The 71,852-nt window shown below is 40.6% G+C and overlaps 4 protein-coding genes across 5 annotated transcripts in view; 1 reads left to right on the forward strand and 3 right to left on the reverse strand.

Moving 5' to 3' along the window:
• Window positions 1-2,092: 2,092 nt before the first annotated feature.
• CUZD1 (CUB and zona pellucida-like domains 1) lies at window positions 2,093-38,952 on the reverse strand. Its single transcript, XM_011986397.1, has 11 exons — window positions 38,804-38,952; window positions 27,075-27,221; window positions 16,122-16,585; window positions 11,215-11,365; window positions 9,056-9,270; window positions 7,350-7,500; window positions 6,778-6,995; window positions 6,122-6,294; window positions 4,653-5,044; window positions 3,613-3,881; window positions 2,093-2,394 (listed from the first exon to the last, which is right to left on the reverse strand). Exons 3-11 carry the CDS (start codon window positions 16,201-16,203, stop codon window positions 2,222-2,224), a joined length of 1,824 nt encoding a protein of 607 aa, XP_011841787.1. The 5' UTR covers window positions 16,204-16,585; window positions 27,075-27,221; window positions 38,804-38,952; the 3' UTR covers window positions 2,093-2,221.
• On the reverse strand, window positions 19,452-38,962 carry FAM24B (family with sequence similarity 24, member B). Of its 2 annotated transcripts, none has more exons than XM_011986396.1 (4): window positions 38,804-38,962; window positions 27,075-27,221; window positions 20,787-20,883; window positions 19,452-19,801 (listed from the first exon to the last, which is right to left on the reverse strand). In XM_011986396.1, the coding sequence occupies exons 2-4, from the start codon at window positions 27,082-27,084 to the stop codon at window positions 19,609-19,611; spliced, it is 300 nt and encodes a 99-aa protein (XP_011841786.1). In that variant the 5' UTR covers window positions 27,085-27,221; window positions 38,804-38,962; the 3' UTR covers window positions 19,452-19,608. The 2 variants fall into 2 exon arrangements, with proteins under 2 accessions (XP_011841786.1, XP_011841785.1); XM_011986395.1 differs by having other exon boundaries at window positions 20,787-20,913.
• A 12,702-nt stretch (window positions 38,963-51,664) lies between these two features.
• On the forward strand, window positions 51,665-53,971 carry FAM24A (family with sequence similarity 24, member A). The gene is made up of 3 exons (XM_011986398.1): window positions 51,665-51,687; window positions 52,501-52,627; window positions 53,622-53,971. The coding sequence occupies exons 2-3, from the start codon at window positions 52,512-52,514 to the stop codon at window positions 53,812-53,814; spliced, it is 309 nt and encodes a 102-aa protein (XP_011841788.1). The 5' UTR covers window positions 51,665-51,687; window positions 52,501-52,511; the 3' UTR covers window positions 53,815-53,971.
• Window positions 53,972-69,537: 15,566 nt separating this feature from the next.
• LOC105544122 (chromosome unknown open reading frame, human C10orf88) overlaps window positions 69,538-71,852 on the reverse strand; it is a 20,226-nt gene continuing 17,911 nt past the window's right edge. Inside the window, exon 6 of the mRNA XM_011986400.1 lies at window positions 69,538-71,300. Within this exon, the coding sequence (XP_011841790.1) occupies window positions 71,066-71,300 (235 nt within the window). The 3' untranslated portion in view covers window positions 69,538-71,065. The remainder of the gene's footprint in view (window positions 71,301-71,852) is intronic.

Here is a 71,852-nt window from a genome sequence, read left to right on the forward strand (position 1 = left end):
GGCTGAGCACCATGCCTCAGTGGGGCGTCTCGGAAGGACAGAGCGGCCCCAGGACACCCTGGGGGAGTGGCTGGGCCCCCGCTGCTACAGCTGCTTCTTTGTGCACCAACTCCCCTGCCTGCTTCTGCTTCCCTTCTGGGACACAGGCGCTGATCCCGAGCACACCCCTAAGGAAGTCTCCTGTATACCAGCCTCTGTGTCAGAGTCTGTTTCCCCGGAACCCAACCTATACCAGGTGTGGCCCAGGCATATTAGAAGCAGATTCTGGAACAGGATTTTGGAGCTGGCAGTAAGAACTTCTCGCTGGTGGTAAGTGGAACATGAATGGCTCCTAACTGCAAACACATTCTCTTTTTTAATCCTCACCACAGGTGAGGATTAAAAGGTGACCTAGCTCATGTAACCCACCAGGTAAGTGGGAAGAACTAGAACCCAGGCCACCCACCCCAGACCTAGGAACATTTATCACTTCACTTCTCTGGAGTCCTTTCTAAAGAAAGAAAACTTAAATAGTAGCACACATATTGATAATGCATATGCACTGATATTGGAGATATACCTCAATAGCTCCACTACAAATGATCTTATGATTCTTGGTAATATGATTTTACACCATCTAGTGAGTCGCAATATTTGATCATTTTCTCAGCATTACACTTTTGTGCGCGCTATGCATCTGAATCCCTACCATGTTGGCCAGCAGAGAATGTCCAGTCATTTCCTGATAGAGAGATGACTGAAGGGCTGTGACCAGACCAGACTGTTTTACAAGCATTTAACCTGATTTGCCCATTCTAATTAAATGTTTAGGGGTTTTCACGTTAGGTTAAAAAATAACTTTGCAGTCATTCAACTTAGGCTACCCGGATGAACATAAAAAAGAGTCACTGTGTGGCTGCCTGAGATATTAATATTTAGGAGATTGACATGGAGATATTGAAAAGAAAATGGGGAAGATCTGTTGTGATTTGGAGCTAGAAAATCAATCAGTGTCCCAAAGGCATGTTCTGTGAGGGCAAAGATTCTGTCACATCCACCATGTATTCTCTTCAGCAACCTGTAGATGCAATGCATGTTTAGAAGGAAGGAGAATGCCTTTGGGCATTTGGGAATGTGGTTACCTGTTTGGATGCATATTAGAACCTGAAACTATGTGTGTTGTTAGATGATGAGAGAGAGTTGTGTTGATCATCTAGGGTGATTAGATTCTATGTTTTCATGTGTAAAATCAGTGCACACTGGGGTCTTTAATTGTATTTGTTCAGCCACAGTAAATGGGAAAGTGTAAACCCAAACTGGCTACTAGTTGAGGACAATGAACCTTTGGCTTTGGCGCTTGATGATGAAGGGGAAGAAAAATGTTTTCATCTCATTAACCCAGAAACGGTATGAAGTTTCTCATTTTATGCTCACATTTGTCTATCCAGAGCCCTTTCCTGAAATGCTTACAGTGAGAAATGGTGAGGCTCTGCGTGAAAGCAGGAAGGCATGTGGATCAAGGAGACTGCGGTTCTCCTCACGCTTTAGTTTCAGAAATCGTAACTTTTGATGTTTCAAAGAGTAGCATATTTGCATCTAAAAATAAATACATCTATCTTTGAAGGCTACTTTTCTTAAGTAAAAATAAGCCTTTTCACCTAATATTTGGTTAAAATGCTTTGTATTGATAAAAGGAGGTGTTAATTCGTGTAAATTTTTTTTTTTTTTTTTTTTTTTTTGAGACAGAGTTTCGCTCTTGTTGCCCAGGCTAGAGTGCAATGGTGTGATCTTGGCTCACTGCAACCTCCGCCTCCCAGGTTCAAGTGACTCTCCTGCCTCAGCCTTCCGAGTGGCTGGGATGACAGGCATGTGCCACTGCACCCAGGGCTAATTTTTGTATTTTTAGTAGAGACGGGGTTTCACCATGTTCATCAGGCTGGTCTCGAACTCCGGACCTCAGGTGATCCACCCACCTTGGCCTCCCAAAGTGCTGAGATTATAGGCGTGAGCCACATGCCCAGCCTCATGTAATATTTTTGTATCTTTAGTTCCTAAAATGAGAGCCAACTGGCGTGGTATTTATTTCCATCATCCTGTAATGAAACACGCTGACACAGTGACATGTAGGCCTGTGTGTCACTTTCAGGCCCTTCCTAATTTATTCATAATATATGTAGCCACGAGGTAGCATTTTCTTTGGCATCCTGGAGGAACGTGTCTCACTTAGGGTTGGACCTGTTGGTTAATAGTTCTGCAGCTTCTGGTATTTGTAGTATGCCCGTTGATTTACAAAATGCCTCACTGTGATTGTGGCTACAATCACTACATTCAGAACTAGAACCATGAATGAAAACAGATGCAGACTGTTGAAAGGCTGGTTTGGAGTTTCTTCCGCATGTGTTTCATGCTGAAATCCTAAAATGGGAAACAAGATGAAAATCACTTTTTAAGAAGTGTTAACATTATAAAATGTTGGTAGCTTTTATAATACCTGTACATATCCTATGACTCATATATGAGTTAATGTATAACACACAATGCCAACACAATATAGAGGAACCATTATCAAATATTTAAATTCATTTATATTTATATTTAATTTTAAACTCGTTTCAAACAGTTGACTTAGTTTGGTTTCTTGATATCACGTGAAAAATGTGTAAAACTCAAGCATAACAGTCTAATGGAAATGCAGCTTCACTTACTAATGGTCACTGTTGCTCACTGTTGCCAAAATACATTTTGTCAACAGAAAAAAAAAATTTGTTTGTTCCCTTGAAATAGGAAAAAGATACTTTTCTCATATTGATGGTATTTCCATAATGACTTCCATTTATAAATTTTCAACTAATTTCAGAACAGTGTCTATAGATACACTATGTAAGCCACTTAGTGAATGAGTTTATAAAATTACTGAATTTAACTTCTGTTTGTTTTTCTGTTTTTGCCATAGAAATATTTTGTTACAAATACTTCTTTATCGTGCTAATAATAATGAATAAATATAGAGATCATAAGGTCCTTTAATGCCATTTTCAACTGAAATAACTTCTTACCGTTTTTCTTTCATTAAGGCTTATCTTAAGCCATTTAATTATGAACCTTCCTTGAGTATTTACCATCATTCCTTTCATGTATCTGGGCAGATCTCAGGTTTCAAGCCTTTCAAAAGAAGCAGGGCTGGCCTATGTTAATATAATAGATTCTTTGTTTTTTAAAAAAAAAAAATAACTTTTTTTCAAATAGGCTATTATGTGGAATGCTGGTTCATTTTATTTTACCCATTTAGGGGTTAAAATACATTGCTTTCAATTCAATTATCTGCTATGGCATCTATAATAAGGAGTCAGGAAACTAAAGGGAACTTGTTTTTAGAGATGAGGACATTATACTTAAACTCAAAATCCAAATGAACGGCAAACTATCAGTGTATCATATGCTTACACTGTACATAGTATGCATATTATCAACTGATGGAAATAAATACTAATCCTGTATACTTAAAATTCAGCTTATTTGTTAAAGCTCCTATTATAAATCTCTAAACTGTACATGCTTAAGAGTTACTGGATTTAAGCAGCATTTTATGAGCCATGATGTGCTTTTTGATCATGAAATAGCTTTTTGTCTTACCTGAATTACCACTTGCACTTCGATCCCTTTTCAGACGAATGGGTCCTATGATGGAATCTGTTTTCCATTTATATGAAGAAATGTCTCGTTTGCTTCTGGAGACACAACCTTGACTGCAGCGAGACTGGTGGTCACTGCTATCACATATCAAAACTTTACATTGCAGATACACGGAGCTCAAACTTCTCAAGAATTTAAAAGCATTAAACTGGAATCTCCCATAGTGTCCAAATAAGGGATACACCTTACAAGTCTCATCTCGACTACATCTGGAACAGAATTTATGAACATGTTTAGAAGATACAGACAAATTCAGTCTTTTCCATTCCAAAAATTTTCTCTGAATTAAGCTGTGAATCCAAAAATCTCTCGTGAAAGACGGTGTCTCTAGTTTACACTACAGTGTGTTAAGACTATAGATCTGATTCCTGGGTAAGATAGCAAGGTTCTTTCTAGCTCTAAAATTCCTGGTCCATATAACTTAATCAGAAAACCAATACTTATGTATTGGAAGTCAGACTTCTTTCCTTACATCTTTATCATTAATGTATCAGTACAAATGACATAGTTAAAATCCAACAAATTGTAAGGAAAAAAGGAAATTGTTCCTTTCAAATAAGAACTTTCTACATTTTTTCTTAAGGATGCTACATGTGTTTTACTGATGGCGTTGTATTTTAAAGATAATACACATGAAATAATCTTCTAGGTTTTGCTTCACAAAAACCAAAATGTGCAAAACACAAAAACAAAAATAGAGCTTTTATAACAAAAATAAATTTGTTTCTACCAGCAAATATTTTGTAAATACACTTAAAATTCTAGAGGATATAAGCTGTATCTGCATAAATGTTTAAATTTAAATTATTCATAATCAGTACATAGTAATTGTATTTTATAAAATGATTAGAATAAATTTAATGAAATTTCATGTAGTACTAGGAAAAATGTATATATATACAACACAAAAAATTACTTTATTGAAATTATTATTCCACAGGAAGAAATACCATACATACATCAGTTACATTAATACATACCCACTCTTGATTAGGTCATAGGTTGGAGACGCAAGGTCAGAGGTGGGAGAGGCTCTACAGGTATCCAGAAACACCACCAAATTTGGATCTGAGGTGTGCACACTAACTTGAACAAAAAGAGTTTGGTTCAAATCCACGTAATATGGTGACTCGAGTATAGTCTTTTCAAATGAATCGGATTCAAAAAGAGCCATGCTTGTGTTATATTTGCCCAGTGCATTTTGATTTTGTATTACATCATCTTCTGTTATGTATATCAACCCCAGTGTAGAATTATGTTCCATTTCACACTTCACAATAATCTGGAGTTGTTTCTGACGGGTGATCACTTCAGAAGGTGAGGATGCAGAAAAGGTGATTATATTGGTGTAAGTAATTGACTGATCTTCTACCTGCAGAACAAGATAGAATTCAATTTTTATATTTTAAATCCAGTAATATTTTAGAGCATAGATGTGGATAACATTTGCAGGTACAGATATAATTTTCTTAAATCATGAGGTAACAGCTTTCATGTCAGAATACTATAAACCTTAAATGTATTTCATTGAAGAAATATTCTAGGAAAGAAAGAAAGAATGAGATGAGAAATACAGCTTGTATTACAGAGACCTGAAGATAGAATCAGACAGAATTTTTTTCAGTTACAGTAAAATCCATTTTGAATGCAAATTTCCAGTCTTGAGAAGACATTAAACCTTACTATATATTGCTTTCCTTAAGGAGCTTTAAGTTAGTGTGGCTAACGGGGCAGTTTCCAAAATATATGTAGACCAAGGGTCTGCAAGAGGAAGGCCCTTAGCTGCCTTCCCTGGGGGTTCACAGTGTAATAAAGCCTATGTGTTCATTTTTAGCAATATACGATGATTTACTTCTGTCTTTATCAATTCCTCTGGATTAGCCACCATTCTTTTCAATTAGGTTATTATTTAATGTCTGAGGGAAAAGTTTATGGTATGTATCCTAAAGAGACCAAAGGTTGAAAATGTTTGAAATCTTGAATGGGACTTCTAGAAAAATGTAGAACAAATCACAAACTTCCAGTAATATCCTTCAGGTTTCATTTTTTTTTAACATTTTATTTTCTGTCTTTAAAAGGAAAAGAAGAAGATCCTAAAAATTCAGCTATATCTTCACTAAATACAAGGTGTAAACATTTTGTGCATAAGTGTTACTGGTAGGTTATTAAGCCAACTGCATAAAGATGTTCAAACTCTCTTTAGTGAGTTTTCAGAGTTCTTTACCTTCTGTGAAAGATAACCCCACTTGTCCTGAAAATGAATCCAGCAATTTAGCAGCTATGTATGAATGGGTATGTGCACTAATACGTCTTCACATGCTTCTCATGTGGTTAAGCCACTAAAATTTGGGGGCTGTTTGTTACAGCAGCTAGCAAGCATTACCCTGACTGCATTGCTCAACATGCACTCAGCATTTGACAAAATCCAGCTATCAGTATTTCACTTTACCTTTCTGATTGTACCACATCCATTAAGAGGGATAGAAAATTCCACAACATTTGATAATTTTGGTCTGCAAGTTGGGTCTTTTAGTTGTAAGGTATTCCCATTAGAGTTAAAAGCCTCTAGGTAAGATTTGCTTATAATAACTCTCATCCTGTCAGAAGAGCAAGTTAAAGATGCTGTCAGGGGGAAAAAAAAAAAAAAAAGAATGGTCATGTTTATGCCAGCTAGGAATGTTGGATCTTGAAGAGCTATGTGTACAAGTAAATATATAAGAAGTCAAAAACATTTTGCCCTAAATAGTAACCATAACTTTGAGATAGCCAAGCAGTTGATTCACCTTTTACTGTGTTCATTGTGACCTTGTTTAGAGCTAGAATCTGCAAACCTGATGTTTTTAATTGTGTCTTTGCAGAAAGAATTAAGAGAAACAGTCCATATTATCTGCATAAATTTTTTTCAGGTTAATAAAATCATTAATTTCCTCTTGCATTAAGCAATGCACAGAAATGATTGTCAAGCTTAAGATTATGAATATGTTCCCAAGTATATATGACATGCTTGCAAATAGGAATAGCCACAGGTAGGCTAACAATTAACAGTTTCTATGTATGCAATCTTCAGAGAGCTCAAAATAGCTAAGAACATAAAACATGACTTACTAGTGTTGATGTTTTCTGCATAAATTGAGGTGTAGGAAGCAGAAAAGCCCCGGTAAGAATTGGCATAATCTGTAGACAACACGACAGTCAGAGAGTTTGATGACGATTCGAAGGTGGGAGTCACATGGCCACAGACTTGCCCAATCAGGCCAGAGTTGGTGGAGGGGCCATCATAGATGGCAAGAAAGTCAAATTTGCACTGTTTGTCTATTTCTAGGCTAGAGAATGAGGGCCTCTGGTGAAAAAGAGTTTCAAACCAATTCAATTCTATTTTCCAACATCCCAACAATCCTACTCTTAAGTGATTATGGATTTTTTTTTCCTTCAATGGTATCTCAGGTTTACGAGGACAAACCTGGGGTTTTGATAGTCCCTGACAAGGACCTCAGAATCTTCAGAAAAATAGTCATCTTAGTTCAATGGAATAGCATCACTGTTTTCCCTTCTTCATCAGTTCTTTGAAAAGTGCCCATATATGGGAATTACATATGATAATTTCTCTTCCCCCAATCCCCCAGTTGCCAGGTGGGTTTACTACATTTGTTCCAACAGAATTGGGCAGCAGTACTTACAAAATCTCTTTGAAGTTTAGTTTTATCTTGTAACCTTTCTCCACTTGTATGTGCCATACACAATACGCCAGCTCAGGATGCGGATTTGGGTAATTGGGGCTGGTGAAGGATCCTTCCAAGGTATCCAGGTGACCGCCACAGTTTAGAATAGCTGAAATGGATGTGAAGGTGGTCAAGAATGAACATCAAAAGTGACTGCTTTTAATTTCTGTGTCGTGCATCGAGCTTAACACGTCTCTCCTGAGTATGATTCCATCTCCGTCTTTCCCATGGGTCACATATTGAGGTTTTCATATCAAAATAGTGACTGCTTTTAATTTCTGTGTCGTGTATCGAGCTTAACACGTCTCTCCTGAGTATGATTCCATCTCCGTCTTTCCCATGGGTCACATATTGAGGTTTTCATCCTTTTTTATCATTGAAATTTCTGCCCACTGGTGCAGGGCAGAGAGGAAATCTTTATACTATTGCCAAATGAATCATATTAAAGTTGTGCTGTAAGATGTGCTGCATCTGGAGAGACTCCCATTACCTGAACTGCACCATAGAAAATAAAGTCACACGCTCCCTTGAAGGCTCTTCCTCACTCTCACCAGCTCAGCTTTCTAGTCTCATCAGCCTCTGTTCTATCCTCCCTTTCTTCCCATGACTCCTTGGCTGTCAGCTCCAGTAGAGGTGAGTGCTCTTCCCTGACTCCCCCCTCCACCTACCTCACCATGCTATTGTTCAAAGCTCAGCTCAGAAACAGCCTTCATGAAGCAGCCCTTGGTCTCTCCTTTCCCCAGTAAGTACATAAGGAAGCAGCTGGACAGATGAAATGGGGAGAAACAATGCAGAGAGCTCTTTTTGGAGATGAAAATGGTTTAGATTGGCTGAAGCATAGGGTGCATGCCAGGCAGCAGCTAGAGGCAAGGCTTGAAAAGGTGGCCTGGGTCCAGCTTGGGAAAACCTTGACTGCTGCACTCTGGAGATTGGATGGTACCAAGAAGTCAGTGGTTTCAGGAGGCGAGTGACATGGTCAGCTCTGGGCCTTGGAACGAAATCCACAGTGGAGCCCTCCTCATGAACCCACTTGCAGATGTTCTTGGCATTCTGCTTTGGATCACAGTGGAATGTAGGTGCCGTGAATGCAGAGCCCTGTAAATGTAGCCTCCAACCACCTGACGGTCTTAAATTTCAGTGGTGAGACCAGAGATTTCCAGCATGCACTCTCCAATCTTCATTGTCAGAATCATCCGAGGGACTTGTTAAACACAAAGGTTCAATAACCCCAACCAAGATCTAAGGAATCAGAGCATAGGGAGGTGCGGTCCCTGAAGAAGCATTGCAGAAGATACTAGGGTTACTATTAAACAGGCTGAATGTGGAGTCTCTGCTTTGGGGCTCTAACACAGTACCCCTCAACATGTAGCCATCTGATCAGCCCTTTGTCTCTGCCTCATCTGGGAACTGGTTAGAAAGGCAAGATCATGTGCTCCACCCAGAACCAATGAATCACAATATCTGTGATGGGGCTGGGATCTACGATTTCACAAGCTCTCCAAATGATTCTTATGCACAGATGAGTTAGAGAACTACTGCTCTCTCAAATAGAAAAGACTCTGAGAGAATATACTCAGACTGAAGATTATAAGAACCCAGACAGGAGAGTGTGTAACCTGTGCTTGCAGGAGATGTGAGTGAAGGTTGTGTAAATGATGACTTACAGGTGTTAGGAGAGAAGAAGTAGTAGAAGACAAAGACAGTTCGTTGAATTCTTGCCGAGTCAGTAACTATTTGAAACGTCAATGTACTGGCTGATGATTCAAATACAGGAACATAGTCGTTTTTACTGCAGACTTGCCCTAGCAGAGGCCCATTGCTGGAGGTTCCGTCAAAGACTTTAATGTTTTCACTTTCACAGCTTCCATCTGGATCAAGCCTGTGGACAAAACACAACTGTGGCTGGAGAAGTGTCACAAGCAAAGGGGGTTTGCAGAGCAGAGTCAATTGCTCACCTAGGCATGTAAATTTACAAAGTGGTGGCACATCTGTTTTCATTTAAACGTCTCCAAGACCAATCACCAACCCCACCATCCTCAACATCAAATCACAAACTGTCAATTTTAATGGGCGCAGGGAGGTAAACTGCTTTGCCTATGTCTCATATCAAGTAAATGATGAGGATGGGCCTGGAATCAGAATTCCTTTCCTTCTACCTATTTCTATCTCTCCTATTCCCCATGTCCATGTAACTCTTTGATGAACCTTCTTGTTTAGAATTGTTTCCCATTGACGCTTGATATCCAAGGCTATTGAAAGGTGAAGCAACTCTTCTTCCACAGCCACCTTTCCCAAACCTTAGCACCTCCCTAGTTGCTCCTTCCTTCCCTTATATCACCACCACTTCCTCATTCTGAAGGACAGTCCCATGCCCTGCATTGGACAGGACAGCCCAGGGTTTTAGTTTGCTGCCCATTCTGACAGGGTCTCCCCAAATATCCTCAGAGGACATATGTCCAAACTTACAGGAAGTAATACAACGGTAGAGAAATCTGGGTTCTCTTTCCACTTTAGTCACTTACCTGCTGTATAAAATTAAATCAGTGATTTAACCTTTCCTGGCTTCAGTTTTCTCATCTGTAAAATGGGGATATCACAGCCTACTTCTCATTATTGTGTGAGGTTTATAATATTCTGAATATGAAGCACCTGCCACAGGCCTGGCACACAGGTGTGCAATAGATGTTAAATGTTAATTTCTCGCCTCCCTTGCTCTACCCACACTTTCTCTTCCCCTCTCTCCTTACACAGCAAGAATAGCATATATGTTTCTCAGCAACCATTCCAGTAAATTTGAGGACTCTTTTGCTTTTTGAAGGATAAGTCAAATTCCAGCTTCAGTGGTACAGGGCTACTATGGTTCTCAAAAGTGTGGTACTTGGACCTGCAGCATCAACATCACCTGGGCATTTGTCAGCTATGCAGATTCTCAGGTCCCACACACTCCAGCTGAATAAGATAATAGAGACTCCAGCTATGGGGCCCAGCAGTTGTGTTTTAACAAGTCTTCCACATGCTTCTGATGTATGATCAAGTATAAGAACCACTGGGACAGGCATAAGAGTGGGGGCTCTGGAGCCGGGCTGCTTGGATTCAGTTTCTATCCCATTTTTATTATTTTTTAGTCTTGGACCTGGTAAGTGACTTCTCTGGGTTTTCTCATCTATGGAATGGGGATTAGACTGCATCTGGCCAGAGGGTTATTGAGAGGATTAACTAGAGACAGATCTCAGGAAACACTGAGTGTCTCTGCAGGGCAGAGTCATGTTCTTAGCTTGGCCTCACACTGGGGTCACCTGGGCACTTATAAAAAGCACTTATAAATGTATACTTATTTCAAAATAAAAACTATAAAATAAAAAAATTGATGCCTGGAGTCTACCCCCAGAGATTATAATCTAATTATGTAGTGTACAGCCTGGGAGTCCGGGTGTGTGAAAGCTCCCCCACATATTCAAATGCATAGCAAAATTTGGAACCAAAGTTTAGTGTTTTAAGGCCAAGAAACTGGAACTAGACCAGCTAGGTTCTAACCGTGGTCATGCTATTCACTATTTGTGTGACCTCAGACAAGTTCTCAACCTTGCTGTGTCCGTAGTACTATTATAGTGCTGACCTTGAAGGACCTCTGTGAGCCAGTGCCAGGCACAGCCATTATCAGTGACTACCAGCCATCATCCCCATCACCATCATCATCATGATGGTTGTCAGTGTCACTACCAGCTCTAGCAGCAGCTGAATTCTTTCTACAGAGAGACCCCTACCCAACCCAATGTGGTCAGAGTTTGATATCCCTTATTAGGAAACTAAAGCTTCTACTTACTGGATATAGGAAAAGATAATTCTGATGCTTTTGTTTTCTGGTCTTTCTATTGTCCAGGTGCAGTTCTCACTGGGATTGAGTTGCAGGATCATGGCTTTGTGGGTCTCTGCCATATTGGCACCCCCTAGAGTGACACTGCAGCTTGAATTGCCTGTTAGAGACCACAGATGGCACTGAGGAAAGTCAACAACAGACCCTTTCCCCTCTCTGAGAGATTAGGAATCTACCTCTCACATGTAATATACATAGAAGCAGACAGCTAATTGTGGATGGCACTTAGCTTACTCCAAAGTAAGTCAAAAGCAGTTGATTTCTCCGTCTTGAACCGTTTGAGGAGAAGTATTTGTAACTTCTCTACATATAGTCCATAAAAGAGACTATATTAGGACCTGAAGAAGGATGGTTTGTATTTTTAATAGGTTTCCATATGAACATGTGTCTTTATTTCTCTAGCATAAATACCTAGGAGTGATATCACTGGGTCATATGTTAAGTGTATATTTAACTTCATAAGAAACTGCCAAACCATTTGCCAGAGTGGCTGTTCTATTTCATAATCCAACCAACGATGTATGAGAGTTCCAGTTGCACCACATGCTAATCAACACACACTACTGTCAGGTTTTTGTATGGCTTTGTTTAGCCATTCTAACAGATATGTAGCAGCATCCCATCGTGGTTTTTTAACTTGCATTTCCCTAACGGCTAATGACATTGAACATCATTTCATGTTCTTATTTTCCTTCTATATATCCTTTTTAGTGAGTATCTCTAAGTCTTCTGCCCTTTTTCTAACTTAGCTTTTTGTTTTTATTATTGGGTTTTGAGTTTTTTATATATGCTGAATACAAGTCCTTTGTTGCATCTGCAATTTGAAAATATTTTCTCCCAATCTGTATCTTGTCTTTTCATCCTCTTAACAGTGTCTTTCCCAAAATAAAAGTTTTAAATTTTTTATAAAGTCCAATTTAGTAATAGTTTCTTTTATGGGTTGTGCTTTTGGTGTTTTGTCTAAGAACTCTTTGCTTAACCCCAGGTTACAAAGATTTCTCCTGTTTTCTTTTTAAAAATAATATAGTTTTACATTTTACATTTAGAACTATGATCCATTTTAAGCTAATTTATGGATAAGAAATGAGGCTTAGGTTGAGTTTATTTTTTGCATATGGGTGTCCAATTGTACCAAGACCATTTGACGAAAAGGCTCTCCTTTCTCCATTAAATTGCCTTTGCACTTTTGTCAAAAATCAATGGACCATATTTGTGTGGATCTATTTCTGAACTCTCTATTCTGTTTCAATCTTCTGTGTCTATCCTTTTGGCAAACCACACCTTCTCGATTACTGTAGTTTATCAGAAGTCTTAAAATTAGGTAACATGAATGTTCCAACTTTACTGTTCTTTTGCAAAATTGTTTTGGCTATTCCAGTTCCTTTGCTTTTTCATGTAAATTTTAGAGTCAGCATATCTTTATCTATTTAATATTCTTACTGGGATCTTTATTGGAATTGCACTGAATTCATAGATCAACCTGGGGGAAAAAAAAAAGGATGGTTTTTAAAAGACACTTGATTGCTAGAATGTATAAATAATTCTTACAATTAAATAATTAAAAGGCAAATAATCCAATTTAAAAAGGACAAAGAACCAGAATAGACATTTTTCCAAAGAAGATCTATAAATGGCCAATATGCACATGAAGATATACTCAGCCTCATTAGTCATCAGGGAAATACAAATCAAAACCATGAGATATCACTTCATATGCATTAGGATGGCTAGAGTCAAACACAGAAAACAGCAAGCATTGACAAGGACATGGAGAAACTGGAATGCTTATACACTGCTCATGGGATTGTAAAGTGGTACAGCTGCTATGGAAAACTGTCTGGCAGTTAGTTCCTCAAAAGATTAAACATACAGTTATCATAACCCAGCAATTCTACCACTAGGCATATCCCCAAAAGAAATAAAAACAAATGTCCACACAAAAACTTGTATACTATATTCATTGCAACGTTAGTCCTGATAAGTCAAATATTCATCAATTGATGAATAAATAAATAAAATGTGGTCTATCCATACATTGGAATATTATTCAGCAATAAAAAGAAATGAGGTGGCTGGGCGCGGTGGCTCAAGCCTGTAATCCCAGCACTTTGGGAGGCCGAGACGGGCGGATCACGAGGTCAGAAGATCAAGACCATCCTGGCTAACACAGTGAAACCCCGTCTCTACTAAAAATATAAAAACTTAGCCGGGCGAGGTGGCAGGCGCCTGTAGTCCCAGCTACTCGGGAGGCTGAGGCAGGAGAATGGCGTGAACCCGGGAGGCGGAGCTTGCAGTGAGCTGAGATCCCGCCACTGCACTCCAGCCTGGGTGACAGAGCGAGACCCCGTCAAAAAAAAAAAAAAAAAAAAAAAAAAAAAAAAAGAGGTACAGTTGTCCCTTGGTGTCCACGAATGATTGGTTCCAGGACCCCCTGTGGACACCAAAATCCATGGATGTTGGAGTCCCTTATGTAAAATGACTTAGTGTTTGCCTGTGACCTATACACATCCTGTACACTTCAAAATATCTCTAGGTTATTTATAACACAATGTAAATGATGTGTAAATAGTTGTTATACTATATTGTTTAGGAAATAACGACAAGGAAAAAAGTCTGTACGTGTTCCCTAACCAACTATTTTTTTTCAAATGTTTTCAATTCATGGTTGGTTGAATCCATGAATGCTGAACCCACAGGTACTCAGGGCTGATTGTACTGATACACGCTACAATAAGTATATGAACCTTGAAAATATTATGCTAAGTGAAAGACCATATATTACATGATTTCATTTATGTGAAATATCCAGAATAAGTAAATTTATAGAGACAGAAAGTAGAGTAGTGGTTTACTTGTGCTGGAGACATCAGGAGAAATGGAGAGTGACCGGTAGTGAATACAGAGTTTCTTTATACATATATATACATACATATATATATATATATATGTCCACACAAAAACTTGTACACTACTATTCATCGCAACATTAGTCTATATATATTAGTCTCTATATAAAATATATAGTTATAGATATATTAAACATTGGTCTATATAGAGAGACTATATATATAGACTATATATAGAGAGACTATAGACTATATATAGAGACACTATATATATATATATAGAGAGAGAGAGAGAGAGAGAGAGACAGACAGACAGAGAGTCTTACTCTGTTACCTATACTGGATTGCGATGGCACAATCATAGCTCACTGCAGACTCAAACTACCGGGCTCAAGTGATCCTCCCACCGCAGCCACCAGAGTAGCTGGGACTACAGTCATGTACCACCATGCCCGGCTAAAATTTTTTTTTTAATTTTGTAGAGTCGAGGTCTCACTACGTTGTTCAGGGTGGTCTCAAACTCTCAGCGTCAAGCAATGCTCCCATGTCAGCCCCCCAAAGTGCTGGGATTGTAGATTTGAGCCATCGTGCTGAGCCTGAGACCGTTTCTTTTGGGGGTGAAGAATATGTTCTGGAATTAGATAGTGGTGATTGTTGCACAATTCTGTGTATATACTAAAAAACACTAAATTGTATACTTTAAAATGGTGGATTTTATGGTATGTGAATCATATCTTAATAAAGCTGTTATTGAAAAGGAGAAAGAAGAGAAGAAAGAGAAAAGGAGAAGAGGAAAAATAACTGGATCCTAAAGATAAACTGTTAGCAGTGAAATTATCCAGTAAGGGGCTGGGCGTGGTGGCTCACACCTGTAATCCCAGCACTTTGGGAGGCCAAAGCGGGTAGATCGCTTGAGCTCAGGAGTTCAAGACCAGACTGTGCAACATAGTGAAAATTCTTTTCTATAAAATTTTAAAAAATTATTTGGTAAATTCTTATATTTTTATGTACATTGTCAGATAGGCACACATAAAATTATTACTAATTCAAAATCCCACCAAGATTTTGACTAATGGTCAAAAAGCCCACCTACATAGGAACAAAGGTTTATTTTTATTTATTCTCCCATATACTCTCATAACCCCATCCACCCAGAAACAATCATCACTAAAACCTTGGTGTAAATTCTTCCACACCTTTTCCTTTCCTCTTCTATTTCTAGATGTGTAAAACGCTTGAATGTATATATTTCAAACATAAGAACCATCATATGATACAAACTTCAGATCTTTCTTTTTCTCTTAATGTGATCTATGGACACATTATAGATCAGAGTCTTTTTTTTTTTTTTTTTTTTTGAGACAGTCTTGCTCTGTCACCCAGGCTGGAGTGCAGTGGCATGATCACAGCTCACTGCAACCTCCATCTCCCGGGTTCAAGCGATTCTCCTGCCTCAGCCTCCCGAGTAGCTGGGACTACAGGTGCGTACCACCACACCTGGTTAATTTTTGTAATTTAGTAGAGACAGGGTTTCACCATGTTGGCCAGGCTGGTCTCAAACTCCTGACCTCGTGATCCACCCTCCTCAGCCTCCCAAAGTGCTGGGATTACAGGCGTGAGCCACCACCCCCAGCCATCATTTTTTTTTAAGTTGCAAAAACCAGTGTTCCATTGTATGGATTTACCATAACAGATAATGAAAATTCATGTTGTAGTTTACAATTATCTAAGTGCACATATTTATACAGATATCTTTGGACACTTTTATGCTTATTTCCAAAACATAAACTCTTAGCAGTAAAATTACCCAGTAAAATTCTATACGCTTTTGATATGTTTATGGACATTGTCAGATGAGCCAAATAAAATTCGAACTAATTTAAAATCCCCCCCAGGAGCATTAGAGTACATTTTTCTCTAAACTGGGGCCACTTCGAAAAATTTTGAAAGAAGCCTCTTAAGAGAAGAATTTCTCTGTTTTGGTGAATAAATCTGGTTCAATTTTCTTACCTTCAGCCTCTGCCATTGTCAACTCCGCCAAACAGGAGAGAATTAAGAGGATCAGTGGCATGAGCCTTTTTACAAGCTCCATTTTGGCAAGGGGCTGAGCAGCCTTAAAGACTGGCAGCTTTTATAGCCTCTGTGTTACATCAGCTTTCTGGACACCTCCAGGGAAACGTCAGTTCCAGCCATGCAATGGGGTAGATTTGTGTGAGAATAGAGCAGCTGTGTGACTGGTTTCTTATCAGCAGTCCCCACAGTGAGGGTTCCCTCTCCTCAAATCCTTCCCGGAAGGGTTGACACCCAGTGGAAGCTCTTTGTGGGAATCTCCAGCAGCTGGTTCCCAGCAGCCACTGAGTTATTCTCCATGAAACTGATGGGGAGCTGTGCCTTTCTTCTGTGCCTGCACATCACAAACAGGTGGCCTCATTGACATCATTGAAGTCTTCAGGGCTCTGCTTTGAGAAGAGAGCCTGTGGCAGAACAAAGGCCAGTGGGGCAAGGCAGGTGGTGCAGCACCTGGGCAAAATCTGGGTCCAGCTGGGACATTCAGATGCCCTGCCAGTTGGCTAACCCAGTGGGGGAGGGGAAGAGGGTAGGGATGAAGAGAAAAAGAGGACAGATCCAGATTCCCCTACAGGGATTTCTAACCAGTTATGTCTGGAGAGGTTGAAGCAGGTGAATTAATCTCTCAGGCATGGTGTTTTGCAGCCGAGAGAAAGAAATCCTAGTGTCCACAGTGAGACTGGGAGGAGCAAGTGGTGGTGGGTGGGGGCTGCCCTCTTTTCATTCAATCAGTAAATATTACTTATTGATCTAGGGCCTAAGCAATATAGAATTGAATGTGAGAGACGCAGTCCTGCCCTCATGAAACTTGTATTCTAAGTGGAGAGTTAGACAACAAAAATAAATGAAGAATTCAAATGGTGAGAGGAGCTATGGATACAATAACAGGCTGACTGCATAGATGGTGGTTGCCTTGGGGTGGGGAGGAAACCTGACAGTGAGAAGGAGGGCATCTTGAGAGATGAAATCGGAACGAAGGCAGAAAGATAAGAGGGAGGCATTCATGGGTGATCTGAGCTTGGGTGTTGCATCTTAGGCAAAAGAGAGGGCAAGTGCACAGGCCCTGAGGCAGGGACCAGGTGGGCACACCTATAACAGTACGGAAGAAAGAACAGCCTGGCTGGACATGAGTGGGAGGAATGAGCTGGGAGGGGAGGATGGAGAGGAGCAGGTGAAGGTCAGATGGGGAAGGACCCATAGGGCAAATGAGTCTGGGTTTCACTCTAAGTTCAGGTGGAACATATTGAGAGGACAATGCCAGGACTGGCTACTTTCTGAAGAACCTTTGTGCAGCTCTGGGGAGGTCTGACACCCGTGTAGGCTGAGTCTCCTAGGGTGAAACCCTCTGGCTACCGTCAGCCCCTCTGTGTTGTTCTGATGGTGCTGAAGCCCAGGACACCTCCCTAGGGAGAGCACAGTCCTACACTGTGACCCAGGGGATCCATTCCTTGTTGGGCCCTTGTAGGGGAAAGGCAGCATCTGGGATGCTCAGGAGGAGCTTGGACACTCCCCAAAGCCCCTGCCTGGCTCTGCTTCATTCCTGTCTGCCCGGGCTGGTTGTGGATGACGCAGGACTGGGTGTCCTGGGGTGAGTTAGCAGGGCACAGGTGTTTGAGACTGGGGACCCTTCTGGTTACTAATCGCTTGCAGCTGTATCCATGAATACCCACCCCTACCCTGGGCTTTCCCTCTGAACCCCTCTTTGTCACCCATGGCTGGGATCTCCAACATCCCTAATCCATCTCCACTGAGTGTGAGAGTTTCGTGGCCACACTCTGTCAGGTGGCCCTGGTAAAGGACCCAGGCTTCCAGGTCCAGTCAGGAGAGAAGCCACCTTGAGGCCTCTGGCAATTTCCTGGGGACCATGGGGTGCTGTGGGGTCAACCTGCATCATCTCACTGCTTTTTCCCTGTCACCTGTGCAAGTCCCCACTTCACGTCAAGGACACAGTGGCTCAGATGAGTAAAGGGACTTCTCCTGGTGAAGGCCAAATTGGGATGGGAACTGGGTCCATAAGGCTCTAAAACCCATGTGTGGTGCTCTGTCCTCCTGCTAGTGGGGGTATCCTGAAGACCTTTGTCCCACCTGCCTCCCTCACAGGCCCTGCAATACCTGCACCAGGAGTAATCACCCACATGGGGAGGCCCTGGCACAGGCGTCCTGGGTCCAGGCACTGGGCCACCCACTGTGTGGGGTAACAGGGGATTTGTATGTGCTCCATCTGTCAGAGCTTGCTGGTGACAAGAGAAAATCAAAGGCAGGGGACAGAGACAGTGCCCAGAAACTTAAGGGGGACAGGTGACCTCCGGCTGGAGGCTGCCCTGACTTGGCCTCTTCCCGAGCATGCTGGGGCTGGAGGCTCAGCCTCCAGGAAGTGCTCGGCCTCTACAGACAGCTCTTCCACCCACATCTGGCCCATTTCTGTGCCTAGATGTCACAGCTGTTTCCTTCATTTGCGACTTCTGTTTTCCTTTTTACCCCCTTTTAGTAGATTACCATCTGTTACTAGCTAATAATTCTTCACATTCAGTATACATGTGATGGTCACAAGCAAGGGTTTAGTTCATGAGAGGAGTGGACATGTGGTTACAGACGGGGAATCATGCTTAGAAAGGGGTTCCAGGAGGCTCAAGCGCAGGAGCTGGAACAGAAGGCAGCTGGGAGTAGAAGTGGGGAGTGGTGCTTCCTGTCACCTGTTGTGGTCAGGGAGTCTGGGCTTTGGCCTTTGGCTGGTGGTTGGTGTTACAGTTGAAGATGTTGATGGCTGGATCAACACACATCACTGTTACCGTGATCCACGAAGGAGTCACATGCTCTGGAGATTTGGGGATTGCAGTAGGAAGAAACTGGTTTTCAAAAGGTCCTTTTGAGGTCACTGAGCTCAGGCCTATCTTACACAGGTCAGACAACTTTAACACAGGGAGATCCTGCCTGGCTCCTCTCACTGTCTTGGATAAATGGACAGGACAACAGGACAGGTGTCAGGACATGACACCATTTTCTGCGGTGGATGTCAACCATCCAAGCCCTCATGAGAGCTAAATGAGTGACTCCAGCTGGACAAGATCAGCTGGGCGGAAATTGGAAACGTCGTAAGAACAGTGTGCATTTTCCTTCTTGGGTGGGAGATGTGCTGGACACTTTTATTCCAATTCTCTTTCTTCTATTGCAATGCTACAAGCTAATTTCCCCCACATTCCAAAGTGAGTAATAAATATATTTAAACAAAGAATGTTTATAATTAATAATCAAAAAATATTGGTGGCAAAGAGATTATTTTTAATAGTGTACATTTATTCAAAAGTATATAAAATAACACTGTAAATTATATAATCTCACATAAAAACTCTAGAACTTGATTTGAATAACAAAACAATCTACTAAGAAAGAAATACTGCTCGTGAAGATTTTTGTGCCCACCTTTCCCAAGTCAGAGGCCCTCATTTATGTCACAACAGCAAGGTGGCAGGGCATCAAAACTGGCATACATTCTACATCCTTCACAGCACTGCAGGGCAGGACAAGACTCCATGGCAATGGTTTTGGCCTGGCTGTTCTTGGCCCACCACACCTTGTCTGGGTTGTGATTTTTTACAGCCACAGCCTCAGGGTCCTTTGCAGCTCTTGAGAAAAGACACACACAAAGCACAGGCTTAGAATTTTTCTTCTCAGTCCTTTTGTTAGAACTGTTGGGGATATTGGAAGTTTAGTGCTGAAGCCAGTCAAACATTAACACCAGTCCTACATTAAGGCTCTCTCCCCTGTCCCAAGTTCCTCTCCAATCCTTTCCTCTCCTATGATTGCTATAAACGTAAACTGAGGTTACAAAAGTAAGGGTGAGTGAATTCGCAAGCAAGGTCACCCAGCTGGTCGCTGTAGGCCCCCGAGATGCAGGAATGATGGGAAGGTGCTGCATTCAGCTGTGTCCTGGGCTCCGGGATGTGCCATTGTGAACTCCTTAGAATGGGGACACAATTGCATCTGACAACCAATCTTTCTGGTACTTAAAGGGTCTTCTCCCCAAAAATGCAATCTTCTCTGATCTACCCTCCCTTGTCCACTGTTCCCCAGGTTTTTCACACAGGTCAGCTGTCCCTGAGATCTAGAGCCCCAGTCATTTTCCCCAAGGCCACCAGAAACAAATGGAGGAATACCCTGAGAGCTCCCAACTCAGGCAAGAAGAGATCAATCCAGCCCGTCCTCCACATGAGTACAAGGCAGAGCTCATTCACGCAGTCTTCCCCTCAGAATCTGCAGCCTGCAGTGCCCAGGACAGAGGAAGGCTTGGCCAAGGTGCTGAATTAAACACCTGATGGTAAACTTAGTGAGATCCATTGACAACCAAGCAGTGCTGACACTCACAGGCCCAAGCTGAGAACATTCTAACCACCCCAGCCAGAAAGAAAAAACATAACTAGACTCAGCTGTCTTTTTGCCTTTACAAAGCTGCCTGTTCTTCTTGACCTCACCTAGGAGTACGGCCACAGCAGCAAGGAATGACCTTGCCCCAACAGGGAGCCCAGGTATCCCATTGATGGAGTGTTATCTATCCCCCTTTCTCCATGTGACTCACTTTAGTGCATTGTTTATTTTGAACATGTGACTCACTTTAGTGCGTTGTATATTTTGAAGTAAAGACAGAGCACGACAACTATCAGCAGGAGCAAGGCTGCCAGGATACCACCAGCAATGACAAGCATAATCACTGTACGGAGGTCAAAAGACTTCGATGTACCTAGGCAGAGAAGTACAAGCAAGCACTGAGCCCACGTGGCCTCCCTCCCCACACAACCACCAAGCAATGTCAATGTCAGGGGAGGAGGAAGAAACCCCAAACACAGATCTTTATGTGTGTAAAACACAAATGTCTTCCCAGGGCAGTCTAGGATCCCAAGCTGGCCCAGAGATGGAAAAAAAGAAAAAAAAAAGTCCATTTGTCAATGAAAAGGAATGGAAATGGAAATGCAAAGTCCAGAGAGAAGGCTATCAGAAGGACAAACAGTGGGAAGAATCGTTCCCTTTCACAGGTGTGATGTGCAGCTGGAAACAACAAGCAGGCCTGCAGTGGAGCTGATGGCATCACTCCCCAGCGCCTGGACCTCCTGAGCTATACTCATTTTCAGAGTCAGAAATGACCCCTCGCTGGATGTCAGGCTCAAAGTTCTTCTGTGGAAAAGACTGTGTCCAAATGTTACTGCCCCAACAATACTGAGAATATGCAAATCCATTTTGTAAATGATGCATGTTTTAGGAAAAGAACTTTACAATTCTTCCTCTGACAACTGACATTTTTCCGCCTAAATCTTAAATTCTCCCAAGAATCCAATTTGAGATAAAAAATTAGTTTAACTTTCTGAAACTGGGAAAAAGTGAGCCAGAGGAGAAGAATAAACAATCTGACTGCCAAAGCATACTTACCACCTTTTAACTCTTCATGGCTGGGTGAAAGCCAATAGTAAAAAAAAATTACAATCAAAGTAAACTTTAGGGAACGGGACATCTTATCAGGAATTTCTCAAACTTTTAATTTGAGAAAGAAAATTCTAATGATTAACATCCAAAGTTGAAGACTTCGCTTTTAGAAGCAGTCTTCCAGTAGAGCTAGCAGAATGGATATCCACAATCCAGTTCCAACTTCTGTGCCAATCAGGACACAGGCTGTGTGACATCAACACTCTGGACACCAGCTCTCTTTCATGGAGTTCTGAATTCCATTCCACTTCCAGATATATTTTAGCACCAATGGAAGTAGGTATGTCTAAATAGTCTCTTAAGCCATGTAATATTCAATCTCCCCTTTTCAGGCTTTGTTTCCCTCAGAGAAAAGTTTTAGTTAAGAGTCTGATTCCCAGAGATGCCACGTTATATTATTTTAAATGTCCACTTTTCCAAAAAGCCTATAAGAAAGTATGGCCCATAAAGGAGTAGGGGAGCAATAAATAAAAACTTTTTCTGGAAGAAGCCCAGACATTGGCCCTACTAGAAAAGACTTTTAAAGTCTTTTAAATATGTTCAAAGGAATCCACGTCCAAAAAACTAAAGGAAAATATGAAAATAATGTCTCATCATAAAAAATACCAATAAAGATAAAAATTATTAAAAAGAACCAAACAGAAATTATGGCATTGGAAACTACAATGACTGAAATGAAAAATTCACTAGAAGGGCTTAATAGCAGATGTGGATTGACAGAAGAAAGAATCAGTGAACTTGAATATAGTTGAGATTATCCAAACTGCAATACAGAAAGAAAAATAAATGGGTAAAAATGAACACAGGACTTTCGGTTTCTGTGCCAGCATGTGAAGGGCTTAGGAGTCATCATTCCCATATTCACAACAAGTAAAAAGCTGAATAAACTGACTGAAGAATCAACAACTCTTAAGTCAACCAGAAAACTGGTCACAGGGCAAACAGCCACTACCAAAACTAAAGAGAGAGGTGAATACAGAGAATCTCAGCTTAGGAGCAGAAGCCATTGCCAGAGCCAGCAACTAGTAAGAACACTTACATGGTAACTGATGTCTTCCTGGATGATGAATAGGGACTAGCATAATATTTTAAAACTCCTGAGGAGCAAATTTTGTTTTGTTTTTTGTTTTGTTTTGTTGGGTTGTGGCTCCCTTTCATGAGTCATATCTCCAGGAGTATTGCAGGAAGTCAGGGACCCCGAATGGAGGGATGAGCTGAATCCATGACAGACGAACATAAATTGTGAAGATTTCATGGACATTTATTAGTTCCCCAAATTAATACTTTTATAATTTCTTACACCTGTCTTTACTACCATCTCTGAACATAAATTGTGAAGATTTCATGGACACTTATCACTTCCTCAATCAACACCCTTGTGATTTCCCATGCCTGTCTTTACTTTAATCTCTTAATCCCATCATCTTCGTAAGCTGAGGAGGATGTATGTCGCCTCAGGACCCTGTGATGATTGCGTTAACTGCACAAATTGTTTGTAGAGCATGTGTGCTTGATCAATATGAAATCTGGGCACCTTGGAAAAAGAACGGGATAACAGCAATGTTCAGGGAACAAGAGAGATAACCTTAAAATCTAACTGCCAGTGAGCTGGGCGGAACAGAGCCATATTTCTATTCTTTCAAAAGCAAATAGGAGAAATATCGCTGAATTCTTTTTCTCAGCAAGGAACATCCCTGAGAAAGAGAATGGCCCCTGAGGGTAGGCCTCTGAAATGGCTGCTTTGGGGGTGGCTGTCTTTTATGGTCAAAGGAGAAGGGATGAAATAAGTCATGGTCTCCTGTAGCGCTCCCAGGCTTATTAGGATGAGGAAATTCCCGCCTAATAAATTTTGGTCAGCCTGGTTGTCTGCTCTCAAACCCTGTCTCCTGGTAAGATGTTATCAAGACAATGTGTACCTGAAACTTCATTAGCAATTTTAATTTTGCCCCATCCTGTAGTCTTGTGATCTTGCCCTGCCTCCATTTGCTCTGTGATATTTTATCACCTTGTGAAGCACGTGATCTCTGTGACCCATATCCTATTCGTACACTCCCTCCCTTTTTGAAAATCGCCAATAAAAACTTGCTGGTTTTACCGCTCGGGGAGCAACAGGGAACCTGCTGACATGTGATGTCTCCCCCAGACACCCAGCTTTAAAATTTCTCTCTCGTACTCTTTCCCTTTATTTCTCAGACCAGCTGACACTTACGGAAATAGAAAAGAACCCACGTTGAATATCGGGGCTGGGGTTTCCCCCAATACAGGAGCTCACCTGGTTCTTATAATGAAGACTACAGGAAAATCCCTTTATATTTTAGTCTCCACTCACACTGCAGTGGAGTTGGCCTTATTACCACTATGAGATAATAAAAGTTATGAAATTTCACCAGGCCTCCTGTGGTGCCACCCCAGAAGTTAAGTGGAAAGTTGTCTCATTACCTACTGGGTCAGAGAAGAAATCCAGACTCCCCAAGGGGTCTCCACTGATACCACAGGGGTCAGAGTTGAGTCTCTGCTCTTTATTCATCCTTCTCTGACACCACCCTGGTGGAGGAGTGCTTTGGGATACTTCTTTACTGCTTGGTAATAGTAGACTTCTAAGCTCTCTACTCAGTCTTTGCTGGTGGAGTTGGGATAAGGCCATAGTTTTTTCTATGGTGTTTGCCTAGAATGCAGAAGTTATTGTCTAAAAGTTTTCTGTCTTGTTGAATTGCCCATTTCCTGGTCTTTTGGCCAGAAAAACTAGTTTCTTGTTGGGGCTCTTTTGTCTGAACCCATTGCTGTTTCCAAGTTGCTCAATTCTTCAGCTCCAAGTTTAGGAATCTGAGACAAAAAACAAAACTTACGGAACTCACTACCATGCTATTACTTTGATCCCAAGGTCCCTAGCTAGCCTTCCTTCTTCTCTCCACCTATTCAAGCCTTATGTTTGTTTTCTATATAATATCCATGGATTTTAGTTGTACTTAGGAAGAATAAAAGTATCTCTTCCCCTAATATGTGAAATTTTTAAATCAGTCCTCTGGTTAAAAGCCACAGCCTCTGCACCAACCCTACACTTGCTCAATCCTGAAAATGAGTGTCTCCTTAAATTGTGTACCCTGGGCCCTTCGCATGTGTTATCCAGCCCATATCTTGACATAACATCTTTCCAACCTCATCTCCCTCTGTGTTACCCCACACCCCATGTATTTTCATGCCTCTGACCTGGTTAGATGGCCCTCCCTGTCCCTCACCTCCTCTATCTGCTGAAATACCATCCCGCAAGACTTCAATAAAATGCTACGTTCTTATAAAACCTTCACTGATTTCCGTCTTTCTCCCTCTCGTGTTAATTGTCCTCTCCCTATGTATCCATGCCCTTTGTTTGTGCCTATATGGAAATTTGAATTGTTGACTAGGTGTAGTGGTTCATGCCTGTAATCCCAGCACTTTGGGAGGGTGGGGCAAGAGGACTGGATTGAGCCCAGGAGTTTGAGATCAGCCTTGGCAATATGATGAGACCCTATCTCTACAGAAAATTTTAAAAATGAAAATGAAAATAAATTAGCCAGGTGTGGTAGCAGATGTCTGTAGTCCCTACTTGGGTTCAGAGGGATATAACCCTAAATAAGCTTAGTTATCATTAAGGAGCTAGGGCCTGTGGACCCTCACCATGGGGGTGACTACTTCATCTCTCGGTTTCCTTCTATTTCTGTGGTTACTTGATTGCTGTTTGATAGTCTGTGGGCTTGTGCATTTAAAGTTTGCTTTTTCAAGGTGTTTGTGAGCTCCATGGGGGCAGGAGCTCTGCAACCCTAGGTATCAGAGAACCTGCAACCGATTAGGTGCTGGCACATGTTATGATCATTGACCGAAATCTGAATCTTGTCAATCTGGCACTCATCACTTTCTCCAACTGAACCTCTAAATTTAGACAGTGCAGTGACTCAGACATAGCAGTTAAACCCTGACTAATATTATTTCATTGATTAAAAAGAATGCATACTTTCTACATTGCTTATAAGTCACCAACATTTAACTACTTCCAATGTGTTTCAGTAATATCTTTCTGAGTTGTAGTGAAGACAACCAGGAGGCAATAACTAAAACCTCTGTTTGAAAGATGAGGAAACCGAAGCTCAGAGAGTGGAAGTGACTCCCTTGGGTCACACAGCAAGTAACTGGCAGCAAAGAAACTAGGACCTGGTTCTATAATCCTTCCCTCCATCTCCTGCTTCCCAAGTCCAATGCTCTTCCACCCCCAGCCTTCCTGAACCTTCTGAAATGATGTGTTGTTCCCCATTCCCAGTCCCCCAACTCTATTATTCAAAGGCTGTGATTTTGGCTGTCAGCTGAAAGATCTGCAAATAAATCTAGTTGCATTTTATCTAAGGAAGGGGCTGATTTTTGTGTTGATGTTTTCATTCAAAGCAGTATCTCACTGATGATTTACATGTGGTGACTACTCAAGAGTACTGAGAGGAACGGGGCCATGTGTTCCAGACGGCAAAAGGTAGGCAGCAACTGTGCTCAGAATCAGTGAGTTCAACTTTGCAAAATGCAATTCCTGATACAGGGGCTGGCCTTTTCTCTACGGAAATTCTCTGTAATTCATATCCACAAGGACTTTCACCCAAGTCAGTTATTTGCAAACTGCCCATCCTGTGACTAACACCTGAGTCAAATGGTTGCAAACACCCTGAAGCATGCTAAATTGCATCTCTGGAGACAGAAGCATCCTGGATCCAAAACTACATAAGCCTGTGAGCTCCCTACTTGACCCAGTTCCCATCTCTGTGCCTCCTCCACAGCTCTTTCTGCTCTGCTCCCGGAAAACTCATCTTTACCTTCAGACTCTTGGTGCAGATGGGGACCTTGCTATGGCACTGGCAACTGCCGTGAGAAGAGCTGGGTTTTGTCCCAGAGAGAGGATCTCCTTAACTGAATCCTTTATTCTCAGAGAAATAAAAATTGTGGTGAACAACATGCAATCGGATTTTATGAACTGCCAAGGTTTGAAGAGTTTCTGTGTCTTTGTAAAATCCAAATGGCACATTTTACTATATGTCCCAGAACCAGATTACACCTCTCTTCCCATCTCCCAAATTCCCATCCAATCATTCCCTCCAAAACTTTATGACTGTAAAATCAGTTTTAAAAGAACCAAAGAGAAAAAACTGCAAACTCAGTGATGGATTACCGTGTTCTACCTTATCAGTGCCTGTCTAGGTGATCAATGCAGATCCCCCAGAGGTGCAGGTATGACAAGGAAGGTCACAATCTACCAAGCACTGGGCTCTGGGATCTGCCCTCTAACTCGCAGGCTTAACTTTCACAAAATGTGACAAGACTGAGTCTGTCAAACCAACCTCTCATTTCTTGGGAGGCATTCTTCTCCATACTCACATGATTCAAGAGAAGTAACAGTTCATCTTATTTCACCTGCATACATAATGGCTCCTCTGCTCCAGGAAGGGCAAGAAACATTTCAAAAAGAGCTCCAACTTCATCATGGGTCAGACATCCTCTTGTCAGGCATCCTCCAGGGTCTTCCAAGTGCAGCTTCCCATCTCACCATCTCTTAGGCAACTGGAGAGGGGAAAAGAGAACAGCTCAAGAACTCTGTAGCTCAGCAAAGGGGAGATCATTCAGTTTGTCAGTTTTTTCAGTCTATAGTGCCTCAGACAGAGGGAGAGCTCAGCTAACATGCTGAGTTAAACACCCAATAGGAAACTCAATTATTTAAAGTGACACCAAGGCAGTGCTGACACACAGAGCCACCAGGCTGAGAACATTTTATTTACAAGCTCACAGCCCCAAGCCAGAAGGTAAAAAAGCCAAGAGTGTACACAAACATGCCTTTGCCTTTCAACCTCTCCTGCTGTTCTTGACATGAACCATATGTGGCTGCCACAGCAAGGAATGCCCCTGCGGAAGCAGAGAGTGTCCAGGTATCCCATTTGAAGGGATGTCCCTCATTGTTAAGTGACTCACATCTTTGCCATGGCACATTAGAAAGGGACACAATCAGCACAGGGGCAGCAACCAGGACGAGACCAAAACCAACTATAATCTCTGTCCCAAGACCAGCAGTCTCAACGTTTATATGGATAGACACCCAACTTGTGGTGGCTTACTTTGTGAAAAGCCAAATATCCTCTATGAGGAGCTAAGCAGGCAGTGCCAACGATGTTCCCTGTGTAGCAAACAAGCAACCTCTCCTGCTGTTCTTGACCTGAACCATCTGTGGCTGCTGCTGCAAGGAGTGACCCTGCTGAAGCAGAGAGTGTCAGCGTGGGGAGTCAGCAGTGCCTGCCTTCAAGGGATCAGCCTAGGGGAGGTCCATAAAGCCCTGATTCTGCAGCTCAATCCCAACAAGAACGGCCTTTCACACTGGAAAGACCAGACAGCAAAAGTATCTGAATATCTTTCCCACTTTCAGTGTGCTGAGGCCTCAGTCTCAGTCTAGCCATGCTGGGGAGTCTCCAGGGGTCTCTCCTTCTTTCCCTGGGCCTCAATCAGGACTGCAGAAGCATCCTTACTTGCCCCAAAGGTTCCTTCTCCAGCCCCCTCTCCCCTGGACAGACCCAATGCATGTTGCAAAGAGATGTAGACAGTGATTACAGATCGATCTTCATTTCACCTGGACTGAGAAAAATCACCCTGGGTTACTGCTGCTTCCCTCAGCCACTATCTCCCTCCCTCCACTTCCCACCTCTAAACACCAGTGGTCTCATGATGTCCCCAAGCTGCCAGCCCCTAGAGCCAGGCCCAGTCCTGCATTTACATTTCACTGGATGGACACAAACAGAATTTGGTTGCTTGTGACTATAGGAATGAGGTTCCTATTTCTTGCTGGCTGATGGCCCAAAGGCACTCTTAGCTCCTACAGGCCACCCACTCACAGGCCCTCTCACTCAAGGCAGTTTACTTCTCCTTCCAGGCTGGTAGGAAAGCCTCTCTCTGATGCTCCACCCACCTTCTGTAAAAGGGCTCACCTAATAAGGTCAGGTCTACCCAGATAATCTTGGATGTTGTTGCCAGGGCTCTTTACCAACATCTCCTGACTGTTTTTCCGTTTCCTGGTTTCATTTTCAGGCTGGCCCCCTCCACATACTGGGCCAGTGTCAACTACAAGCCCACATCCTTAAAATCTCTGATCTAAAAAGGAGAGAGATAATGTCCTTTTCCAGGGTCCACAAATCCTACAAAAGGAGTCTGGTCTTCCCTGGATCACCTGCCCTTCAATTGTACCAGTCCCTGTGGAAAAAGGGACAAGGGCCCATGATCTTATTCAGGTCAGGGTCACATGCACTGTCACTGATAACTCCTGCCACAATCACAGTGGATAAGCGGTGAAGCTCATCCCCAAGGGAAAGGGATTCCAAGCCAACTGAAACAACACATGTTCACTGTAGAAAGCAAGAGTGAAAAACATGAAGTTGTTGAAAATGTTTAGCATTACAGTAATTTTATTCTGATCATTTAATACAAGAAAGCCAAATAGGAATTCAAATTTTCAACTTTACTTTTGGTATTGATGAATAATGAAGAACCTTAGCTTCCTCATATTTCCACAGTTCGTTGGAGTTAAAACAATCAGGTATTACATATTTCACTTGCTTTTTTAAAAGTTCTCCTAAAAAGCTGTGAGAATTCTACACCAGCATGGGTCACTGTTGCATAATATCACTGAGGTCTGTTGTGTGTACTACTTTTCACCAGCAAAGGAAAAATGAAGGATTTTTTGAGTAACTTTTGTATACATATTTAGGTACTACACTTTTACTAATAAAAGTAACTTTGACAAGAAAAAACATCTTGTATTACTGCGGTGCATGTTACAATTAATGAGACAATATTAATATATTAACTAAGTTTGGTAATTTTATTCAGTTTTCTCACTCTGTGTTGTACAGTCCTATAGGTTTTGACAAATGCATGTATCCACCATTATAGTATCACATACAGATTAATTTTGCCCCCAAAATCCCATGCTTCACTTATTCAACATTACCCTTCTCCCTTCCCCCTGCCATACCCTGCCAACCATTCTTTTAATTGTTCCTGTAGTTTTGCCTTATCCAGAATGTTACATAGTTGGAACCATATAGTATGTAGCCTTTTAAGGCTAACTTGTTACAACTGGCAATAGTCACTTAAGGTTTCTTCATGTCATTTTGTTACTTGACAGCTCATTTATTTTCATCATGGAATAATATTCTATTATATGAAAATACCAGTTCTTTATTTACCTACTGAAGGACATCTTAGTTGCTTCCAGCTTTTGCCAGTTATGAATAAAGCTACTATACAAATTCATGTGCAGGTGTTTGTGTACCCACAGATTTTCAGCTCAGCAGGATAAATAACTAGGAGTCCAACTGCTGAGTCATATGTACCATTTAAAATTCCAGCCAGCAGTGAATGAGAATTCCTGGTGCTATGCATACCCACTGGCATCATTTGGTATTGTCAGGTTTTGTTTTTTTATTTTAGCCATTCTAATACATACTTGTTAAGTATGATGTTAGCTGTAGGTTGTTTGTACACGTTCTTTATTAACTTGAAGAAGTTCCCATCTATTCCTAGTTTCCTGAGTATTTTTTTTAATGATGAATGGGTGCTGAATTTTGTCAAATCCTCTTTTCTGCATCTATTGATATGATTTTTATTCTTTTATTCTTTATGTGATAGGTTGCACTAATTGGTTTTCAATATTGAATGAGAAACATACAAGAATACCTTACCCACCTGGAGTAACTCTTACTTGGTGTTGATATATAATACTTTTTCTACTTGTTGGATTCTATTTGATATTTTGTTGAGGATTTTTGCATCTGTGTTCATGAGAGGTATTGGTCTGTATGTTTCCATTCTCCTAATGATTTTATTTTGCTTTGGTGTTAGGGTAATGCTGGCCTCATATAATGAATTAGGAAGTGTGTTCTGTGCTTCTATTTTCTGGATAAAACTGCAGAAAATTTGTATTATTTCTGCCACAAATGTTTGGGAAAATTCACAAGTGAACTCATGTGGTCCTGGTGCTTTATTTTTTGAAAGGGTAATTATTATTATTATTATTATTTTACTAGATATAGGCCTATTTAGATTATATATTTCTCCTTTCTAAGTTTGGGTACATTGTGTCTTTTAAGAAATTGATCCATTTCATCTGTCATCAAATTCAGAGACAGCTGTTCGTATTATTCTGTTTTTATCCCCCCCCCCTTTTTTTTTTTTTTGAGATGGAGTCTCACTCGTCGCCCAGGCTAAAGTGCAGTAGAGCAATCTTGGCTCACTGCAACCTCTGCCTCCCGGGTTCAAGAGATTCTCCTGCCTCAGCCTCCTGAGTAGCTGGGACTACAGGCGCGTGTCACCACACCTGACTAGTTTTTTATTTTTAGTAGAGATGGGGTTTCACCATATTGGCCACGCTGGTCTCTTAACTCCTGACCTCAGGGGATCTGCCCAGCTCAGCCTCCCAAAGTGCTGGTATTACAGGCATGAGCCACCGCACCCGACCTCCCTTTTTATCCTTTTAATGCCTGTGGAATCAATACTAATGGTCCTGCTTTCATTTCTAACATTAATAATTTGTATCTTCTTTTTTAGCCTTCCCAGAGGCTTATCAACTTTATCTGTCTTTTTAAAGAACCAGTTTTTTATTTCATTTATTTTTTCTGTCAATTTCATTGATTTTTGCTGATTTTTATTATGTCTTCTCTTCTGCTTGCTTTACATATACAGACATACCTCGTTTTACTGCGCTTCACTGTACTGTGCCTCATAGATACTGCATGTTTTGTGAACTAAAGAATTCTGGCAATTCTGTATTAAGAAGGTCTATCAGCATCATTTTTCAAACAGCATGTTCTTACTTGTGTCTCTGCTGTAACATTTTGGTAATCCTTACAATATTTCAAACTTTTGCTTTATTATTATATATGTTATGGTGATCTGTGATCAGCAATCTTTGATGTTACTATTGCCATTGTTTTGGTCCACCATAAATCATGACCCTATAACATGGCAGACTTAATCAACAAATTGTGTTCTCAGTATTCCACTGACTGCCATTCCCTCATCTCTCTCCCTCTTCTCAGGCCTCCCTATTCCCTGAGACACAAAAATATCAAAATGATAACAATTAATAACCCTACAATAGTCTCTAAGTGTTCAAATGAAAGGAAGAGTCACATACGTCATACTTTAAATCAAAAGCTAGAAATGATTAAGCTTAGTAAGTAAGGCATGTTGAAAACCCAGATAGGCTGAAAACTAGGCCTCTTGCATGAAACAGTTACCAAGTTGGAATGCAAAGGAAAAGTTCTCAAAGGAAATTAAAAGTGCTACTCCAGTGAACACACAGATAAGAATGCAAAATGGCTTTATTGCCGATATGAATGAAGTTTTAGTGGTCTGGATAGAAGATCAAACCAGCCACAACATTCCCTTAAGCCAAAACCTAATCCACAGCAATGCCCTAACTCTCTTCAATTCTGTGAAAGCTAAGAAAGGTAAGGAAACTGCATAAGAACAGATTGAATCTAACAGAGGTCAGTTCATGAGATTTTAAAAAATAAACCATCTCCATAACATAAAAGTGCAAGGTGAAACAGGAAGTGTTGATGTAGAAGGTACAGCAAGTTATCCAGAAGCTCTAGCTAGGATAATTCTTGAAGGTGGCCACATTTAACAATGGATTTTCAGTATAGATGAACACAGACTTCTATATGACAAAGATGCCCTTTAGGACTTGCATAGCTAGAGAGGTCAATGCCTGGCTTCAAAGCTGATTCTGACTCAAAAGGCAGGCTGACTTTGTCACTGGGGACTTATATAGCTGATGACTTCAAGTTTAAGCCAACACTCATTTACCATTCTGAAAATCCTAGGACTCTTAAGAATTATGCTAAATCTGCTCTGTCTTTGCTTTATACATGGAACAACTAAACCAGGATGACAACACATTGGTTTACTGAATATTTTAAGCTCCCTGCTTTGACCTCCTGCTCAGAAAAAATGTTTGTTTCAATACATTAGTGCTAACTAATGCCCAAGAGTTTGGATGGCAATGTACAAGGAGATTAATGTTTTCATGTCTACCAATACAACATCCATTCCGCAGCCCATGGATCAAGGAGTAATTTCAACTTTCAAGTCTTATTGTAGAAGAAATACATTTCATAAGGCTTTAGTTGCCATAGATAGCAATTTCTCACAGTATCTCTTAGGTATGCCTATATATTGCTCTTCTTTCTCTCGTTTCTTAAGGTGAAAGCTCACATAATTGATTTTAGATCATTCTTTTCCAACATGTACTCAATACTCTCCGTTTCCCTCTAAGCACTGCTCTTGTTGAATTCTACAAATTCTGATGAGTTGTATTTTCACTTTCATTTAGTTTGAAATACTTTTAAATTTCTCTTGAAACTTCTTTGAGCTAAGTGTTATTTTAGAAGCATGTCTGTTAATCTCCAAATATTTTAGGATTTTTCAAGTATTTTTGTTATGAATTTCTAATTAAATACCATTGTGATCTGGGAACATACTTTGTATAATTTCTATTCTTTTAAATTTGTTAAGGGGTGTTTTATAGCCTGGAATATGCTCTATCTTGGTAAATGTTCCAGAAGTGTTTCAGAAAAATGTGTATTCTGCTATTGCTGAAGTGTCCTATTAATATCAATTAGATCCAGTGGACACACGGTACTATTCAGTTCAACTATATTCTTACTGATTTTCTGCATGCTGAAACTGTCAACTACTGATTCAGGGTTGTTGAAGTCTCCAACATTAATAGTGAATTTGTCTATTTCTCTTTGCAGTTCTATCAATTTTTGCTTCACATAGTTGATGCTCTGTTGTTAGGTAGATATACATTAAGGATTTTATTTTGCCTTCATTTATTCCTTCTCTGATGCTCTTCCTTTATGTAGATCCAAGTTCATGACCTTGGATCATTTTCCTTCCCTCTGAAGAACTTATTTTATTGCAACATAGGTTTATCACTGACAAATTCCCTCAGTTTTTGTTTGAGAAAATCTTTAAGTATCCTTCATTTCTGAAAGATAATTCTTGCGGATACATTCTAGGTTGGTGGGGTTTCTCTTTCAACATTGTAAATATTTCACTCCAGTCCCTTCTTGCTTGGTTTCTAATCAGAAATGTAATTCTCATTCTTGTTCCTCTATAGCATGTATTTTTTCCTCTGGTTCCTTTCAGTGACTTTCTCTTTGACTTTAGTTTTCCACATCTTGAATATAATATGCCTAGGTACAGATTAAGCTTGAAAAACCTACGGCCTGCGGGCTGTATATAGCCCTGGACGGCTCTGAATGCAACTCAACACAAATTTGTAAACTTTCTTAAAACAGCATGAGGGGTTTTTTTTTTTGCAATTTTTAAGTTCATCAGCCATTGTTAGCATTAGTGCCTTTTATGTGTGGCCCAAGACAATTCTTCTTCCAGTGTGGCCCAGGAACACCCCTGGTATAGACCTTTTGGTATTTATCTTGCTTGGTATTCCCTGAGTTTCCTGCTCTAAGAGTGGGTTTGGTGTCATTAATTTTGGATAATTCCCAACCATTATTGTCTCACATATTTCTTCCACTCTTTTCTCTTTCTTCTCCTTCTGGTATTACCATTATACATGTTATTACAAGTTTTGTAACTGTCCAACAGTTCTTGGATGGTCTACTTTTTCATCCTCTATTTTCTTTGCTTTTCATTTGAAGAAGTTTTTATTAACAGTTCTTCAAGCTCATTTATTCTTTGGCCTGCCCAGTCTCCTGATAAACCCATCAAAGGCATTTATTTGTCACACTGTTTTTTGACTTGTATCATTTCCTTTTAAATCTTCCTTAGCGTTTCCATATCTCTACTTACATTACCCTTTTACTCTTGCCTGCTATCTGCTTTTCCATTAGAGCCCTTAATATATTAATCATAGCTACCTTAAATTCCCTACTTGAGAATTACAAAATCTGCATCATATGTAAGAATGGTTCTGATATCTCCTTTGTCTCTTGTTCTTTCTTGCCTTTTAGCATGCTTTGTAAATTTTTGTTGAAAGCTAGACATAATATATCTGGAGGAATGTATAGAAACTGAGGTAATCAGGCTACTTGATTCATGTCAATCTGGCTGGAAGTTAGGCTGTGTTTAATGTTTGCTGTAGTTATCGGTGTCAGAGGCTTCAATCTACTATTCTTGCTTTGAGTTTTCACATTGTCATTGTCTTTGGGTTTCCCCCGAAACTCCTTTTAAATAAAATGTAGTCTGATAATAATGGGTCACAGCTGGCACTAGGGAAAGGCAGTCTCCTAATTTAACAAAACCCTGAAACTGGCGATCAACAGCTTGCTGATAAGATCTCAGGAGTTGGGCAAGTGGGTTCAAGCATGTGCACTAAGAGGCAAAATGGCAGAGTTTAACTGGTATATGACCTTCTAAGAACATTTAATGGGTAAGAGAAGAATGCTTCAAGTAAGCACGCATACAACTCCAGTGAACACACTACGCATATGGCCCTGCCCTAGTGCTGGCACGCCACTGAGCATGCGGACCACCCACCCTGAGGGAAGAATTAGGCAAGAAGTAATGAAACCCCGGAAGCCTGTCAACATATAAGACCCAAAGTCAAAGGTCCAACCACGCACTTGATTTCTCAAGGCACTTGCTTGGCCCTCTTCCAAGTGTACTTTTACTTGCTTTTGTTCCATTTAGAAAGCTTTTAAATAAATTTTTCCTCCTGCCCTAAAACTTGCCTTGGTCTCTCACTCTGCCTTATGACCCTTGATCGAATTCTTTCTTCTGACAAGAATTAAGGTTGCTGCAGCCCCCTGCAGATTCACCACCACTAACAACAGGAAAGCTAGAGGGGGCTGGAGGCTTCTAATTGCCCTTTCCCTACAACAGATGAGGCTCTGGTAAAGTAGTTTCCCTTGAGAGAAGGCTTTTGTTAGGGAAAATGCTGAGGGCAGTTTTCAAAATGGTTACTTTGCCCCCTCCTGCACAAAGCAAGAGGGAGTTTTAATCCAATCCTTGTCCTAAGAATCTGCTGAAGCTCTGAAAGGTAAAACTCCCAAAAGTGTAAGGGCACCATATGAGTGGTCTCCCAGGAGTTTCTAACTCTCAAGCTAATTCACACTCAGTCTCCAGCAAGTCATCAATGACCATTTTAAGTGTTCCTACCATTTACTGCTTCATGAGGATTTCTGTTCCTAGCATGCTGATCTCAGTTGTGATTTTCTGCATTTGCCTATCCAATTTTGGGGTGGCCATTTGCTTTGTGACCTCCATTATCTGATGGATATTTTAAAGGCTGTTAATGTTCCATTTGTTTAGCTTTTTTCTTGTGAGGACAGTTGTGATTGACTTCTAAACAGCTGTTTACATGTCACAGATGAAACCAGAAGTGTTAAAAAATAAGAAATAGCACACAAAAACAAAAACTTTCTGGAATATTCAATATTTTGAGAGTAAAAGGTCCTGGGACTAAAGTGTTTGATTGCCACTATGCAAAGGAACTCTGTTAGCAACAGTAGATACATATATGATTCTACTCTAAATTCTACAACAAGTTATATGTAATAAATTTCTCTTTAAAACAGTCAAGCAAAAAAATACATTGTGATATTGGTGGAATGATTTCAAAGATATGCTTTATTCTTTATTTCAAGTGAAAAAATAAAAATAAAGCAAAAAATACCATTTGCCATTCATGACAAGAGTAATTTAAAATTGAGGTCACCTAGGCACCAGCACAACACCCTGGCTTTGTAACCATTTGAAGGGTTCTTTCTGCCTGCAACACAAAGACCATGGCATTGTAGTAAAGAAAGAGATTAATAGACATGAGGCCAGCCACACCATGAGGGAGACAGATTTAGTACTCAAATCATTCTCATCCAAAGCTTATAGGTTAGGAATTTTTCAGAGGCAGTTTGGGGGAAGTGGTGGAGGTCACTAGGCTTGCTGCTGATTAGTTGGGACAGAGATCAAATCATAAGGGGTGAAGCTGTCCTCTTGCGCATTGAATCACTTCTGGGTGGGGCCATAGGAATGGTGGGTGTCAGACATGCAAAAAAACCTGAAAAGATATCTCAAAAGGTCAATCTGCAATAGTGGTGTTATCTGCAGGAATAATGGGGGAAGTTGCATATCTTATAACCTTCTGAATAATGACTGATAATAGCTCATGTCTGCACCTTAGCAGGACCCAGGCTCCTCTCCTCCTGCCAGCCTGATGCAAAAGCAGTTGAGTTTGCGGGAAGGCCTATTATAATTTAAACTGCAGCCTAAATGTCCCAAAAGCCCAAGAATAATCAAGGAAAGATTAGGGGTGGGTTAGCTCAGACCTCTTTCACTGTCATAATTTTCTCACTAACTTTTGCAAAGTTTTTTCAGCTTTGAAAATAAGATTGGATTTGCCAGTTTCACTTCTTCCTACTCCTCTCATACTGTGATAGAGTTCCCAAACAACCTCTATTGCTATCTCTATCAATTCCATACAACAAACCTATACTCAATCTCTACTAGGCACAAAACAATTCCTAATTTCAACAACTGTACAGATGACTGGGAAAACAAACGTGAGAATTATTTAGTAAAGCTCCATACCACCAGAGAATTATAGTATCTAAAAACTCTAAGTGTAGCAGAGAGAAATTACTGACAAATTCTCAAACAGTGTGAAAGGCTGTGCTTGGCACTAAATGATGAACAGGATTTTTCTTGCTATCCAAAAGAAGGGGCATTCTAGGTAGAAGGAAAAGCATGTACAAAAGCAGGTGGGTCTAGGAAGCAGGCATAAGCCAAGGATAAAGGGCTTTGTATGTCTGTTAAGAAGTAATGGTGGCCAGGTGCGGTGGCTCACGCTTGTAATCCCAGCATTTTGAGGGGCCAAGGCGGGTGGATCACTTGAAGCCAGGAGTTTGAGACCAGCCTGGTCAACATGGCAAAACCCTGTCTCTCCTAAAAATACAAAAATTATCTGAGCCTGGTGGTGCACGCCTGTAGTCCCAGCTACTCGGGAGGCTGAGGCAGGAGAATCGCTTGAACCCAAGAGGAGTGGGTTGCAGGAGCCGAGATCACACCACTGCACTCCAGCCCGGGTGACAGAGTGAAACTCCATCTCAAAAAAAAGTAATGGTGATGGCGATTCAGTCAGAAAGCATCAAGCACCAGGACAATCGATAAAAGAGTAGAGGGCAGTGCAGAAAATGAAATGCAAGTGAGGAGATAATGGCTATTGACCAGTAAAGAAACTCCTGGAATTGTTCCGATGAAAGCTAGTATTTCAAAACAGAGGCAGAGATGGAGAAAGACAGGACAGTTTTTCTTTAAAAACCAAAAGTAAAACAAGACTGGGTGATATACTGAACATACGAGATTGAAAGAAAGGGGAGACGACAAGATGCTGTAGGTTTTCCGCCTTATTTAAGGAAGTCAAAAATCCAGCTTATAGTATTGATCTTGCTCATGAAGTTTCAGATAGGTAATTCTAAAAAGCCTATTTTCCTTTAGACTGTCCAGTTATGATAACATGTATCAAAGCTAACTTATGACCACAATGGGCAGGGCATAAAGAACAGAAAGTCTGGGGTACACAACTTAGAATGCATCTGGAGTACAAAAGGAAAAAAGAGGCGAGATCCACTTCCTATCCCATGGGGCATCTGGAAAACTCCCTCAACTTAGAATGCATCTGGAGTACAAAAGGAAAAAAGAGGCGAGATCCACTTCCTATCCCATGGGGCATCTGGAAAACTCCCTCAGGCGACCGCTCCATCCAAACACCTGGGATCTTTCTCAGCCTTCTGATTTCTGTCACGAGGGCGTCCAGCACAGTCCTGGCAGCGCCGTAGGATCAGGGAGCATCAGCTGAGATGGCAACTGGCAAAGGCCCGTGTGGCCCAACACCCACCACTAACGCCGTTCAGTATCTACCTCAACTCCCCTCTAACGCGAGAATGTGTGTGAGGGAGGCAGGGAGAGTTCGGAGTAAAATTAACCCGAATCGACAGCGCGTCTGCCGCGCTAGCTGCCACAAATGCTGCAGACCCGACGGAGTGGAGCCAGAAAAGGCTCTGGCGTCCACTCGGGAGAGAACAAGGTCAGGAGTCCGTCCTGCACATCACGTAGAGCGAAGAGACCACACCTACCTGACCACAGATGCTCCCCATCGCCCAGCAACCGTGGTCCATGCTGCCTGCTACTTGTCCACCGCCGGCGTCGAAAAACCACCCTGATGCCCGCGCGCAGTGCACCGCGCCTGCGCATAGTCTCCAGAGGCTGAGCGCGGGTTGCCAGTGCGCATGCTCGGCTCTTTCGCGCTTCCTGGGCACCATTTGAACTCCGTTGAGTCTAGTTGGTTTATGCGCATGCGTGTCTCTGGTGTCTGTTCTCACCAAAGCCAGAAGCGGCTGGCGTTTGAAATGGTATCAGCCGGGAGTCGCTCTGCCTGCGCGTTTCTACGCTACACTGGCCGACACTCAAGCACTGGCAGAGAGGTTCCGGGGCTGGCCTGGCAGGAGGCGGCGCAATGGACACGCGGTCCGAGGACGGGGGCCTCAACCGCCAACCCACGCTTGCCTCTTCCTGGGATGCCATCTGCAGGCGAGGCCCTGACTCACAGCCTCCTCACCCGGGCCGGTCTCGGCGCCCGCGACTTCGACTGGGAGGAGCTGCTGGCGCCACCTGCTCCAGGGTGCGCCGGGCCGCCGGGGACCGGGTCGCTGCGCTCTGCGACTGCCGCGCTCCTCGGGGAGCCGTGAGGGTCTGAGCCCGGAATCCAGGGAGCAGTTGGTGTCAGGTCTCTGCGGGGAAGGGGGGCTGCGAGGTAGGGGCGAGGACCGGGGTGGGCGGAGGCGGGGTGGGTCTGGCCAGGAAGTACCCGAGGCCCCGGGGCATGAGCGGGGGAAGGTGACCAGGACTCGGAATTTCATAAACGTCCCCGTCAGGCGTGACAGGTCGTCAGGGCTGCTAAGTCAGTCCGCCCATCTACCCTGAAACAAGCCACCTCCTCTTCACCACCCCAGGCTGTGTAAAAAGCCCAGCTATCTACGACCGCCGTCGACTTAATTTCGAAAAAAGATACACTTTGTCTTTTATTATTGTGTTCTGTTCCTACTGCTATGCACACATTAGGGATCCAGTAATTTATCCGAGAATCAATTTCAGGGGACTGAGTAGAAGGTTGATGATTGAGGAAAAAATAGAGGGGGAAGCCCTGATGTGTGATGACTCCATTTCCTTATGAATTCTGTGTTGAGCATTTGTTAGAGTAGACCCCACGGCCTAACAAGTGGGTTATGAGCCATGTTCAGAGACTATACTGTGTGATGTTTTCACCTGTTTTCCTAGCCAGGATCTGGTGATTTAGAAGAGAAGCTTGAACAACCAAGATGAAAACCCCTGCTTCCTTTACCTGAGGTGTGGCCCCGATGGAGGTGAAGAAATCGCTTCTATTGGCATTTTAAGTTCAGCAAGAAACATGGAAGTGTACTTAGGAGAGGAGTACTGTGGAACCAGTAGGGGCAAGAATGTTTGTACTGTCCTGGATGACAGGTGTGTGGCTTGTACACAGGAAAAAAGTGTTCTTCTGAATTGGTGTTTTTATTGTCTTCACCTTTTGCAATATTGATTGATTCTCTGACATTGATGCTTACATTAGAGAAGAGAAGATAAAAACCTACTATGGGCATAGAAAGTTAGACCATTAAAGCATATTCTAGGCAATCTAGTTCAGCTTCCTCATTTTTAGGAATGCGGAAATTTAGAGCTAATAAAGGGGAGGTGAGCCTGGAGAGGGTCATACTAGTTAAAGTGTCCAGACAAGAGTGCAGTCCTTATTTCTGCTTCTTGACTCTCTCCATAAACTCACGATGGTCTGTTTTCCAGAAATTAATTTGACAGTCAGTCTGGAACTTTGATCATGTATTTTGTAAGGAACCTACAAGCCCAAGGTTGTGCCACACCAGCCTATTTAGTCCATACTCAATGTGTTATAGTTTGATCTTTTCTCTAGTCCCTTATAGGAATCAACTACACTAATCTCGCCTTAATATAAATCAAAACGTCAATTATTTTCTATATTGTGCATATTAGAAATAATAAATACATGACACAGTGTTATTAATGAGGTCACTTGAGAAGGGATCTCAACTGTTTGTCCCCTACCAGGCAAACTGAATCTCATAATTTAAAATGACCTGGAAACAATTTATTTTTTACTGCAGCTGTTTAAAATGATAATTTTTACAAGTGAAAAAATTTTTATTCTATTTTATTTTTAGTAAACACGAAATTATTTTCTACAAAAATTACTTAATAGTGGCATCCTCCACTCATGCCTGTAAAATAAAGGTAGGTCATCATTAAATTTTAACTAATTTGACAATTGTGAATGTTTACGTATAATATACGTACTGTTGGTTTGTTCATACAGTTAGTCCAACTTGGTCCCTGTTTATATGAAACTATGGTGCCAAGAAAACCACGTTTTGGCTCCATTATATTTTAAAAGACAAGAATTAGAGAAGTTGCAGAGAAAAGCACCTAAAATCTATTTGGACTGGTACCTTGAATATGAAAAATATTGTTGAGGTGAACTTTAGTAATGTCATCAGAGTCTAAGAGTACTGAGCTACAAATAGCCCAAAGTAGTAATGCAATTCTGTTACTCACTGGCTGAGTGACCTTGGGAAAATCCCTACATTTCCTTGGACCTACTTCATGGGTAAATTAGAGGACTAAAGAAAATAAAGCATTGTATTCTCTTTGTCTCCACATTACTTCATACAGGGTTGTGAGACTTACTTTAAGGAAAAAGTTGGCCGGGCATGGTGACTCACGCCTGTAATCCTAGCACTTTGGGAGGCCAAGGCAGGGTGATTCCTCGAGCCCAGGAGTTTGAGACCAGCGTGGGTGTCTTAGGGAGACCCTGTCTCAAAACAGAAAAAAAGAATAAAAAGAATAAGGAAAAAGTTAATGATTTTTGTAGCAGGCAGGTAACAAACTTACAGATCAGATTGTTCCAAGACATTGTTTGAGGTAGTATATATTAATAGCTTCCAAAGTCACTTAAATAAAGTAATTTATTCAACAAATATTTGAGTGCCTACTGATACCAGATACAGACAGTAGCAGGCATTTAGGAAGCAGCAGTAATAAAATAAAATGGAGCGACTACCCTTGTGTTGCTTATATTCAGATGGGATGAGACAGGTAATGAGCACACTCTGAATAAAACTGTGTTTTATTTGGTGGTGAGAAAGGCTATAAGGATTAAGAAGCAGAAAGGAGATAATAGGGAGGATGAGAGGCGAGTGTTTAAATTTAAGTGTTTCCTTAACTGTGAAGGACTGTCACGTCTTTGGTGCCATGGGTTGGCATTGACCTGGGTCTTTGGGTGACATATGGTTCTGTGGGTCTCTCTGAAGATGAATATTTTTTGTAACTATTCTATGGAAGTATGTGTGAGTACAAAGGGTCATTTCATTTAGGAAAATCCCAAGCTGCCTAAAGCTTATTCTGAGGCAGCAGAATATGAAAGTTAAAAAAATAGTTACTGATGCATATTTCAAATACTTACTCAGTGGTAGGTACTGGAAAGTTTAGCACATAATCACAGCCACCGTGTGAAATCATTGATATTATCCTCCCTCATATGAATTCTGATTCGTGTTTTGGCATTTGCTCAGGATCATACAGGCTATACAGAGCAAACTCATAATTGAACTCCGGTTTATCTCATTCTAAATCCTGTTTCCTTTCCACTTTGCTACTGTTTTCGGTGCCACACATGAAATGTGTTTTGGTTCATACACACGGATGAAGAGAGGCAGCATAAAGCATTGGAGAGGGCACTGTTACAACAGCCAGAAGAACTAGGTTCTAAGCCAGACTTTTACTAATTGGGTAATCCTTTGACAAAGTAGAAAATTACCTCAAACTTCATCTTTTTAAATGTGTAAACCAGTGGGTTACGTGAGACCATCTTGACTCTGCCTATAATTCTAAATGGCTCATTTATATTAGTAATTCAGTAAACACTTTGAATAGGCTTCTAAACACCCTTATTTTGTGTTAAAGAATATTACAGTAAGCTGCTGTGTGTTAAAGTCTCAGATTGACATAGTTTATTTTGAGTTGCTTAAATAAATGCAACTTTAATTTTACCTTCTTTCGTGTATTTAGTATTTTTTTTAGTTTAAAAATGATGTTCTCTTATATAAATTGTTCTTCTGAGTTTCATAATAAATCGAAACCTCTGACCATTACTGTATTAGGGAGAACTTGAAAATATATTTAAAGTTTATATTTGTTTTCCTGAATACTTTACTCTTGCTGATAATACAAGGAAGTGACCTTAAATGGTGAATATTGTTTAATATTATTATTTGTTTTTCTGAAGTTTGTATTGTAATAGTTGCTCTCCTTTGGTGAAAGGCAGTGTGTGTTCATCAGTAAAGCTGTGATACACATGAGAGGAGTTTGAGCAAATTTTTCAACAAGCTCTCTGGCTCTAAAATCAAGAGTAGACCTAGACAGGATCCAAACCACAACGGAGTCCATGGGGTCAAAGTTATGTCCTGGAGCTCAGCAATTGATGAATATGGTTAGGTTTCAGCAGTCGATAAGTAGAAATGGATGACTTTCCAGATACCATTAAAAATTTCAAAATAATGGCTTTTTATAAGTACATGTAGTGATGTAAATTTTTTCTTTGAAATTTTGTAATTGATTTAACTGTTATCGTTATTTACTTGTGTAAAAAATAACATTTCATAGACTTACCCTCCTACAAAATATTTTGACTACAAATCTTCACACTTTTTCATGAATTCATTCACACATTCATTCAGCAAGTATTTATTAAGCACCTTAGTGGACAAGGCACTAGTTTGAGTACATTTCAGGATGCAAAGATGATCAGTTTATAATTTGTCTTTAAGGATTTACATTCTAGAACATATAAATGAGGAAGGATGAAGAAGATTAGGAAAGGCTCACTAAAGGAAGTGGTATTTTTATCTAGGCCTGTAAAGGACAGGATTAGGCAAGTAAATTTGGAAGGAGGCCAATTCAGACAAAAAATTGGGTGAATAAAATCTTCAATGCTAGAAGAATTGGATGTAGCTGAGGAATGAGTAGTAGTTCATTTCTCTGAAAAAGAAGGGTAATAGGGGAAGTTTAAAGTAGATTTCAGCTAGGTCATAGTGAGAGCTTTGAATGCTACTTCATTTATTTTTTGAGATGGAATCTCGCTCTGTTGCTCAGCTGGAGTGCAGTGGCACGACCGCAGCTCACTGAGAATGAGGGTCTAAGATTGAACATAGTAACATGATGCTGGATGGTGAAATGCTAAAACAATGAAACTGTTGGGACTTTACAACTAACTTAATATTGGTGTTGTGGGAGAAAAATAGAATCAGATGTGAAATTGAGGCTTTAAGGATGGCAGCACCAATAATCTAAATTCAACCCAAGGAAGGAGGATACCTGAGGGGAAGAAAAGTTTAGTTTTGGGAATATTGAGTTTTAGCTCTGAATAAAACATTCCCTGAAAGGATGTTGCAAACATCTGAAAACAGAGGATTAGGAGAAATGGAATGAACCTTTAGTGGCTGGAAGGGAAGTTTAGTGGTGTACCCACAGTAGCTGACGGAGTGTGGTGAAGGGAGGAACTGAAGCAAGGAAGAGAGACCCTTGGAGAGTAGCTGCATATGTGCAGATACAGGGAGAGGAAAAAAGGAACCAGAAATGTAGGAGGCAGCAGTGTGATAGAGTAGCAAGAGAAAGAATTTGATGTCAGGTAAAATTACCTCAAGCTCTTTTCCTGTCTCCTCTTAATTCTGCATCCTTTGGGCAAGTTGATTCTTTTTTTTTTTTTTTTTTTTTTTTTTTTTTTTTTTTTTTGAGACGGAGTCTCGCTCTGTAGCCCAGGCTGGAATGCAGTGGCCGGATCTCAGCTCACTGCAAGCTCCGCCTCCCGGGTTTACGCCATTCTCCTGCCTCAGCCTCCCGAGTGCTGGGATTACAGGCGCCCGCCACCTCGCCCGGCTAGTTTTTTTTTTTTATTTTTTAGTAGAGACGGGGTTTCACCGGGTTAGCCAGGATGGTCTCGATCTGCTGACCTCGTGATCCGCCCATCTCGGCCTCCCAAAGTGCTGGGATTACAGGCTTGAGCCACCGCGCCCGGCCCCATTTTTTTTTTTTTTAACACAAATTCTTCATGTACAAAATCTAAATCTGATACAGATTTTTCTTTCCAAACCCTTTCCTGATACATTTAAAGTGTGAAATGCTGAGGTTCCCCACTGAAGGATTAAGACATATGAATCAAGGAGATTGCAGTTATCTCTGGCAGACTTAATTTTCAGAGATTGTAACTGTTGTGTGTGTGTTGAAGAGTGATATATTTGCATCCTAAAAATAAATGCATCCTCCCTGGAAACTACTTGTCTGAAATAAATAGAAATATTGTCTTTTTATCTAATATTTGTTAAGTTTTTTGGTTTTTTAGATTCAGGGGGTACATATGCAGGTTTGTTACATGGGTATATTACATGATACTGAGACTGGCTTCTAGTGATCCCATCACCCAAGTAGTGAACATAGGACCTGATAGGTAGTTTTTCAACCCTCTCCCCCTCCCATCCTCCCCCTTTTGGAATCATGAGTGTTTATTTGCATTTTTGTGAAGATGTTTGTTTTTGTGTAAAAGGATATCTTACACTCATTTAATATTTTGGTGAATTTACATGAGAACTAACTAATATAAGTTTGTTCATTTATGACTCTGACTCGGACCTCAGTGACATGAGAACGTATATGTTATTTTTATCAGACTCATCCTAATTTTTTTTTTTTTTTTTTTTTTTTGAGACTGAGTCTCGCTCTGTTGTCCAAGCTGGAATGCAGTGGCGCAATCTTGGCTCACTGCAACCTCCGCCTCCTGGGTTCAAACAATTCTCCTGCCTCAGCCTCCCGAGTAGCTGGGACTACAAGCACATGCCACCACACCTGCCTAATTTTTTGTATTTTTAGTACAGATGTGGTTTTCACTGTGTTAGTCAGGATAGCATCCTAATTTTTTTTTATAACATACGTAGCCATGAGGAAGCATTTCCTTCAGCATTTGGGAGAAATGTGTCTTAGTTAAAGGCTGAATGAACTCTTTAGTGTCTGATAGTTGCAGTCTGTTTTTTGATTCACAAAATGCTCCAATATAGTTATAACTAGAACACATAAGCTATATTTTATAAAATAATTAAAATAGTCCTGTTTGTAGTACAAATAATTCCAATGAGTTTTAATTCCTGATCTTCAATTTCTTCATTTTTACAGGTTAATGAAGACCTAAATTGTATTTTATTTATATTAGAAATTCATAGGTATTGATTTTCTTGTGTTATTATATAAGTGCTATACGTATTTATATGTGTATAATTGCTTTGCTAAAATTATTAGTCCTAAGAAAATTCTGCCTGAATTTGCTCAACTAGGCAAAGTAGAGCACAGCACTTACAAAATCTCTGTTCAGTCTTTTTCTCTTATAACTTTTCTCTATTTGTATGTGCTACACCCAGTAAGCCAAGTCTGGATGCTGGGAAGTTAGGGCTGACAAATGCACCTTCAAAAGTGTCAAGGTAACCACTCCAGTTTGAAATAGCTGAAAAGGATGTGTGGGTGATCAATACGTTAAATCAAGATACAGTGTATGATTTTAATTTCTACATTGCCTCCCCCTTGAGTGTGATTCTATCTTCCTCTTCCCCGTAAGTGGCATACTGAGGCTTTCACCACTGGATTTTCAGTCTACCTGACACAGGGCAGAGATTGAGTTTGCATGCTGCTGCCATATAACTCATCTTAAAGTATGACTGATAAGATCTGTCCCAGCTGTTGAGACTATAATTTGAGGCTCTTGTAAGGACACACTATTCAACAAATGATGCTGGGATCATTGGGAAGCCACATGTAGAAGAATGAAACTGAATTCTCATCTCTCTATACAAAAATCAACTGATCAACTCAAGATGGATCAAAAACTTAAATCTAAGATTTGAAACCATAAAAATTCTAGAAGATAATATCGGAAAAACCCTTCGAGACATTAGCTTAGGCAAAGACTTCAACACCGAGAACCCAAAAGCAAATGTAACAAAAACAAAAATAAATAGATGGGACTTAATTAAACTAAAAAGGTGCTGCACAGCAAAAGAAATTATCAGGAGAGTAAACACGCAACCCACAGAGTGGGAAAAAGTATTTGCAAACTATGCATCCATCAAAGCACTAATATCCAGAATCTACAAGGAACTGAAACAAAAGAAAAAAAAAAACATAATCCCATCAAAAAGTGGGCTAAGGACATGAATAGACAATTCTCAAAAGAAGATATACAAATGGCCAACAAACATGAAAAAATGCTCAAAATCACTAATTATCAGGGAAATGCAAATCAAAATCACAATGTGGTAACACTTCACTCCTACAAGAATGACCGTAATGAAAAATTGAAAAATAATAGATGTTGGCATGGATGTGGTGAAAAGGGGAATACGTCTACCCTACTGGTGGGATGGAAAACAGTATAGAGATTCCTTAAATAATGGAAAGCAGATCCACCATTTGATCCAGCAATTTTACTACTGAGTATCTACCCAGAGGAAAAGAAGTCATTATATGAAAAAGACACTTGCACATGCATGTTTACGGTATGCAATTCACAATTGCAAAAATATGGAACCAGCCCAGATGCCCTTCAGTCAATGAGTGGATAAAGAAAATGTGGTTTATTCATACTACTCACCCATAAAAAGGAACGAAATAATGGCATTGGCAGCAACCTGGATGGAGTTGGAGACCATAATTCTTAGTGAAGTAACACAGGAATGGAAAACCAAACATCTTATATCCTCACTTATTAGTGGGAGCTAAGCCATGAGGGCACCAAGGCATAAGAATGATACAGTGGAGTTTGGGGACTCAGGGAGAAGGGTGAGCGGGGGTGAGGGATAAAAGACTACACACTGAGTACAGTGTACACTGCTTGGGTGAGGGCTGCACCACAATCTCAGAAATCACCACTAAAGAACTTACCCAAGCAACCAAACACCACCTGTTCCCCAAAAACCTATTAAAAAAAAAAACTTTGTTAATAAAAAGATAAACCATGTGATGAAAGACTTTTGAGAAATTATAAAATAATAAATGTTAAAAAAAAAACAACACACAGATTGGAGCTCTCCTCATGAACCCACTTGCGGAAGTCATTGGTCATAATGGAATGTAGGCACTGTGAATGCAGAACCCTGTACATGTAGCCTCTGACCAACTGCCTGACAGCCTTAAATTTCAGAGATGAGGCCAGAGATTCCCAGCACGTACTCCCCAAACAGTCTGCTTTGTCAGAATCACCTGGGGGACTTGTTAAACATGAAGGTTCCACAGCCCTAAACGCAGATCTAAGGAATCAGAAAAGAATGAGATGTGGTCCCTGAAGAGCCATTGCAGGAGATTCCAGGGCTATTATTAAACAGACTGAACATGGAGTCCCTGTTTTGGGCTCTGTGATGGTTAATATTGAGTGTCAACTTTATTGGATTAAAGTATGCAAAATATTGTTCCTAGATGTGTCTGTGAGGGTGTTGCAAAAAGAGATTAACATTTGAGTCAGTGGACTGGGAGAAGCAGACCCACACTCAATCTGAATGTGCACCATGTAATCAGCTGCCATAGCGTCCAGAATAAAAGCAGGCAGAGGAACTTGGAAGGACTAGACTGGCTGAGTCTTCCAGCCTACATCTTTTTCCCGTGTGGGATGCTTGCTGCCCTCCAACATCAGACTCCAAGTTCTTCAGCTTTTGGACTCTTGGACCTTCAATACAGACTGAAGTCTGAAGTCTGCACTACTGGCTTCCCTACATTTGAGGTTTTGGGACTCGGACTGGCTTCCTGGCTCCTCACCTAACAGACTGCCTATTATGGGACTTCACATTGTGATTGTGTGAGTCAATTCTCCTAATGAACTCCCCTTTATGTATTCATCTATCCTATTCTATCCCTTTAGAGAACCCTGACCAGTACAGGCACTCTAACACACTCAACCTGTGCCTCCGCCTCCCCTGGGGAGATGCTTAGAAAGGCAAGTTCATGGACTCCCTCCACCAAACCAATGAATCAGATCTCTGTGGTTAGGCCCAGAATCTGTGATTTAACAAGCTCTCTAGATGATTCTTATGCACACATAAGTTAGAGAAACCCTGCTTCAATAAATGGATAAGTCTCAGAAGAAACAGAGTCAAGATTCCAAAAACTCTGAATAGGTGACTGTGCAACCTGTGTGTGCAGGAGATGGTCCTGAAAGTTGCTGTTTAAATGAGAACTGTGGGATCTAGAAGAGAAGTAGGAAAGCTCTTTGATTTGTTGAGGAGTCAGAAATCTTGAAACATGATGAAACCAAGTGATGATTCCAATTGAACAGTCATTTGACTGCAGACTTTTTCTAGCAGAGACCCATTGGTAAAGATTCCTTCAAAATCGTCATCACTTTCACACCTTCTGCCTGGATCCAGCCTGTGGGCAGAACACACCTGTGGCTGGAGAAGAGCCACAGCAGAAGAGTTAATTACTCACATTGGTATCAACAGTTTTCCAAACTGTGACACATCTGTCCTTGTAGAAACCTCTGAGACTCTAACAGCCGCCACCGCCATCATTGTCAAACCTCACACCATTCATTATCCCTTCACTTTAGAAAAGAAGCAGCAGGCTTAGGGAGGTGAACTGCTTTATTAGTCTTGGTATCAATAGATGGTGAGGATGGGCTTGAAATCCAGGACCCCTTTCATTTTCCCTATTTCCATCTATCCTGTTCCCCATGCCCATGTAGAACCTTCTTATTTAGAATTGATTCTCTTTCCCACTTGAAATCAATGGAAAAGTGAAGCAACTCTTCTGCCATAGCAGCCTCTCAAGGTAAAGCAAATGCTAGCATCTTCCCAGTTGTCCCTTCCTTTTCCCATGTCCCTACTTCCTCATACTGAAAGACAGTCCCATGCCTGAATTTAGCAAGGAAGCCTAGGATTTTAGTTTTCTGCCTATTCTGACATAATCTCTTCAAATCCCCTCAGAAGATATATGCTCAAGATGGGTTCCAGGAAAAAACACTAGGAAAAGAAACGTGGATTCTCCTTCCACCTTAGTCAATTACTTGCTATGTAACTTTGGAGAAGTTATTTGACCTTACTTGACCTCAGTTTTCTCTTCTGTAACCACTGGTCTATGTTTAAAAGCACAGGCTCCCCAGCCAGATTGCATGAGTTTCTTCCTAAAATCCCAATAAACATCTTCCAAGGGTGTTCTGTAACAAGCAGGAGAAAAAAATATATATATAAGCTTATACTAGAGCTCTAAGCCCTGCATGTTTGTATCCTTAGCCAGTTTTTCCCAAGTCCTCTCCTGCCATGTCCCCTTTCATGCATCTCTAGTCAAATGGCCTTTTTCTTGTTCCTTGAACACACTGAACTTATTCCATGTTCAGGGCATCAGTTCATTGTCTCTTCTCATTTGGGCATGACTTTTCTGGTTATTGGTATTATGGGTGATTTTTCATTGAATCGTGGACATTTTGACTGTTATGCTAGGAGACTCTAGATCCTATTTAAATATTTTATTTTATTACGTAGTCACTGCCTAGGTTTAGCATGCAGGTCCTGGCTGGCTTTTGTGGGATTAGATGCCAATGACAATTTAATTTTCAGAGGTTTCGTGGTGCTATTTTGGTCTACTTCATTTATCTGGTGCTACTGGGGCTTCTAGGTCCCCAAAAGTGCTGCCTGAGGGACAGAAGGAGGGCCCCCAAGCTGGAGTCCAGGGGGGTCTCTAGCACATGGGAACAGAGTGCTTTCTGGGCTAGGTCACTGAATGTGGTCAGATCCCCCTTTAGGGTCTGAGGAGGGGAGTCTCAGGACTAGCAAGGAAGATGAGCACTGCCCCTGCAGACTTATTGCCAGTGGGATTCGCAATCCACCCAACTTGCTACTGCTGCTGGGAAAGCCTGGGGTTGTCAGCAGAACTCACATTAAATCCGGGAGTGGAATAAGCTAGCTTGAGCATTGGAAAACACCAGATCTATCCACCTCCCCTGTTCTACTGCTGTGGAGCTTACCCAGGCCTGGGGTCCCTAGTAGTTTGCTTTTTTCTTTCCAGTTTCAGAGTTCTCCTTTGTTTGATTCGTGTTATTTCCAGGGATAATAATTATGCTTAGCAGGGAGAAACATGTCCACACAGTCTTCCTTGAACCTGGTGTCTCTTCATCTAATTTTACTACACTGGCTGGATATGAGTACCTTAAAAATCATACAAACCTAACTAGAACAGATATCCTGTTCGACTTTCATTTTTGTACTTCTTTTAACTATAAAGCATTAAAATCGTTCCATGTCAATGGAAGTGTGCCTGAATCCTAGTAAATGGCTCCATATTATTTCACTGTGCAGCGAAAATCTAAAGTCTAACCAGTCTTCTATCACTGAACATTTAAATGTAAGATTATTTTACCCTTCCCACATTTCTTTTTCTTTTATTTGCTAAATTGAGATCTCAAACTTGCTTTTGATTAGCAGTCAAACTCCAAAAATTAATGGAAGTGAAATAAGACCTGAAAAGGTAAAAGACTTAGAATTAAGTGATTCAAAATAGTATTTATATTTCACAAGAGCAAAAATATGCCTATGGAATAGAATTCAGAACTCCATGAAAGAGAGCTGGTGTCCAGAGAGCTGATGTCACACAGCCTGTGGCATGAAGGTTGTAGTAGGCCCATTCTACCAGCTCCGGCTGAACCTGAGCTTCCAAAAGTGAGCTGAGCTGTTCAACCTTGGATCTGAATTACTCCTAGCAGGGATAATTAGATCCCTCTTTCGCAGATTACAGGTTTGAGAAGTTCCAAATATCCCATGCCGTAAAACTTTTTTTTCCCCTTAATTTTATTGTTACAATTGGCCTTTATCTAGCTCTGGATGGTTGAACTGTAGTAAGTATGCTTAGCTCCCAGATTGGTTATTCTTCTCTCCTGGCTCACTGTTCCCCAATTTCAGAGCGTTAGATTAAGCAAATTACTTATTCCAAACAAACTGCGTTTCCTGGGAGAATTGAGTATTAAATAGGCAGAGGTAGGCCTATGGTCTACTAGGAAGACAGAATGAAGGACGGGGGCTCCTGGATAAGCTGGCTCCTGGTCTCTGCAGACTACCTCCCATCTCTGAGCCCTGGAAGGGGTTTGCCTGGAAGTGTCAGGAATCTCCTTAAACCCTGAGATAACCCAGTTGTCGGTGGGAAGATTGAAAACTGTTTTTCCCAAAATACTTATCACTTACAAAATAGATTTTCATATTCTCAGTATTGTTAGACAATACTTTTTAAACTAATTATCTTAGCTTCATAAAATAATTTTAAACCTAATGTACAGTGAGGGGTGACTTCTGACCCTCGGAGTGAACATATTTCAGGGCCCAGGTGGTGGGGAGTGAAGCCATCAGCTCCAGGACAGTCCTGTGGTCATTTCCAGCTGCACATCATGCCTGTGAGAGGGAAAGATTCTTCCCACTGTCTGTCATTATGATTTCCTTCCCTCTGGAGTTTGCATTGAAGTCCATTTTTATCCATAAATAAACCCTTTTGTCTACCCCTGGGCCAGCTTAGGATCCTAGGTGTCTCTGGAAAGATTTGCTTGCAGTTTACATGCATAAAGATCTATGTTTGGGGTTCACTCTTCCTCTACTAACGGAAGCTTAGTGGCTGTGTGGGGACGGAGGCCATGTTCTGCTTCCCTGCACTTTCTCCCTAGGCGTGGGAAAGATGTTTGATCTCAGGACGAAGATCATGATCGGCATTGGAAGCAGCTTACTGGTTGCCGCGATGGTGCTCCTAATTGTTGTGCTCTGTCTTTACGTCAAAGTAGCCAAGGCACTAAAGTGAGTCACGTGGGGAAAAGTGAATCACACCTCCTCAAATGGGATACCTGGACTCCCTATCTGAGCAAGGTCATTCCTTGCTGCTGTGGCCATACCCCTGAGTGAGTGAGGTCAAGAAGAACAAGCAGTTTTGAAAAGGCAGAAATGGCAGCTGAGTGTAAAATTTTTCCCTTCTGCCTGGAGTTTGTCGAATGTTCTCAGTTTAAGACTGTGAGAGTCAGTGGTGCTTGGCTGTCACTGGACCTCAGTGAGTTTACCATCAGGTGTTTAATTCAGCACCTTGGCCAAACCTCCCTTTGTTCAGCACCGTGGCCAGTGCCTCCCTCTGTTCAGCACCTTGGCCAGTGCCTCCCTGGGCACTGTAGGCTGAAGACTATAGGGGAGGCTGCATGAATGAGCCTCTGCCTTGTGCTTATGCGGAGGACAGGCTGGATTGATCTCCTCTTGCCTGAGTTGGGAGCTGTCAGAGTGTTCCTTCATTTCTGGTGGCCTTGAGGACAAAGAGGTGGACTTTTAGGACTCTAGGACAGCTGACATATGTGAATATCCTGGGGGACAGCAGAAAAGGGAATGTAGGTTGAACAAAAGACAATTACAGTTTGGGGAGAAGACCCTTCAAGTACCAGAGAGGTTGGTTGTAAGACACAGTCCATTCTAAGGAGTTCACAGTGACACATCCCAGAGCCTGGGGCACAGCTGAATACAGCACCTTCCCATTGTTCCTCCATATCGGGGGCCTGCAGTGACCAGCTGGGTGACCTTGCTTGCAATTCACTTACCCTTACTTTTGTAACCTGAGTTTACATTTACAGCAATCGTAGGAGAGGAAGGGATTCAAGAGGAATTTGATACAGAGGAGAGAGCCTTAATGTAGGGTTGGTGTTCATGTTTGATTGGCTTCAGCACTAAATTTCCCAGACACCCCCAACAGTTCTAACAAAAGGACTGAGAAGAAAAATTCTAAGCCTGTGGTTTGTGTGTGTCTTTTCTTAAGAGCTGCAAAGGACCCTGATGCTGTGGCTGTAAAACATCACAGCCCAGACAAGGTGTGGTGGGCCAAGAACAGCCAGGCCAAAGACACCACCATGGAGTCGTATCCGTCTCTCCAGTGCTGTGAAGGATGTAGAATGTATGGCAGTTGTGATGCCCTGCCACCTTGCTGTTGTGACACAAATGAAGGCCTGTGACTTGGGAAAGGTGGGCACAAAAATCTTCATGAGCAATATTTCTTTCTTAGTAGAACATTTTATTATTCAAGTCAAGTTCTAGAATGTTTACATGCTATTATATAATGTACAGTGTTATTTTCTGTACTTTTGCATAAATGTGCAATATTGGAAATAATCCTCTGCCTCCAGTATTTTTGTTAGTTATAAACATCGCTTATTTAAATATGTATGTTACCCACTTTGGGATTTGGGGTCACTAGCTGGTAATATTACATTGTGGTAAAAGAAAGTTAGAAACTGAAAGTGTCCAGCACATCTCCCACCCCACAAGGAAAATGCACATTGATATTAGGACATTTCCAATGTCAGTCCCAACTGATCTCCCCCAGCTGGAGTAGTTCTTTTGGCTCTCCTGAGAGCTTCGGTCGCTGGCACCCCGCTCCTCCACCACAGATAATGGTCCATTTATCCAAGACAGTGAGAGGAGCCAGGCAGGGCCTCCCTTGCATTAAAGTCGTCTGATCTGTGTAAAAGAAGGCCTGAGCTCAGTGGCCTCAAAGGGCACATTTGAAAACCAGATTCCCCCTGCTGCCACCCCCAGATCGTCAGAGCAGGTGCCTCCTTTGTGGATCACAGTAACACTGATGTGTGTTGATCCAGCCATCAGCATCTTCAACTATAACAGGGACTCCCACCAAAGCCCAGACTTTCTGGACAACAGTGAGAAAGCAAAGAAACTTTATCTGAGGTTAACAGGTAAACATGATGAGGAATATGAGCCCCCTTTAATTATCAGGCCCAGAGAGGAATTGAAATGAAACAGCAGTCATGTCTCACTGCCCCCTTGAGCTAAATAATAATTACATCCTGAAGCCACTTGCTATATGGGCTCTGGACTGATGCCAAGAAGCCATAAAAAGCCATATGCTGGATACCAAAACTCACACCCCATAATCCAATCCTTTAGAACCAATCACTAACCAATGTCATCTCTATAAACCAGTGAGAATTCCTGTTAAACAACCCTGTATTAGCCACTCCTGATCACTTTTGCCTTTTTTTTTTTTTTTTTTTGAGACGGAGTCTTGCTCTGTCCCCCAGGCTGGAGTGCAGTGGCATGACCTTGGCTCACTACAACCTCCACCTCCTGGGTTCAAGCTATTCTCCTGCCTCAGCCTCCTGAGTAGCTGGGGTTATAGGCATGCGCCACCATGCCTGGCTAATTTCTGTATTTTCACTAGAGACAGGGTTTCACCATGTTGGCCAGCCTGTCTCAGACTCCTCACCTCAAATGATCCACCCACCTTGGCCTCCCAAAGTACTGGGATTGCAGGCATGAACCACCGTGCCTGGCCCCCTTTGCCTTTAAGAACCTGCTAGTAACAGGCCAAGCAGAGCACTTCCCAAAGCACTCTTGAAGTGCGTTCCGGCCGCGGTCCTCAACCTTGGACCAAATAACCTCTCTATGTTAATTTTGCTTCAGTTTCTTTCCTTATGTCAAGGACAGCAACACGTAGCAGGAAGCCCCCCTTCACTTCCTTTGCTCCCAGCTGCCTTCTGTTCCGGATCCTTCCCCTGAGCCTCCTGGAACTGCTTTCAAGCACGAGAAAGGCATAACTGCCATGTACACTCCTCTCATGAACTAAACCCTTGCTTGTGAACATCACATGTAGAAAATATAAAGAATTATTCTAGCCTGGGTAACATAGTGAGGCCCCGTCTCTACCAAAAATAAAAATAAAAATAAAATCCCATGTCTCATTTTCTGCCTCTGAGTCTCTTCTTTGGCCTCTTGAACCTAGTGTCATCTCCGTTGGAGTTGATAGGCGTTCGGCAGGACAGTGACCCAGCTGGACCCAGAGTTTGCCCAGGTGCCATGCCCCCACCTTGCCCTACTGATCCTCTGGCCTCCCACAGGCTTCCCTTCCCAGGCCAGAGTTCCTAAGGCCTCAGATGTCACTGAGGCCTCAAATGTCAAAGGCCTCAAATGCCAGTTCATGATTTGCAGGAACAGTGCAAAGGTCCAGCTTCCTGTCATTTCCACAGCAAATTTCTCAATGCCTCCTGGGTGGCAGCTGCTAGAGATCCCCACAAAGATCTTCCACTGGGGGTAACCCTTCCAGAAAGGAGTTGGGGAGAGAGAACCCTTGTTGTGGGGACTGCTGATAGGAAACCGGTCACACAGCTGCTCTATTCTCACACAAATCTACCCCTTATATGGATGGAACTGACATTTCCCTGGAGGTGTCCAGACAACTGATGAAACAGAGAGCCTATAAAAGCTGTCGGTCCTTAAGGCTGCCCAGCCCCTGGTGAAGAAGGAGCTTGTAAGGAGGCTTATGCCTCTGGCCCTTTTCATTGTCTCCTGATTGGCAGAGTTGTTGATGGAGGCTGAAGGTAAAACCTTTTTTTTTTTTTAGTCAAAATACTGCCATTCAAAAGGTCCCTACCAGATATTTTAGAACTTCTTGAGTCCTCTGCTGGCCCCTGTGTGGAAAAAATATTACTCTTAAATATTATTAGTGGGAGATTAAGTTAGTATCAGATTCATTCATGGTGATACTGCAATACATATAAAATATAAAAAGCACATGGAATTTGACCAGGTAATTTTACTTCTAAACACTTAGCTTTAGAAAACGACTATAATAGTGTCCAAAGATGTATGTACAAGCATGTTCATTACACTATATTAATAAATGTAAGAAACAACAAAAATCTCCATTTATTATGAATCTTATGGTAAATACATACAAAGAACACTGCATGGATTTTAGTTTTTAAAGGACAGTGATCCAGGAGGAGGAAACAGAGAAATATGGCAGAATATTGGCCATATTGATGGAAGCCTCCATCAATCATCCTCCCCACAGGAACACCAAATTGAACAACTATCTACACCAAAAAAGCACCTTAGTAAAAACCAAAAATCAGGTGAGTGATTACAGTACCTGTTTTTAACTTCATATCACTGAAAGAGGCACTGAAGAGCATGGGAAAGACAGTCTTGAATTACCAACACCACTCCCTCTGCTATCCCCTGGCAGTGGCTACACGGTATGGAGAAAAAAATCTGTGCACTTGGTGGGAGGGAGAGTGCAGTGATTATGGGATTTTGCAATGAAACTCAGTTCTTCTCTGTCACAGCAGGAAGCAACACCAGGCAGAGCTCAGCCAGTGCCCAAGGAGGGAACATTTAGACCAGCCACAGCCATAGGGGAATCACCCCTCCCAGTGGTTGGAACCTGAGTTCTGGCAAGCCTGGACACTGCAGGCTAAAGTGCTCTGGGTACAAAATAAGCTTGAAAGGGTGTCTAAACCACAAGGACTGCAATTCGTGGGCAAGTCCCAGTGTTGTGCTGTGCTTGCAGCCAGTGGACTTGGGGGGCATGTGACCTAGTGAGATACCAGCTGGGGTGATCAGCTTGTGCCATGCCTCCCCCAGCCCCAGGCAGCACAGCTCACAGCTCTGGGAGAGACCCCTTCTTCTTGTTGGAGGAAAGGAGAGGGAAGAGTATAGAAGACTTTGTCTTGTATCTTGGATACTAGCTCAGCCACAATAGGATAGGGTACCAGGGAGAGTCCTGAGGCACCCAGTCCAGGCCCTAACTCCAAGATGACATTTCCAGACACAATCTGCGCCACAAGGGAGTCTGCTGCTTTGAAGGGTAGGACCTCGTCCTAGAAGAATTCCTCACCTATTGACTAAAGAGCCCATGGTACCCAAGCAGTACTTGCCATGGGCCTTGGGTGAGACTCAGAGACAAGCTGGCTTCAGATGTGACCCAGCACATTCCCAGCTGTGGCAGCTATGGGGATGGACTCCTTCTGCTTGAGAAAAAGAAAGAAGAGTAGGGGGACTTTGTCTTGCAGCTTAGGTACGAGCTTGGCCACAGTGGGGTAGAGCATTAAGTGGGATCTTGGGGTCCCCAGTTCCAGGGTTTGGCTCATTTCTGTGCCTGCCCTGGGTCAGAGGGGAGCCTGCTGCCCTGTAGAGAGAGTCCCAGGCCTGGCAGCATTCACCAGAAGATGATTTAGGAGCCCTTGAGCCTTGAATGAACATTGGCAGTAGCCTGCCTTACTACCTTGGGCCTAGGGCAGTGGTGGCCATAAAGAGAGACTCCTCTGCTTATGAAAATAAGAGATACTTGTTTGGGGGCTTGGGTGCCAGATCAGCTGCAGTAGAATAGAACACCAAGTAAATTCCTAAGATTTCTGACTGTAGGCCCTGGCTCCCAGACAGCATCTCTGAACCTGCTGAGGACTTGGGGGAAGTTGTTGCTCTGAAAAGAAGGATGCCATCCTGGCTGGCTTTACCACCTGCTGATTGTAGAGCCCTAGGGTCTTAAGCAAACATGGGCAGTAACCAGGCAGTGGCTACTATGGGCCTTGGGTGAGATCCAGTACTATGCTGACTTTAGTTCTGATGGAGCACAGTCCCATTGCTAGTGGCCACAGGGGTGCTTGTGTCACTTCATCCCAACTCCAGACAGCTCAGCAGAGAGAGACTCCATTTGTTTGGGTGGAAGTAAGGAAAGAGACTAAGAGTCTCTGCCTGGTAATCCATTTCATTCTTCTGGATCTTGTCCAAGACCACCAAGGCAGTACCTTTATGAGTCAGCAAGAGCCATAGCCTTAATGGGCTTGGGGTGCCTCCTAATGCAGATATGGTTGCAGTGACCAAAAACTTAGATTACAATAGGCACTTGCCTTCAAACATCTAGAAAACCTTCCCAAGAATGATGGACACAAACAAGACCAGACTGTGAAGACTACGATCAATACCTAACTCTTCGATACTTGGACACAAACAAACATCCACAAGTATCAAGACCATCCAGGAAAACGTGACCTCAGCAAATGAACTAAATAAGGCACAAGGGACCAATCATGGAAAGACAGAGATATGTGACTTTCAGACAGAGAATCCAAAATAGCTGTTTTGAGGAAATACAATGAAAGTCAAGATAACACAGAGAAGGAATTCAGAATCCTATTGATAAATTTAGCAAAGAGATTGAAATAATTAAAAAGAATCAAGCAGAAATTCTGTAGTTGAAAAATGCAATTGACATACTGAAGAATGCATCAGAGTCTCCTAATAGAATTGATCAAGCAAAATAAAGAATTAGTGAGCTTGAAGCCAGGCTATTTGAAAATACAAAGAGAGAAGAGACGAAAGCAAAAAGAATGAAGCATGCCTACAAAATCTTGAAAATAACTTCAAAAGGGAAAATCCAAGAGTTACTGGCCTTAAAGAAGAGATAGAGAGACAGGGATACAAAGTGTATTCAAAGGGATAATAAAAAAGAACTTCCCAAACCTAGGGAAGGATAGATATCAACATTCAAGTAGAAGAAGGTTACAGAACGCCAAGCATATTTAACACAAATAAGACTACTTCAATGAATTTAATAATCAAATTCCCAAAGGTCAAGGATAAAGAAAGGATCCTAAACGCAGCAAAAGAAAAGAAACAACATACAATGGACTTCCAATATATCTGGCAGCAAACTTCTCAGTAAAAATATTACAGGCCAGGAGACAGTGCATTTAAAATACTGAAGGAAAAAAAACTTTTATTCCAGAATAGTATATTAAGCAAAAATATCCTTCAAACGTGAAGGAGAAATACTTTCCCAGACAAAAAAAAAAAAAAGCTGAGAAATTTCAACATGAAACCTGTCCTATATAAAGGGAGTTCTTCAGTCTGAAAGAAAAGAACATTAATGAGCAATAAAGAGTCATGTGGAAGTACAAAACTCACTGGCAATAGTGAGTACATAGAAAAACATAGAATATTACAACACTATAACTGTGACATGTAAACTACTCATATCTTCAGTAGAAAGACTAAAATATGAACTGATCAAAAATAATAATCATAACAAGTTTTCAAGACAGGCAGTACAATAAGATATAAAAAGAAACAACAAAAAATTAAAAAGCAGGGAACAATGTTAAACTGTAGAGTTGTATTAGTTTTCTCTTTGCTTGTCTGTTTATGCAATCAGTGTTGACATCAGTTTAAAATAATGAGATATATTATTTGAAAGCCTCATGGTAACCTCAAATCAAAGAACATACAACACATACACAAAAAATAAAAAGCAAAAAATTAAAATGTACCACCAGAGAAAATCACCTTTGTTAAAATGAAGACATTAGTAAGAAAGGAAGAAAGAGAAGACCACAAAATAACCCAAAACCAAATAAAATGGCAGGAGTAAGTCCTTACTTATCAATAATAACATGGAATATAAATGGACTAAACTCTCCAATCAAAAACATAGAGGCGCTGATGGATTAAAAAAACAAAAACAAGACCCAGTGATCTGTTGCCTGCATGAAACACACTTCACTTATAAAGACACGCATAGACTGAAAATAAACGGATGGAAAAAGATATTCCATGCAAATGGAAACAAAAAAGAGCAGAATATATTGATGCAAAAAATGTATATTTGAAGACAAAAACTATAAAAAGAGACAAAGAAGGTCATTATATAATTATACATAGATAAATTCAGCAAGAGGCTATAACTGCTGTACATATATATGCACCTAACACTGGACCACTGAACTACAAAAAGCAAATATTATTAGAGGTAAAGAGAGAGATAGACCCCAATACAATAATAGCTAGAGACTTCAACATCCCACTTTCAGTACTGAACAGATCATCCAGACAAAAAACAATCAATGAACATTGGACTTAATCTGCACTATAGATCAAATGGATGTAATTGATATTTACAGAACATTTCATCCAATGGCTTCAGAATATACATTCTTCTCCTCAGCACATAGATAATTCTCAAGGGTAGACCTTATGTTATACTACAAAGCAAGTCTTTAAAAATTCAAAAACTTGAAATAATATCAAAGTATCTTCTCTGACCACAATGGAATAAAACTATAAGTCAATAACAAGGGGATTTTTGGAAACTATACAAACACATGGAAATTAAACAATATGCTTCTAAATGACCAGTGGGTCAATGAAGAGATTAAGAAAGAAAGTGAAAATTGTCTACAAACAAATAATGAAAACACAACATACTAAAGCCTATGGAATATAGTAAAAGCAGTACTAGGAGGAAAGCAGTACTAAGAGTACTTTCCTCTTAGTACTGAGGAACGCGTATACCTTTAAGCCTACATCAAAACGTAGAAAAACTTCAAATAGACAACCTAACCATGCATGTTAAAGAATTAGACAAGCAAGAGTAAACCAAACCCAAAATTAGTAGAAGAAAAGAAATAATTAAGATCAGAGCAGAAATTAATGAACTTGAAATGAAGAAAACAAAAAAATCAACAGAATGAAAAGTTGGTTTTTTGAAAAGATAAATAAAATCAACAAACCTTTAGCCAGGTTAACTGAAAAAAAGAAGAGAAGACCAAATAAAATCAGATATGAAAAAGGAAATATTACAACTGGCACTGCAAAGATTCAAAGGATTATTAGAGGCTACTATGAGCAAATATACACCAATAAATTGGAAAACCTAGAAGAAATGGATAAATTCTGGTCACATACAATCTACCAAGATTGAACTTGAAAGAAATTAAAAACCTGAAAATGTCTGAATAGATTGGTAAAAGTAATGAGATCAAAGCTGTAATAAAAAGTCTCCTAGCAAAACAAATTCCAGGACATCATGGTTTCACTGCTGAATTCTACCAAAAATTTAAAGAGGAACTAATACCAATCTTACTCACACTATTTTGAAAGATAAGGTAGGAAGGAATACTTCCAAACTCTTTCTATGAGGCCAGTAATACCCTGATACCAAAACCAGACAAAGACACATAAAAAAAGAAGGAAGGAAGGAAGGAAGGAGGGAGGGAGGGAGGGAGGGGAGAGACAGAAAGAGAAAGAAAGAAAGAAAGAAAGAAAGAAAGAAGGAAAGAAAGGAAACTAACTACAAGCCAATATCGCTGATGAATATTGATGCAAAAATCCTCAACAAAATACTAGCAAACTGACTTCAACAACACATTAAATAGATCATTCATCATGATCAAGTGGGATTTATCCTAGGAATGCAAGGATGGCTCCATGCACTTAAATCAATCAATGTGATACATCATACCAACAAAATAAAAGACAAAAATCATATAATCATTTCAATAGATGCTGAAAAAGCATTTGATAAAATTCAACATTCCTTCATGATAAAAACATTTTTAAAAACTGAGTATAGAAGGAAAATACCTTAACACAATAAAAACCGTATATGACAGACCCACAGCTAGTATCATACTGAATGGGGAAAAACAGAAAGCCTTTCCTCTAAGATCTGGAACACAACAAGGGTGCCTATTACCACCACTGTTATTCAACAATAGTTGAATAGAAGTACTATTGAAGAGGTACTATAATAGGTACTATAAGTCCTAACTAGAGTAATCAGACAAGAGAAAGAAAGGGCATTCAAGTTGGAGAGGAAGAAGTGAAATTATCCTTGTTTGCAGATGATATGATCTTTTATTTGGAAAAAACCTAAAGACACCACCAAAAAACTATTAGAACTGAAAATCAAATTCAGTAAAGTTTTAGGATACAACATCAACATACAAAAATCAGTAACATTTCTATATGCCAACAGTAAACAGTCTGAAAAAGAAATCAAGAAAGTAATCTGATTTATAATAGCTACAAATAAAATACCTAGGACTTACACATGGGCTGCATGAGGTGGAGCTTCCTGATCCCCAGGCAGGGAGCAGAGAGGGATGCTCAAGCTCAGGCCAGCCAACTATACCCTACCCTGGAGTGACTTCACCCACCAGAGTCGGCTGCCACTTTTCCAGAAAGTTCAAGAATAACTCACCCCTTACTTAGCATATAATTAGGCACAGGCAATAATATAGATAGCTAGCAGTCCACAAGTGCCACTCTACCTATGGGATAGCCCTGCTCTGTCCATGGAGTATCCATTTCACTGCACATTGTTGCTCACATAAATGTGCTGTCTTTCACTGTTGGCTCACTCTTGAATTCTTTCAACTGAAGCCAAGAACCCTCCCAAGCTGAGCCCCAATTTGGAGTTTCACCTGCATCAGGTTCATGAAGAGACTTCCACTCCAGTTTTCTTTCCAAGGCCCAGAGCTGATCATGTCACTCTCTTTCTTAAACATCATGCATAGTTCTTCAGTGATTCCCTGGTGCCATGAGAAGCAGCTTTCAAAGTCTTCCCATGGAATTTTTTCAGAATTAGTTATGCACCACATAAGGATGCCTCAGTCAATGACAGACTGCATATGTGATGGTGGTCTGTTGTGCTGAACCCCTACAGACTCCAGTGGAGATGGTACCAGGTTCAAGAGGCCTAAGAGACCCAGAGCCAGCAAATGAAACATGGGTTTTATTGGGGGCTACATACAGAGGAGAGTCCAGTGGCAGTGGGCTGGGCAGGAGAACTGCCCAGCCTGCAAAAAGCATGCAGTTTATACAGCATTTTCACTCTGTACCCTCCCGCTAACCTCCACCTGGCAATCTCCATCTAACCCAAAACAAAGGCTTCAATCCTCTGTATGACCTGAGCTCCATGGGATGGGCCAGGGGTTCAGATGTTCCTCATAGATAAGGAATGAGTCTCCAGGTTGGCCACCCCTTGATTCCTTTGCTCAGAACTCTGAACACACATTCAAGTGTGCCTGCCATACAGGGTCATTCTCAGGATATGGTCAAGTCATCACTGTCAGGTGCATCTACCATACAGGGTCCCATAAGATTATAATGAAGCTGAAAAATTCCTATGGCCTTGTAATGTCATTGCTGTTGTAATGTCTTAACACTGGATAATAATAAATTGTTACTGGCTTATTTACTTTACTATTTTCTGTCCCTATTTTAGACTCCTTCTACTATATACTTCTACTATATGTGTTCCTATTTTGTACTCCTTCCACTTATACAAAAAGAGTAAGCTGTAAAACAGCCTCAGTCAGGTCCTTCAGAAGGTCTTCCCCAGGAAGACACTGTTCTCATAGGAGACGACAGCTCCGTGGGTATTACTGTTCCTGAAGACCTTCCAGTGGGACAAGATGTGGAGATAAAGGACAGTGATATTATTGATCTTGACCCTCTGTAGGCCTAGGCTAATATGTCTTTTTGTTTCTTCATTTTTGACAAAAATGTTTAAAAACCAAAAAAAAAATGTAAATTTCAAAACAGAAAAAACTTACAATGATATAAAGAATTTTGTACAGCTTACAATGTGTATTTTAAGCTAAATGTTACTACAAAAGTGAAAAAGTCAAAAATGTATACTTTATGCAGTTAAAAATTACAACAAGCTAAGGTATTTATTTATTTATTTATTTATTTATTTTTGAGATGGAGTCTCGCTCTGTCACCCAGGCTGGAGTGTAGTGGCGTGATCTTGGCTCACTGCAAGCTCCATCTCTTGGGTTCTCCTGCCTCAGCCTCCCGAGTAGCTGAGACTACAGGTGCCCGCCACCACGCCTGGCTAATTTTTTGTAGTTTTAGTAGAGACAGGGTTTCACCGTGTTAGCCAGGATGGTCTTGATCTCCTGACCTCATGATCCGCCCACCTCGGCCTCCCAAAGTGCTGGAATTACAGCTGTGAGCCACCACGCCTGGCCTTTTATACCATATTTTTACGGTACTTTTCCTATGTTTAGATACACCAATACTATTGTGTTACAACTGCCTGCAGTATTCAGTACAGTCACATGCTGTACAGGTTTGTAGCCTAAAAGCAATAGGCTATACCATATAGCCTAGATGTATAGTAGGTTATAATATCTAGGTTTGTGTAAGTACACTCTATGATTTCACACAACAATGAAATCACCTAGTAATGCATGTATCAGAATATCTCCCTATCTTTAAGCAGCACGATTGTAATAATTGTAATAATTTCAGTAAAGCATTGTATATTTTTATAATGGAAAATATGCGTGCAAGTAGGAGGACAAATATGATGTAATTTGGGTTTTCAAAACTTGGAAAGATTAAAAATATGAATGTGAGAAATTAATGTCCATAGGAATTATTTCTAGTACTCAAAGAATGTTATTAAATTTACCTCATTGATAAAACAGAATGTGTATTTATAAATAATTTAACTTAAAACATTTCTATAGCTACAGCCCATAATCACTAGAACTTTAAAATATGCAAAATATTTACTGCTGGAAAGAGCAGCAGTAAAATACATGAGGTATTTTTTTTGAAAAACAGAAATATGGGTGGGGGGGATACTTTAAAAGCAAGTTTAATTTTTTTCTAAAAGCGAATGAGTTTTAACTGCACCACTATCGGGAGAACCCACTCCCGATGTTTAATGTGAGTTCTTTTCTAGTTCCTAAGTGTCTCGGCTGGGTTGAGAAATAAAGGGAAAGAGCACAAGAGAGAGAAATTTAAAGCTGGGTGTTTGGGGGAGACATCACATGTCGGCAGGATCCATGATGTTCCCCAGCCGTAAAACCAGCAAGTTTTTACTAGCAATTTTCAAAAGGGGAGGGAGTGCACGAATAGGGTGTGGGTCACAGAGATCACATGCTTCACAAGGTAATAAAATATCACAAAGCAAATGGAGGCAGGGCAAGATAACAGGACCACCGGATGAGGAGAAATTAAAATTGCTAATGAAGTTTCGGGCACGCATTGTCATTGATAACATCTGATCAGGAAACGGTGTTTGAGAGCAGGTAACCTGTCTGACCACAACTTATTAGGTGAGAATTTTCCCATTCTAGTAAGCCTGGGAGCACTATAGGAGACGGGGCTTATTTTATCCCATCGGCTTTGACCATAAAAGACGGGACGCCTTAAAAGGGGCCATCTATAGGCCTACCTTCAGGGCGCATTCTCTTTCTCAGGGGTGTTCCTTGCTGAGAAAAAGAATTCAGCGATATTTCTCCTATTTGCTTATGAAAGAGGAGGAATATAGCTCTGTTCCGTCCGGTTCACCGGAGGCCAGTTCAAAGTTACCTCTCTTGTTCCCTGAACATCGCTGTTTATCCTGTTCTTTTTTTAAGATGCCCAGATTTCATATTCAAACACACATGCTCTACAAACAATTTGTGCAGTTGACACAATCACAGGGTCCTGAGGCGACATTCATCCTCCTCAGTTTACAAAGAAGATGACGGGATTAAGAGATTAAAATAAAGACAAGACAGGAAATTACAAGGATATTCACTGGGGAAGTGATAAGTGTCCATGAAATCTTCACAATTTATGTTCAGAGATTACAGTAAAGACAGGCATACGAAATTATAAAAGTAATAATTTGGGGAACTAATAAATGTCCATGAAATCTTCACAACTTATGTTCTTCTGCCGCGGCTTCAGCCAGTCCCTCCGTTCGGGGTCCCTGACTTCCCGCAACACCACTGTCTACTTTATTAACAATATCAAGTATTAAGGAAAGGTATTTGAATTGTAATACATAGGTATTGCTTTCCTAATTAATTCATGTGGACTCAGAAATTTTTAGGCTTAAGGGAACTTTGCTATCTTGCAAAGAGAACAAATCCAAAGTGTTAGCTCACATTAGTCTGAGCTAAAGGTTTTGTCTCTCTATAAGTTTTTGGGTTCACAAACTGGACAATTCAGAGAATGGTATCATCTTTTTCAATATTGAAAACATGAGCCTTTGTACATCTTGTAATGTGACCACATTCTGTTTCAGATGTAACTGAGATGAGACTTGTCCCTTATCTGGACATTACGGAAGATTTCAGGTTTAATGTCTTTGAAAGAAAGATACAGAAGAGGCACAGAGATGTCTCATATATTCCCTATCCTCACATGTGCATAACCTCTTCTACTATCAACATCCTCACCAGAGTGGTACATTTGTAACAACTGATGAACCTTCATTGACATCATTATCACTCAAAGTTCATAGTTTATATTAGGATTCACTCTTGGCATTGCACACTCATGAACTGAAGAAATGAATGAATTTTGTGTATCTTCAGTGTGAGATTTTGTTATGTGACAGTAGTGACCATCAGTCTTGGCTGCAATCAAGGCATATCTCTAAAAGGAAACAAGACATTTCTTCATACAAGTGGAAGACTGATTCAAACATAGGACCTACTGATCTGAAAACAGGTCAAAGTTCAAGTAGCAGTTGAAGAAAAAAGCTATTTCATGAATTAAGAACTCGTTATGGCACATTAGGCTTAAGTGAAGCCCTAAATATCACTTTTGAAGTGTTTTTTCTTTCATTAAGCATGCACAGGATTTTTGTCAGTTGATAATATACAAATCACTAACATTTTAAGACAAATATACACTGAAAATTCACCATTACCTGCGTGGCTTTTGACTAACAATATAATGTTTTTATTTTTTAAAACAACACATAACTGTTTCTTCCCGACTCCTTATGACAGATGTTATTTTTAGGTAACTGACTCAAAAGCGATGTATTTTAATTCCCAAATGAGTAATTAGATAAACCAGCAACTCACACAATAGCTTTTTTAAAGAAAAAAATTATTTTTAAAATAGAGAAATATTATCTTAACACAGAAGAATCCTTATTTTTAAAGGTCAGGAATCTGAATTCTGACATTGCATGGGACAGAGGGAATGACAAATGCACTTAAGTGATAACTGTATGTTGGCTACATTGAGTCATTTTCTCCACATAACCTAAATATCTTATACTGAATGTATTGAGCTTGATAGATGTTTTGTTTTTAAGGATAAGTCACAATTGAATAGAAACTGTTTAATAATTTATCTTAGGAGAAAATGATCCTGGCTTTAAAAAAAGAAAATTATCCTGGTATACAAGAAGTCCTGTAATGCCTAGCTTTATATCATTATTTATATGGACCATGAAGAATTATAATTCTGATTTATCACCAACTATTTTTATGTTAAAACAAAAAGAAACAGGCCATGAGAAGACATGGAGGAAACTTAAATGAATATTGCTAAGTAAAAGGCCAATCTGAAAAGGCTACAGACCATATGATTTCAACTATATGGAACTCAGGAAACAGGAAAACCATGGAGATGGTAAAGAGAGCAGTGGCTGCCAGAGGGATGAAAGTGTAGCAGAGGATTTTTAGGGCAGTGAAACTAGTCTATATGATATGATAATGGTAGATACATGTCATTATACATTTGTCCAAACCCATAGAATGTATAACACCAAGAGTGAATCCTAATGTGAACTGTAGACTTCGGGTGATAATGATGTCAATGTAGGCTCATCAGTTGTAACAAATGTACCACTCTAGTGAGGATGTTGATAGTAGAGGAGGTTATACACATGTAAGGACAGGGAATATATGAGAAATCTCTGTAACTTCTCTCAATTTTGCTGTGAACCTAAAATGGCTTTTTAAGTCTGAAATCAAGAAATTAAACGTATTAACTTCTATAAACACATTCACTGCAAAGACTTGCATAATGCATCTGTAAGTTTGAAAACAGTTGAACATTTGTGAATGTCAATATGTAAACATCCTAGTAAAACACTGTTTTTCAGTTTCAAGGAAGGAAACTAATCTCCCTGTTTATCAAATGTTTTGGCAACTATGAAAAATACTGACCCTTAATAAATGACCCTGCATGGCTCCTTAACTGTAACACTTTTTTTCTGTAGAGACAGGGCCTCACTATGTTTACTCAGGCTGGACTCAAACTCCCTGCCTCAGCCTCTCAAAGTGTGAGCCACCATGCCCAGACAGACTATAATACTTTAATTTCAGAAGTTTTCTACCTCACACTGGGAAGCCAAACTAAATCAGCCATTCGAAATAGAAATACTTCTAGGGGCTGGGTGCGGTGGTTCACGCCTGTAATCCCAGAACTTTTTGAGGCTGAGGTGGGTGGATCATTTGAGGTCAGGAGTTCAAGACCAGACTGACCAACAGGGTGAGACCCCGTCTCTACTAAAAATACAAAAATTAGCCAGGCATGGTGGTGTGCGCCTGTAATCCCAGCTACTCAGGAGGTTGAGGTAGTTGAATTGCTTGAACCCAGGAGGCGGATGTTGAAGTGAGACGAGATCGATCGCACCACTGCACTCCAGCCTGGGTGACAGAGTGAAACTCTGTCTCAAAAAAAGAAAAAAAAAAGAAATAGTTTCAGGGATATTTTGTCTTTGACTTTTAACATAAACACTAAGCTAATTCAAATAACAGTTCCTCTATGTTATGCTGGCATTGTTCCAAATAACAAATGCATAAGAGTGTGTAGAGAAATCACAAATTTATCAAATTTCAAATTGTCAAATATTACTCTTTAAAAATTATTGTGATCCTGCTTCCCAATTACTTCATCATCAAATGCATGCAGAAGGAATTCAGAATTGGCCTTTCAACTGTCTGCCTCTAACTTCATTCATCATCCTTGCTTGGAATACAGTAATTGCTACTACATCATAGTGAGGCACTTGGTGAATCAATGAACAGACTGCAACTACCACAAGATGCAGGACTATCAACTAACAGATTCAAACTTGAGACAGACTTCTCAATGAGAACGGAGATACTATCTTATATATGTTATGAACATCCCATAAATAATGGCCCTTCAAAAAAGGGATATGCAAATCCTGACATTACTATGGTCACAGTTTGTTCCATATACTGTATCACCTTTGTAGTATGATAAAAATGAACAAACAGCATATAAATTAGCCCTCCTTTTGTTACCAACAAAGCTGGTCCTCCAAAAGATAGGGTCTTCTCCTGTTGGGTGTCACAAAGCCGATACATGAAACCAAAAAAGAGTGACAAACAGTGCAGGTTTTATTCAATTGCCACAGAATTGAGAAGCAGGAGCATGGCTCACAAATCAACTTTTCAACTAATGAGGAGTGAGGGGGTTAAAATATAATTTCTCTAATAAAGGTGTTTCACATTAAAGCAAAGGGAGGCATATTCATGGATTTTTCAGAAATGGGCACGGAACTTCCTAAAACCAGAGTGCTGCCTTCCTTTTTGTCCTTTCATGGCTTCTTCTGGTCATTGTCATGGCGATTGTCAACTGTCATGGAGCTGGTGGGAGTGTCATTTAGCACAGAAATAAGATTATAAAAAGGCTGAGGTCTTTTAAAAGTCATTTGGTTAGCTATCACGGTTGTAACCAGTCTCCTTTGGTCTGGTTACAAAGGGAACTTTTCAACACAGGCACCCTGTTTCTTAAAGATAAGCAGAGTTATTAGGGCAGGGTAAAAATTCAGTTATGTCACGCAGGAATTACATCAGGTAACACTTTTAAAGAAGAAATTTGCCAAAACATTAAATGAGTATGAGACACCCATTTTCTAAAAAATAAGACATTTGAAGTAAAGATTAGTTGAAAATAAAACAGTTCTACTAACTAAAGACAAGTAGTTCCCAGAGAAGGTGCATTTATTTTTATATGCAAATATATCACACTTCAATGCATATACAATAGTTATAAGATCCGAAACCTAAGCCTATCAGAGAGAACTGCAATCCCTTGACTCATATGTGTTCATCCTTAAATGGCGAGCCTCAGTATTTCATACAATAAACATGCCAGAAAAGGATTCTGGGGAGAAAACCCGTATCAGCTCAAAAGGAGAGGCTTTCTTACACTGTCTGGAGTTACTGAGGTCAAACAAGATGACTGCATCTGTTTTACAGGAAATATCAAATCCAAAGTACTAATCATAACAAGGACTAGGCTGGTTCTGATGTTTACTTTCCTACCTACAGCTACTCTGTAATGAAACAAATAATATTAACAGCCCCAGAGTGAACTAATTTTACACATGCCAAATATCACATCTTATTCATTATCTCAGATAAGCAATACAAAACGTAAACTAGTAATCTGAATTAAAGACTCCAAGTCTTAAGTATCCAATTTTCCAAGACAATTAGAAAAAGAAAAAAATTCAAATACTCTAAGCATTATTTTTCATACTTCTAAGACTATAAAATATTTGTATAAATAAAAATTATACTTAAACACATATACAATACAAACTAATGAACTGTATTAGAAATCCTCAAGCATTTTGAACTCTTAACACAAGTATACATACATTTCTGTAAGACTGAAAAATATCGTGAGCAAAAATAATTTGACTGTATCATATTAACTCGGTGTACAGTACTGGATTTAAAATAACAAGTGTAGTAAAAATGAAAACTGAGGTCACTTTGTGTAAGACAATGATCCCTCAAAGGACATTAAATACTTGCTTTTTATAAATATTTTTGGGTTTTGGCTTTGTAATAAATATGTAATAAATATCTGCAGTACACTGTTTATGTTGAGAGCTTATCTTTCTCCATTTGAAAGTCTTTCTCCAGAGTCATAGTGTCTCAGAGGTATCCCAGTGGGCGGGGAGTTGGGATTTTGCAGCAAATCCATTAACAAAGCAATCTTATCATCAATGTGCTCCTGGAGTTTATATATTCGCTGGTCAATGTAATCCATAAGTTTCTTTTCCATCAGTTCCATATTTTTAGAAAGAATCTTTTCCAAGTAGGAGCAAACAGGTTGCTCTTCCATTCTAAAAATACATTTTTAAAAATATGTAAATTTTCCCTAATATTACAACAAAATCAACCAAGCTTATAAAACGAGCAGCCAACATAAATTGCTGAGATTGGTCTCCACAGCTGTGCTCTGTCTCCTTACAATGCATTTCTAGGTTCTCATACACAGCCACAATAGGCAACCACAGCCCTAAATGCCCAACACATTATTGTTTAATTCTTTTTTAGTATACAATTGAACAGAAATATAAAAGTGAAAAGGAACCCCCAAAGAGCAAGTCTTTAGAAAGGGTCTTTTTGATTTTGAGCTCCAAATCAAAACTGATCTTGCCCAATTTTCTTCTAAAGTCAACATGTGTATTTTCTAATACTTCCCCAAGCAACCCTATAAAGTTTTTCTTCCTTCATACAAACAACCTTACTAAACTACTGGAAGGTTATTTTTTAACCTGATATAAAAACACTTCATAATTTAACTAGAATGGGCAAACTAACAAAATAAATAAAAAGAACATCAATTTCTAACATTCACCATGAACATTAGAACAGTAAGTCTCAGGGCAGGC

This window comes from Mandrillus leucophaeus, unplaced genomic scaffold, assembly GCF_000951045.1.
Source record: "Mandrillus leucophaeus isolate KB7577 unplaced genomic scaffold, Mleu.le_1.0 Scaffold299, whole genome shotgun sequence".
NCBI lineage: Eukaryota > Metazoa > Chordata > Mammalia > Primates > Cercopithecidae > Mandrillus > Mandrillus leucophaeus.

Coding starts and splice junctions, on each gene's coding strand:
- CUZD1 (XM_011986397.1), bottom strand. CDS start 16,203: ATGGAGCTTGTAAAAAGGCTCATGCCACTGATCCTCTTAATTCTCTCC. Junction 11,366..16,121: donor GACAATGGCAGAGGCTGAAG/GTAAGAAAATTG, acceptor GGTCTCTAACAG/GCAATTCAAGCTGCAGTGTC. Junction 3,882..4,652: donor TATGACCTAATCAAGAGTGG/GTATGTATTAAT, acceptor ATTCTGTTCCAG/ATGTAGTCGAGATGAGACTT.
- FAM24B (XM_011986395.1), bottom strand. Junction 19,802..20,786: donor AAAATATACAACGCACTAAA/GTGAGTCACATG, acceptor TCTTTTCTCAAG/AGCTGCAAAGGACCCTGAGG.
- FAM24A (XM_011986398.1), top strand. CDS start 52,512: ATGTTTGATCTCAGGACGAAGATCATGATCGGCATTGGAAGCAGCTTA. Junction 52,628..53,621: donor AAAGTAGCCAAGGCACTAAA/GTGAGTCACGTG, acceptor TCTTTTCTTAAG/AGCTGCAAAGGACCCTGATG.